Genomic DNA, 68,226 nt, shown 5'->3' on the forward strand with positions numbered 1-68,226 from the left:
AAGGTGAGTGTCTCCCTCCCCTCCCTCTCTCTTTCCAAACAACTGCATTCATTCCCAGTTCCCGTTTTTCGCTGTCGATGCGCACTGTTGTTCTGAAAGTGTTCATAGAGCTAGAGGGTTTTTTGGTTTTGTTGCTCGTTCCATATTCTCATTCTTCATTTGTCTTTTAGCTCTCTTGTTTCTTACTTTTACTCATCTTCACCTTTTTCATATACGCTTACTTGCTCTCACAAACACTTGTGCCTTTGTTGTTGTCACAGCAGATTCCAGTCCCTCATGAAACCCTGCCTGTGAAGTGTCCCCCTTCACTCCTTTTTAATATTGCTCAGAACTGATGGGAGAAGGGTGTATGTGCTTGGTAATACTTAAACCTCTCTTTGTCTCTCTCTTTTTCTCATCTCCCTCAAACTCCAACCCTCTCGTCTGCCTGTTGTCCAGTACGCTCCCCCTGGCTGTCTATCTCTCTGCTTCAGACCCTTGCCTCCCCTTTCTCCTCCATGTCTCTCCTAGAGAAGGTCCGCTCCCCTCGCCTCTCCTTCCTCCTGACCCTGGTGTCTCTCTCCCTGGGGACTGTCGCCCTCATGTCCTCCTATTGGTGTGAGGGCCAGCAAAAGGTATCCCCAACTCTAGTCTTAATTATTAGCTTTGTATCCTGTGTATATACATTGTTAGATCTATATTCAATCTAGTATGTGTCTATCTTATGATTAGATGTTGGGTGGCAGCTGAATTAAAAACGATTTTTCTTGTAATGGATTCTGTCAGAACGGCCCAGCTGTACATTTCGTAGCACGAGTACATATTTGTGGAGCAGTATCGGTAAGAATCATTGTCAACCATTAACTCTGTACGTGTGTGCATGTGTTTGCGTGCACGACCGAACAACGACCAAAACCAGGTGCCCAAGCCTCTGTGCTCGGCCACCAAGCAGAAGAACTGCATCCCGGTACCGGGGGTGTCCAACTCAACCGCGCTCCAGTTCTCCTGGGAGACCGGGGACGACCGCTTCGTCTTCCCGGTGTTCCACGCCGGCCTTTGGATGAGCTGTGAGGAGAACATCTACACAGACGCCTGGGGTGAGGACCTTGGGGTCAGGGGTCAGGGGTCAGAGGGGGACAGGTAATCAGGGATTGGCTGTTGGGAAAAGAAAATGAGTGCGATGGATTGGAAGCCTGGGTGATGGGAGAAGTTACCGAGCAGATGGGGGAGGTGTGTGTCTGTTTGCTTATATGCATGGAGGGGGGCGTACCTGTGTTTTCTCCCAGCATTAGATCCTAGTGGTAAAACTCAATAAGGGATTACTGACACACAGAGGAGAGAGAGACAGAGAGAGACACAGACAGACAGAGAGAGACACAGACAGACAGACAGACAGACAGACAGACAGACAGACAGACAGACAGAAATGTGAAGGCATTTGCAAACCACTTTCCGCTCCTGGCCTCCAGAATCCATATGAGAATCTGTCCGAGCCTGTTTTCAACGGGGGGAGAGTGGCACGGAGAGGACAAACTGTGATTTAACTCTCCCCTCCTTCCTGCCTTGACCCCCTCTCTCCTGCCTGAACTCTCATGATTAGAAATGCAAGGGGCCACCATTCCTGCATTCATTCAGGGAACAGAAACCATTCCCAGATAAACTGCCGATGGATTTAGACCGAGGAGACAATCGACCTCTCCTAATCCTCCCTGTTTTCATCACGGTCTAATCTGATCCAGAGAACCATCGTCTCAATCTAAGTTGTTGTTGATCTGATTCTCACACACACACCACACAAACCACATGGGTGCAGCTAATAGGATTCTCTCTCCCTTCGTTTAATCCATCCCTGGCTGACGGACTCGATATTAGGCCGATTGGCTCTTGTTTGTGAATTACGGTCCCCCATCAGTTGAAGGTAACCATGCTTTGTGTGTGTGTTCAACAAACGCTCTCGTCCATTTTCAGAGGAGAAGTGTCGGGGTTTCCACACTTTGACCCCAGGATCTGAAAAGGGTAAGTTGGATTTTTATACAAACATTTAAGCCACAACACACACAGATTACACACATCAAGAAGGGTCAGGTTCGACCAGACACACACACACACACACACACATCGACTAAATAGGCAAATGAGGGTCTGGCACGCAAAGATCAAGTTGGCATGCGTACACACTGACACACTGGGGGCCGCTGTACTTAACCTGTGTGTGTGTGTGTGTGTGTGTGTGTGTGTTTGTGCGTGTGTGTGGCCTCTTCCCCTGCAGGGATGATGTGGCTGTCCGTATCCATGGAGCTGATGTACGTGGGCTTGCTGTTCATCAGCTGTGTGCTGCTGTCTCTGCAGCTGTGTCTGAGTGGCTTCTTCCCGTCCGCACAGCGCTGGGGACAGATGCTCAACGCCTACTCGGCCATCTTCACTGTGCTCGGAGGTACGACGTGGTGTCGTGTCAGACAGCACTACACCATGGCACATTGTACTGTTCCAGCATACGCAATTCACCGCAGGCATGCTATATTTTGTTGAATTGTTCTATAAAGTTCTACGCTATTCTGCTGTGTGCTTTGTTGTGCCTTGTTAGACTATGCTATGCTATTGTACACTATGTTGTGCGAGGCTGTACTTTATATTTCGCTATTCTATGCTGTGGGATACTAGGCTTTGCTATACTGTGCTATTCTTTGTATTGTACTATGCTATGCTATAATGTTTTGTACTATGCTATGCTATAATGTTTTGTGCTATGCTACGCTAATGTATTGTACTATGCTTTGCAATAATGTATTGCACTATGCTATGCTATGCTATAATGTGTTGTGCTATGCTATGCTATAATTTATTGTACTATGTTATGCTATGCTATGCTATGGAGACTAAGGGTCTGTGCTCTTTCTGCCAGGGCTGCTGGGGATGGTGGCTCATATGATGTTCATGCAGGTGTTCCAGACCACAGCTTCTATGGGGCCGGAAGACTTCAAACCTCACAGTTACGGATACTCCTGGGCCTTCTAGTGAGTTAGAGCCAAAAAGCAGACACACTCACACACACTAACTGAAAATGTGATATCACAAATAAATAATCATAACATTACTACTCCAACGCTGTTGATCAAGAGTCAAGACTAAACCCCCTCCCTCCCTCCCTCCCTCCCTCCCTCCCTCCCTCCCTCCCTCCCTCCCTCCCTCCCTCCCTCCCTCCCTCCCTCCCTCCCTCCCTCCCTCCCTCCCTCCCTCCCTCCCTCCCTCCCTCCCTCCAGCATTGCCTGGTTGGCCTTCACCTGCTGCATGGCGTCTGGTGTCTCCACCCTCAACAACTACACCAAGAAGGTCCTGATGGTGGGACGGCGGCGTTCCTCTCGCCTCTACCCCTGCCGCTTCAACCCCCCGGACGACCCCCGGCACAGACCCCCTGCCCCCTACTACTGCCCCCCGCACCCCGGCCTGCTCCCTCCCCCCTCCCCCCCTCCTCCGCAGCTCTCTCCCCTCTCGCCCTACTACGACCCGCCCTCCCCGCCGTCCTCGCCCTCCCGTCCTCCGCTGCTCATGCCGCCCCCTTCGCCCCGCCTCATCCATTCCCACTCCCTCCCCCTGGCCCGCACCGACTCCTTCCCGCTCCCTCCCTCCCACCCGGCCCCTCGGTCGCCCTACCACCGCCTCTCGCTGCCCTCGCCCTCCATCTCCCTGTACCTGCCTGTGTCAGGGTTCAGCTACAGCCCAGAGGAATACCCTGAAGAGGAGTACAGCCCCCTGTGACTGTACGTACAGGACACCTGGACCACACCTGGAACTCGCCCCACACCTGGGTCCACAAACCAGGGCAAATCCTCACTCAATCCTGTGTTGTGCTGTGCTTGATTGGTCTTGTCTGGCACTGTGGAAGCCATGGGGTCAGTTCTTAATGCGTTCAAGTAACTGGACAGTTCTTATATGGTGTGTAGAGTCAACCCACTAGTGCTTGGTAAAGCACTAGCATCGCATTGCTAATCGTGAAAGGTGAAACATCCGTCAAGTGTGTTTGATTTGATTTCAATAAAGCTTGGTAACGTTTGCTCTTCAAGTTTTTTCTTCTTGCTAAAATCTGTCTCTAAAATCATACTTGAAACAACCCAAGCAATAATAATATAATATATATCATATATTATATAATTGTAATATTACAATGATACTTGAAACAACACAAGCAATATTTCAATTTAGTTTTAATATAAATCATTAACAATATCATAATGATAATAATAATCAACATAGTAACAAAAATAAACTTACATCAGACATGCATGACATACAGGTAACCAAACATGTTCTTTACGCATATATTTTAACGTGCAGTAAAAGGGAACATCGTAGACACCGGGCATTCATGATTTCTGTCCGTCTGTCATGCTGTCTGTCTGTCTGTTTGTCTTCTATCTCGCTGACATAGACCGTTTACAAAAACAGGTCATACTTAAGGTACACTTGATTTGAATGACCTCGTCCCATACCAACCGTAAGACACATCCCTGGCGTGATTTATCTTAATGGCCCGCCTGCCCACCTGTCTGTCTGCCTGTGTCTGTCTGCCTGTGTCTGTCTGTGTCTGTCTGCCTGCCTGCCTGTGTCTGTCTGTGTCTGTCTGTCTGTGTCTGTCTGCCTGCCTGCCTGCCTGTCTGCCTGTGTCTGTCTGTGTCTGTCTGTTTGTCTATCTTGGTTTTGAAATGCAGATGTTGGGTTTGCTCTGACACGTCACTGCCCCTAGTGGCCGGTGATGACACGGCTCTGTTCAGCACGCCCTACAGGAGCTCTAAGTCATTTGGAGTAATGAGGGTTTCAACTCAGCCAGAAATAGGATTTCTGCTCGGCTGCGTTCTGATGAGGTCACAATCCATCTGACTCTGGGTGTTTCTCTCTGTACGCTAATATTATGATGTGTCTAACACAGAGAAATTCACCCAGCTAAGGCTGTTTTAAGTCAGCGCCTGGAATTATGACCATGCTGTGACCTGTTTTGAAAGAGAGGGTGAAGAGGCCGGTATCTCAAGTGCAAACTCTCTCCCACAAGTCTCATTCCAAATTGAATAACGAAATATTAACAATACAGAACAGTACCGTCTAGTCTACCGTCTAACACAACATCATATTACTTTCAGTTTAAGGTGAAACGAGGTGATGCCTGATTCAATATGCGAACCAAACTATTCATAAAGTGTATTTTATCCTTGGCTTTGTCCGAGGTGTTAGTGGAGTGGGAACATGGTACATTGGAGTCATCGCGACGCAAGCAATAGGAACGTCGAGGGCTATATCGATAATCAACAAAGTTCAAGGCCGAACAATACAAAAACGTAAAACACCATACGAGAAAAACCAAGAAACTCGCCAGTACGAAAAAAAAAAATACAAATAAAGATCATAGCCGAGGATGCAGACCCCTGACACGGCCTCGCTCGCCCTTCTTCCTCATCGTCCTCTTCCTCACGCCGTTTTCTTGCGGAGGACAAAGTAGATGACGCAGGAGATGAAGGTGAAGGCGAAGGAGATCCAGGCCAGGATGAAGCTGTGGCCGTACCAGCCGTTGTTCTCCTGCTTGTGGAAGATGTCCGTGTAGATGGAGGCCGCGATCATGATGCACAGGCCTGGGGACGGAGGCAGAGGGAAAGTTGTTGGTGAGAAGGGGTTGTGTTGCGTGTGTGTTTGTTTGTGTGTTTGTTTGTGTGTGTGAATGTGAGTGAGTGAGTGAGTGAGTGAGTGAGTGAGTGAGTGAGAGAGAGAGAGAGAGAGAGAGAGAGAGAGAGAGAGAGAGACAGACAGAGAGAGAGAGACAGAGAGAGACAGAGAGAGACAGAGACAGAGACAGACAGATACACCAATACACACACAGACACACACAGATAGATCTGAGATAGATCTGAGATGGTACTCACAGGCTAGCAGCTGGAAGATTCCAGAGAAGGTAAACCTTTTCCCCTTGGCTAGGGTGAAGAGTTGAGCCACAAACACAAAAATGCCCAGGATGGAGAATACACAGGCTAGCACCGAGCTGGCCTGCACCGCCTGTAGATACTCTGTGGAGGGAGACAGAGAGAGAGAAAGAGAGAGAGACAGTCAGAGAGAGACAGAGAGAGAGAAAGAGAGAGAGACAGTCAGAGAGAGACAGAGAGAGAGAAAGAGAGAGAGACAGTCAGAGAGAGACAGAGAGAGAGAAAGAGAGAGAGACAGTCAGAGGGAGACAGAGAGAGAGAAAGAGAGAGAGACAGTCAGAGGGAGACAGAGAGAGAGAAAGAGAGAGAGAGACAGTCAGAGAGAGACAGAGAGAGACAGTGAGAGAGAGACAGAGAGAGACAGTGAGAGAGAGACAGAGAGAGACAGTGAGAGAGAGTGGTTAGATACAAACATGGCACACCCAGAATACAACAGCATTTCAAAACGCAGACTCCCAGGTATCTAGTCAGATCATTGAGCTTCAACACACAGAATGACATGCAAGTCAACATATAGTTATCCAACTGTGACAGAAACTCATTCCCCTTGGCTTTCCAGTGTAACTATGTGTGGACAACACGAGAACAAAATTATGAAAGGAATCGCAAAGCTAACTTCTACTCCATCAGCCTGTCACAGTTAATTCCATGCCCATCCTTTCAGTTAACATTGTTTACACATGGGCCATGACTCCTTTGGAAAACATTTAGTGAGAATTGCGGCGAAACTTCAACAACAACACCGGCCGGCGTCCCTTATGTGATGTCACGCCCTGTTTCATTCTGTTTCGGTATTCGGACCCCCTGGCAGACAGATTCATCAATCTAGCCACTCTACACACAAGACACACATACATAGACTGTACATTTGCTCGGTGGGAACTTAGTTCCTAGTTCTGGGCTCAAAGCTGGGTGGCAAACCCCATCAAATTCCTGTGTGTGTGTGTGTGTGTGTGTGTACCTTGGGGGTAGGTAGAGGGGAAGTCGGTGGTATTCCACACTCCGTTGACTTTGATCCACCTGAACCAAACATCTGTGGCCATGTTCTCAGTAAACCACCAGGCCTGCAGGGAGAACAGAAGAACAGCAACATTAGTCTTCAAAAAACCTCCTTACGTCATCTTTATTAAAACCCCTATATCAACATTAGCAGTGTTCACAGAGACAGACGCACATCCAACGTGTGTACGTAGGGAGTCAGGTGGCTGAGCGGTTAGGGAATCAGGCTAGCAATCAGAAGGTTGCCGGTTCAATTCCTGGCTGTGCAAAATGATGTTGTGTCCTTGGGTAAGGCGGGAATGTCCCTGTACTTACTGTAAGTCGCTCTGGATAAGAGCGTCTGCTAAATGGCTAAATGTATTGTAATGTGTATGACCAAGGATGACAAAGGATGAGCATGTTAGTTATTTGGGGAATTTGACTGTGAACACTGTTGACTATTCTAGATTTGATAGAAAATAGATTCAACGTTATTGTCATGGCTGTGCAGGTGCATAGCCATTGAAATGTTGCATGACCACTCCATCAACATTAATCCATTTCAACAATGTAAGAGATGTCTTGTGAACAAAGCAGAGGTCATTTATGGAGCCGGTTTATATGCCTTGAAAGGTTGTTCTGTCACGACATGTGTGAGGAAGGGCTTCGGGCCTGACGACAGTGAGAGGAAGTCCACTGAATTTCACCTGTGCTCAGGAATGTCACTAGAACATTCTTGTTGAAAGAGAGCCTGGAATTGAACGCACACGGTGTGCAGGTGAGCTGTCACACAGGACGTGAAATACACAAGCGCAGGCTGACGCACACACACCACACACACCACACACACCACACACACACACACAAACATACCTCAGAGACAGAATGATGACCCCAGGTGGGTCAACCTGGCTATCAGTCACCCACAGCTTATGACAGACAGCTCAACAATGGGACCAGACACAACAACTAATCAGAGAGCTGAAGATCATCCGAGGAGCCAATAGCAGCGGTTCTAGTTCAACACGGCACTCACATCCAGCAGGTTTCATGTCTTGAGAATATTCGCAGGTCCACACCACCCCAATTGTAGTTGGAAATTACATTTAAATCCTTTCAAATACAGATCTGGGCTTGGTTGTTCTTGTCAAAGGGCGGGAAAATATTTTGGGGGGCGCCTCCCCACCTAGCGCTAAACTTCCTGACAGAGTCAATGAAACGCTACATGATCCTGCTCTGGTTGTAGAAATAGCGGCTGAATAGAATGATAAAACGATCTCTCCTACTCACTCTCTGTGCATGTGGGTGATGCGCTTGGAGGAAAGGAGGCAACAACGTGATGTCCAGTACTTACATTGTCGATGGTGGCGACCAGCAGGAGGATGATGCCGGCGACGTGTAGGAGGAAGATGAGGGCTAGAAGGACCAACATGTTGACTGGGGGGGGAGAGAGGGAGAGAGGGAGGGAGGGAGAGAGGTTTGTTATTAAAAGGCATGGAGAGAGGATATGGGAGAAAGAGACCTTAAGTCAAAAGGAGCTTTTCAGGCCTTTTTGTCTTCTGTTTGACACCGTGTGATAGCAGGTGAGGGGGCATGACCCAGACAGGGACACCAGGTTAAAGTGGCTAACAGATACTCCACTGTCAGACTGGGCTCCTGTCAGTTGCAGGAGTGAGAGAGATGGACTTCATGACAGCAAGATCTGTAGTATAAAACCCCCATACAAACACCCTGTTGCCGCAGGCACCCTAAACCACACACACACACACCCTGAAAAGGTGGGTGGCAAGGTGCCAGATAGATATAAATCATGGTTTAAGGGAAGAGAGATTAGTAAGAGTAGGTTGTTTGTACGATAGTGATCAGTCACACCGCAGCCCCTAAAAAAATGGAGGGGGAGACAAAGGGAGAGAGAAAGAGGAATAAAGAGTGAAGTAGTTTGTGGGTGGATGAGTTGGAACTTGTCTTGGGCTTGCTACAAACCCGCCACTCCTTGAAATAACTACAGAGAATACCTAGCAATCCCCCGCCCAACCGCCAGACCTCTTTGTGTTAACACTCACACACACCAAACAAATCCTAACATAAGTAATGCAGAACAAACATTGTTTTTTAGTCTTTTTTTTTTTTTTTTTACAAAATGCACACGCAGTCCTATCCACCGAATCCTATAGTTTTAAGGAAGTACAAACCTGACTTAGAGATAACTGGTGCCTTCATGCAGGCATGTTGGGAGAATAACGTTTTCCACGAGGATCATATGATTTAGGGGCTATGTTTATATACTAAACCTCATACTACGATGAAGTGGAACTGGGTGTGGAGGGGCTGAAGGAGGGAGGAGAAGAGGGGTGGAGGGGCAGAAGGAGGGAGGAGAAGAGGGGTGGAGGGACAGAGCGGAGGGGTGGAGCAAGGGATGGATGGAGGGGAGGACGGACGGACGGACGGATGGGGAGAGGGGGAAAAGGGCGGAGATGTGGGTGGAGGAAGGAGGTGGGGGTGGAGCTAGAATATCCGGTATGAACCAGACCTCTGGGACCAGGGAGTGGTCTGAGGGGCGTACAGCTCCATCCCCAGGTGTGACCCGGCCCGTCCCAACACAGTCTCATATACAATTTAAATGACTGTAATTGTGAAGGCGCACTGCTTAATTAACTCAAGCTATGTTTAGATATTCTGTTTACACAAAAGGCATTCTGTGTCATTTCTCGCCTTTTCTAGTCCTGAGAGGGCCAGACTATCTTTAAAACCGGGAGAGTTGAGTCTCTGTCATACACTTCTGAGATACTGGGAACTTTTTTTTATCAGATATATTTATTACACCCTCCTAACCCTCCAGGACTTTTTCTGAATCGCACATATTTATATAATGTGGGATGTGGGCAAATTCACACACGCCCTCACACACCCTCACACACCTTAAACACCAAAGCACATGACAAACTGGATGTCTCTATCTGCTGTCTACCATACCTTAAAAACCTCAACTAACATGAGAAATTTGAGAATGAATCATTTTTTACTTGATGTAAAAAATATTTTAAAATGTTATAGCATCAACACACACAAGGATCTCAATTCATGATATACATTTTAAAAACAATTCCTTCTTGAATGTCACCAGATAGAAAACACAACATTAAACAAACATACGTTTTTGCTGACTATGGGTCAATTGTACCTTTCCAATCAACATACTGAAGCTGATAGACATATTACATCACAAATCAATTAACAACCTTGTTTAACTGTGCACAACTTCAAAAACAAAGTTTCAAACTTAAAAGTTTGATTGAAAGTGAGTACCTTGAAAATATGCACTGTACCGCAGATACAAACTTAGTTAGGATGTATAGGACTTACATTTAGAGAGGTTGTGAGAGAGAAGAGACAATTGTACTTACTTGTTTGATTCGCTGCCTGTGTGTTGAAAAGCCTTAGTCCTCCTTCTCTCTGGGTTCTACTCGTGCGACTCAACCCGCCCCGTGTAGGAACGCACAAACACACTCTCCACCACACCTCCACCCACTTCTGCTCCTCCCACCCCTCTCCTGTCCACACCCCAAAATATCTCACTCCTCTGTCTCTGCCCTCGCTTTCTCACACACACCCCACTCTCAAACACACACACCCTTCCTTCCTCTCTCTCTCTCTCTTTCTCATTCACACACACCCTTCCCCTCTCTCTTACTGACACACACACACACACTCACACAAACCACAAATTCAAACATTTTGTGGCAGGGTGTGTGTTTATTTTGCCGTCCGTCGTATTTGTCACTCAGTCTGTGAGTACTTGCTGCTCTGTACAGATGCCACAGCGATTCACTGCTGCTCTGCTTGCTGAGGGAACTCCCATCACACAGTCATGAGTCCTTCCCAGGCTCCCATGGAGATCAGACGAGGGCTGTCACAATGTTGGTGTTGTATCCAAAACACACACACAAACACAGGCAAGGTCATACTCTTTCCAAAGGATCTCTCTCCTCCTCTCTCTCTCTCTCTCTCTCTCTCTCTCTCTCTCTCTCTCTCTCTCTCTCTCTCTCTCTCTCTCTCTCTCTCTCTCTCTCTCTCTCTCTCTCTCTCTCTCTCTCTCTCTCTCTCTCTCTCTCTCTCTCTCTCTCTCTCTCTCTCTCTCTCTCTCTCTCTCTCTCTCTCTCTCTCTCTCTCTCTCTCTCTCTCATGGAAGGACAGTCAGTATGAAAGAATGTTGTTGAGAGAGAGAGAGGGAGAGATAGAGATAGAGGTGGGGGTATTTGAGTGCAATGACTCCAGTCTGAAAGAGACAGAGAAAAAAAAACAGAGAAAGAGAGATAAAGAATGAAGACAGAAAGATAGAGGGATAAAGCCATGAGCTTTATCTGATATAATATCACGGTGGATGTGTTTACTGGACTGTTCTCCGCTCGAGGCAATGCTAGGCAGGACTAGACTTCCACTTGGGCACGTCTAGCCCATGTGCCCAAGGACGTCCCCAGAGCCAGAGATGACACTGATCCTCTGACACAATAGGACTCAATGGACCCCTCCTTCTGCACCTGTGTTGCAGGGAAAGGAGCTAACAGGACGTCTGTCCCCAGAGGAGTGTTGAAGGGTTCCTTCAGTAAAGAGTTTAACACCCAGAACATGACAGGAGGAGTGAGTTAGATGGGCCAGAAAGGCAGTTTCAAAGAGTGCAGCTGCTGTTGCCTCAAGGGAGACGGCAGGCTAGCGTTAGCATAGCTAGACTTTGTCAAGCATACGGGTCAAATCGCTGAAATTACTTGTACGGAAGTCATCCTCTTGTTAAAGATATGGTGTTTGATTTTGTTATCTGTTTGTACCTGACAGACAAGGTCATTGGTTTCGTGTTCCCATACTTACTTTATCCGGTGCACCTTGTGTTTGTTTTTGTGTTGAATACTTGGGATTGACCTTGTACTGTGTTCGACTGGATTGGTGTCAAACCTGTCTTCTTGGCTAGTCTGTTGATTCTTGGCTTCACTCTACTAGATTAACAAAATCAAGAGCACCCGTCAAGTGCAAGTGTTTGGCAGTTTGTGATCTCCTCTCCAGCCAGTCACTGTGGGTGAATCCTGCCCACACAAACAGTATCTCAGGGGTTGAGCCCAATCATGAAATCTGTGGAGGACCATCGCACCAATGACAGATGCTCTGAAAGATCAAGGGCATGAGTATGCTGATTTCCACAAAAGACACTGACAGATGTGTAGCTCCTCAGTAAAATGATCAAACATAAAGCATAACCATGGTAACCAATTGATTGGGACTGACTCAACACTTGGAATGACTCAAACAAGCATTCACAACACGTAGCAACCAACCAGCAGGCAGGTCATCTCTCTCCCCAGCATAACCATTCAATAATCGCTTTCAAAGTTTTTTTTATTAATATTTATTCAGTCAATCTTTCACTGTTTTATGATATACTGTATATATTTTATCATCAATCTTGGCAAACGTCCAGATCCGAGATCCATTTATCACAACTGCCAGGCTGACACACCCATGTGAGACGTGAGGAGGGCGATAAGGAGAGAGACAGAGGAGGAGAGAGAGAGAGAGAGGAAGAGAGAGAGGGGGGGGGGGAGACAAGGAATCTTGTCGAACCTGATTGTGTCCCAGGCTTGTGAGCCTCGCCCTCCGAGGTGCGGATGAGACTGGCCTCAGCGCTGCCTCACACACACCTGGGCCTGAGAGCACCGGGCTGCAACACCACCTTCTCTGGGGTTTCCAACCGCTAATCTTGCATTTCTGAGGTCAGTGGTCTCAACACTGGCTTGTGTACGTCTAGAACGTCCCTTCACCCTATCTGCACTAACATACTGTACTTTACTGAATAAGATTCATCGGCAACCTTACACAGAACTTGGATTTACAACAGAGGGAGACTATCATCTAGATTCAACAATAACGATAAGTCAGTTCTATATGGATTTTTATATGGATCTCAATGTGCTTCTGTTTATCACTACCAAGGCCATGGGGGGAGGAAGGGGTGGGGGAAGGGCGACGCCCAGGACCGGCCCAAACCCCAAGGCCTTGCATCTCCAGACAGGACGGATCACATGCCCTGTGCGGCTTCCCAGGGGAGCCAATGAGCTGGCCTCCTCGACAATCCAGCCTTTGTCTGACTGGTCTAATCAACACTGGAAAGACCAGCATGTAAAGAGAACATCAGTGCAGTTGTGACAGAGTGTGAAATGTCAAGTGTTGTGTGCACAGTAATAAAGTGTCGGTGTAAGTAATCCTCGTCCTCTTTTCCGGCTGATCCGGTTCAGGGCGGTTCTGAATAAACGTGTCACCTTGCCTGGCGTGGGTCTCAGAGACTCGAGAAAGAGAGGTGTTTCAGTTTGGGCATTGAGAAACGCTGGCCAGTCGACAGTGAGGCTGTCCTGAGTCTGGGTGTCACAGGGACAGAGTATTTCCACAGGCCTGTGTGAAATGGTGCCCCGCGGCGTGCCCCCATGCCATTGGTGCCGACGTGAGCGCAGACACACACGCCTGCCGGTGCCCCTGCAGCTGGTCACGGTGCTTATGTGTTTGACTAGTCAACTAACTTGTCACAATGGTAACATGGCTAACTGGTCACAATGCTAACATGGCTAACTGGTCACAATGCTAACATGGCTAACTGGCCACAATGCTAACATGGCTAACTGGTCACAATGCTAACATGGCTAACTGGTCACAATGCTAACATGGCTAACTGGCCACAATGCTAACATGGCTAACCGGTCACTATGTTAACGTGGCTAACAAGTTCTGTCTTCCTCTGTGGTTGACTGGCTTATTCTGTCTCATTCCCTCTGTGTCTGACATGTCTGAGTCCTAGATATTCCACATAACCCAGACTTCATTATGGGATTTACAGGGTAGTTCCAAGCAAGGGGTGGGGTGGAAGGGGGGAAATGTCATCACATAGTTCGTGAGTAACAACATACCCACAGTGGACTAATTGTAAACCTCAGTGATGCAGCTGATCCCGCCACTCCCACTTGGAACTGCATGTCGGTTTCTGTCCTAGGTATGTCACAGTGATTGCAACACACACACACACCAACTTGTATTAGAACATGCACAGGTTTAAGTATACACGTGTGCATGCACACACACACACACACACACACACACATCAGTGTGTGGTGAGCTAGGCAAGCCAGACCACAAGTAACTGATAGCATAGTAGACAAGAGAGGGAACAGGGATTGTTACAATTACCAAATGAAAGTGTCACTTTATGCAATTATTTTATGTATCCAACATCCAATTGTATGCATGTCAAGTATTGATCAAAATCCAAAATATACTTTCAGAAATGACACAGCCTAATAACATAGATAACTGTACAATGGCAAATGACCTCATCTAGATTTGACTTTAATGTCACTGAGTAGCTGCTCATTTGAATCACTCCATCATTCTGTTCTGAATCTGATTGCCACTGCAGGTGGGTGGGTATTTACATGTAACTTTCCCTCCCACGGTTACCGGAGTAGGACCCAAAGACACTGTATGTCAACCAAACCTGGGTCTGTAACAGAGATAAATCACATGAGAACATTTTAAAATCCCTGACATATGTTTGTCTCCCAGTTGGCTCTTACTGAGTCTGTTGGCTCAACTGCAGCGAGTGATGTGAAACCAGCTCGCCCAAGTATTTGACAGGGAAAATAGTAATGGGCCAAGTTGTGCTGTATTGTACATGTAATCATGTACATTTCCTTAGAGTTATTCACCAGTGGCTTCACATGAAGTCCTTTATGCTTATTTTCTCAGATGTTCTCATGATCATTTAATACATCCACAGTTTGGTCACTAAATGCCTGGAACACAAACAGCTACACTAACAGTTTAAGAGTTCTCTTAATACTCTCTCAGACAGGGGCCCCTGACTTCCAACACAGTTTTCTAAAATAAGTTGTTTTTCCGTTTAGTGTTGGCAACTACATAGAAACCCCAAATGATGAAAGGAACAAATGAGTGATCCGTCAAGTAGATGTGTTACCATGGCAATGTCGTTCCTTGCCTGTCTGGTTTAATGAAGCTTGTGTCATACGGGCTGTCTACTAACTTGCCTGGGACTACAATGTTGAAAGTAGCTGTAGATTGCAGCTGCCAGATGTGTTTCCACTAAATGTGATTATAACATCATGTTGTGAAAAGGCTATTCTAGGGTATTTTTCAGTTCAACCAGAAGGACTTTTTGTAAGTGTGCGTCTGTATCCATGAGACTCTGGGGGAGGCTAACCGTGTGCGCTTGTGCCTGTATTGTTGTGGATTTCCAACCACTGTTTGGAGTCAACAAAAGAAAACGTTTCGTGCAGAAGTCAAGCCCGTTTCCATGGCGACCGTGGTTCGAGTTCTTTTCTGGTCATTTCCCGTCCCTCATTTACTACTTCCCAGTCTGAGTCACTCTCTTTTCTTTTTTTTTGACCTAACATTTTTTGCTGCATTTAGCTTGTTGGCACATGATCTCTTCCTCTTGAAACTGTTTTAGCTGAGCCCTTCCCTGGGCAGGCCACCCCCCCCCACCCGCCCACTCATGCACAGGGCCCCTCCCCCTGGCTGTTTTCTCTGAATGAAACCCAGACAGGCTGAATTTACTCCTGAAACAAAACATTGGAAAGAAAACAACTCTGCACTGTAGCTAGGCAACTCCAAATGTGAGTCATCACTCTGCCGCGCCCATCAGCTGCAACCACCCCCGCCCCCCATCCTCCCACCCGGTCCTTTCTACGATGAAGAAAGCTAAAGAGTTGGGTTGAGACATTCAGGAATTGTACCTGCCTATCTAGCCACCAATTTAGGATAGAAACTCTGCATACAGTATATCTGTATATATCTAGGGATCTTAATGATCTCACCTTGATTGATAAACTGGAATTGTAGTTGGGCCATTGTGTAGGTAGTGCACCACAGAATGTGATGGGGGGCCCTGTGGATGGATGTGGACAGCCCACAGCGGGACTCAAGCTCACGTGAACCCCACGTTGTAAGATCACATTTCAGCCCTGGTAGAGAGAAGAATTGAAGATCAACAACTACACCTTCACTGTAGGAGTGGCTTGGGCTGAGGCTTGATACAATGCTGCCCTCTAGTGGACAACACAGTCAAACTCAGGCGTGATATTGCATTGTAGCTGCTGACCATGCAGCCTGTGAGATGAGATGGCCGTAACTGTCAGTATCACTCGACTTGCATAATAACAGGATTAATAAAGCAGCCTTCCTGGATTAGACCTTTTGACCCCATACTTAACTGCATCATAGCACCTACTACGGCTCTACACCTTTTAACGTCAAGTATTTAATAACTCAACTACATTCCTATACTTTGGTTTTATAGACTAATCACTCTCAATATTTTTCTCTCAATGTACCGAAATATCTACATATATAATTGACAGTGGCTGGAGAGGGAGAGGTCAATGACCAACATGAAATTAGACACATCGAGGGAAAATTCAGGACAACTATAGGACCAGAGATACCCCCACTTGAACAAAACAAACTTTTTAGAAGAGTTATGACCAAGGGAATTGTTGGCGTCAGCAAAACATTGTCTTTACAGACATTCACTCATTACTGGGAACATCGACTTTTTTTCCATTTTCCATTCCCTTGGCCACAGCTAAATGTGTTGAAGCAAGAGAAGCACCAATTGATTGATGTAATTCATGAATACTTCGAAGAAATGTAGACCAACCAGACTTGCTTGCGGGGTCTACCCTCTCACATGACCATGAGAGAGCAGTCCAGTACCAAGAAGACGATCAAGAGAAATCCCTCTAGCATCAACCGGTTGCACGGTCTGAATGAACTGAAAGACCATTCTCTCGCAAAATAAATCCAATATTACTTTGGCTCAGGCAGAACCTCTCATCTACACAGAGGTCAACGCTGGTCTTTGTGTTGCTGACTTCAGATGAGAAGATGGACATGTTTGACCTGAAGACATGTGATTTTATGACTTATGACTATTATATCCAAATATTTGCTTTGCTATTTGATTCTTTGAATAATCTTATGATATGACCACGTGGCTTGGATGTTCTCCTAATGTTCTTTATGTAGCCTCTCAGAACGAAGCTGTGAAGTGCTGGCCTCAGCTCTCATCCTCTATTCTCTCTCCTCCACTTGTTTTCCATAAAACTTTGCAAGGGAATTCAAGAGCAGTGTGTCTGCGTGTTTGTGTGTGTATGTCAATAAACCGATGCTGTATGTGACGATTCGGCCTTTCACAAACATTTTCCAAGAGCCATCCATTAAGATTCTGCTATACATTAAACTGGCCCTGTCTATAAGAGCATCCCTTTCAAATAATACTAAATGTACATATCATAGTGAATGTTAGTGAATGATTCAGTTGACATTCTTGCAATTAGGACCTGATGTGTCCAAACGGGTTGTTCGTTCACCAGTCTACGTCCTCTAAGCATCTTGAATCCCAGAATTAATCAGTCGTGATTAATTAAATAATGGGCTTGTATTCAAAAACTTGTACGATAAGTGTAATTGGATCTCCAGTAATCAATTAAATTCGCACAACTGGAGAAAATAAGAGTAGGCTAAATTATGTCAGATCATAGGCCAAGATAATCAAGAATGTTGTATGATCGGGTAGGATTGTATAGCTACGGCCTCAGGAAACCGAGCAGAAAAATGAGTAGGCCTAGGCATTTTAAATCTACTTCAAATGTACATTTAAATTAGAGCCTAATAAATGGCTATATGTCTCTCTTTTCTATACTATTGGAAGTGGGGGCTACTATACATTTTGTATCACATATCAAAACGCTATGAAATCAAAACGCTATTCAACCCTGGACGTATAACAGACACCATGTAGGCCTATTGACCTATGTGATGTGAAATCCAAATGTGTAACTTGAGATTTCACCAAAACAAGACAATTAACTTACCAATTTGTCCACTAATTGAAGATGAGTGCCAGGTGTTCCCTGAGGGAGCGTCACAAGGTGTACAAAATACTGCTGCTTCCCATGATCTTGTCCCAGTATACTGATACACGAAATGAAACTGAATCCGACAATGAGATACGCTGAAGTTCTTCTCTTTTGCATTCTTACTGTTACGCTGAGTGCACCAAGTCATGTTCAATCCGCAAAACATAACCCGCATTCAAACATTCAAAAGGTTACCGGTTATAACGGCTGGGATGAGGACACCCGTACGAAACATATAAACAGATTTGACAAATCGAAGACAAATACTACAGGGATTCACAAGATTAAAGCATCAAGACGACGGTTCCAAGAGGCCTGGTCAATTCCGATCCCCGGAGACGGTCCGAACGGCCCGCACCTGGCTAACGTAATTAGTCATCGCTCCAGAAAGTACAATCGAAAATCGCAAACAACGCCATCCTTTGGTGACCAACCGTTCAACCGCGACAATCGAGGTAAGGGGAGTAGGCCTATGTTTAATTTATCAGCAATTGAGAAGTGAATCGTAATAGTGGAAATAGTGCATTTTCATCGAGGTAGATTTGCCGAGACACCTTGGCACGAACGAACATAATACTTTCATTCAGACTCGGCATCTTCACTTTGGTCTTGCTAAAAATGTAGATTGTTTATTTTTGCAGGGACATTGCACAATTAAAAGGTAATTGCACAAGTTTGTCTGTTGTCCCCGACAGACAAAAAACAACCCCATCATAGCAGCAAATGCCAAGTAAAACATCACAACACATAAAATACACAGAAGCCAATTAAGCCTTTAAACTGACGTTGCGTCTCCCTCGGTAGTGAGAACTTAACGCCATTTCTAAATTCGTTTTGAGAACCGATGCCATTTCTAATTTGCCAAGTGATTTAGTTAAATGAATAAACAAGTGTATACATCCAAATGACCTTTTTAAAATTTGTTGTTGTTGTTGTTGTTGTTGTTGTTGTTGTCTTTATTAAGGTAACCAGGCAGTCTGGGTGCGAACCAATGACCAGACAAGCCACCCTGGGAAGAGAGGGCTGGGGCTTGAGCCACCTGTGTTGGAGTGTGGAGAGGATTCCATGACCCTGACAGTCAGAGGCAGAACCTCACTCCTGGTAGATAGAGGTGAGAGAAGGACAATAAGCAGCGGGCCTCTTAGCCAGCGTAGAGACTGTTATCCGGCTATCGTGTGTGATTCTTTGATGGTTATCAAAAGTCTAGTTCCACATGACCTTCTGTATGTTTCACTCAGTTTACTCTCTCCTCTCTCTTGCTCTGCCATCTTTGAATCTTGCCATCCCACCACCTCTCGCCCTCTCCCTCCCTCCCTCCCTCCCTCCTCCACCCCCTCTCCCTCCCTCCCTCCCTCCCTCCCTCCCTCCCTCCTCACCCTCCCTCCCTCCCTCCCTCCTCACCCTCCCTCCCTCCCTCCTCCCCCTCCCTCCCTCCCTCCCTCCCTCCCTCCCTCCCTCCCTCCCTCCCTCCCTCCCTCCCTCCCTCCCTCCTCCACCCTCCCTCCCTCCCTCCCTCCCTCCCTCCTCCACCCCCTCTCCCTCCCTCCCTCCCTCCTCCACCCCCTCTCCCTCCCTCCTCCACCCCCTCTCCCTCCCTCCTCCACCCCCTCTCCCTCCCTCCTCCACCCCCTCTCCCTCCCTCTCTCCACCCCCCCTCCCTCCCTCTCCTCCACCCTCTCTCCCTCCCTCTCCTCCACCCCCTCTCCCTCCTCCACCCCCTCCCCTCCTCCACCCCCTCCCCTCCTCCACCCCCTCTCCCTCCCTCCTCCACCCTCTCTCCCTCCTCCACCCCCTCTCCCTCCCTCCTCCACCCCCTCTCCCTCCCTCCTCCACCCCCCCTCCCTCCCCTCCTCCACCCCCCCTCCCTCCTCTCCTCCACCCCCCCTCCCTCCTCTCCTCCACCCCCCCTCCCTCCTCTCCTCCACCCCCCCTCCCTCCTCTCCTCCACCCCCTCTCCCTCCCTCCTCCACCCCCTCTCCCTCCCTCCTCCACCCCCCCTCCCTCCCTCCTCCACCCCCTCCCTCCTCCACCCCCTCCCCTCCTCCACCCCCTCCCCTCCTCCACCCCCTCCCCTCCTCCACCCCCTCTCCCTCCCTCCTCCACCCTCTCTCCCTCCTCCACCCTCTCTCCCTCCTCCACCCCCTCTCCCTCCCTCCTCCACCCCCTCTCCCTCCCTCCTCCACCCCCCCTCCCTCCCCTCCTCCACCCCCCCTCCCTCCTCTCCTCCACCCCCCCTCCCTCCTCTCCTCCACCCCCCCTCCCTCCTCTCCTCCACCCCCCCTCCCTCCTCTCCTCCACCCCCCCTCCTTCCTCTCCTCCACCCCCCCTCCCTCCCCTCCTCCACCCCCCCTCCCTCCCCTCCTCCACCCCCCCTCCCTCCCTCCTCCACCCCCTCCCCTCCTCCACCCCCTCTCCCTCCCTCCTCCTCTCCCTCCCTCCTCCTCTCCCTCCCTCCTCCTCTCCCTCCCTCCTCCACCCCCCCTCCCTCCCTCCTCCACCCCCTCTCTCCCTCCCTCCTCCACCCCCTCCCTTCCTCCACCCCCTCTCCCTCCCTCCTCCACCCCCCCTCCCTCCCTCCCTCCTCCACCCCCTCCCCTCCTCCACCCCCTCTCCCTCCCCCCTCCACCCCCTCTCCCTCCCCCCTCCACCCCCTCTCCCTCCCCCCTCCACCCCCTCTCCCTCCCCCCTCCACCCCCTCTCCCTCCCTCCCCCCTCCACCCCCTCTCCCTCCCCCCTCCACCCCCTCCCCTCCTCCACCCCCTCTCCCTCCCTCCCTCCTCCACCCCCTCTCCCTCTCTCTCCCCCACCCTCTTCTCTCTGGCTCGCTTGCTTTTATTCTCTCGTTCAGCCAACACATCAGGCTTGCCTCTGTCCCGGCTGCCTCCTCAGTGTGGTTACTCGGTGAAGACCAACTCGAGGGACCTGAGCTTCAAAGTGCCATACAACGCCTGCCACGTCCAACAAGAGGTTGTTGTTCCTCCAATCCCATGTCCCCCCCCCCCCCCTCCTACATAACCATTGTTTTCCATCCGTTAATGAACAGTGTATGTGCTGTGAACAGGATGGGAGACATGTTCTTCCCCTTATCTGGAGGGGCATCCCAGTGGAGATGTCTTGCCCTGTCTCGAAGACCCAAACTCAGCCCCGCAACCGTCCGTCTCCCACCCTGGCCCATGTGCTCCAGTTCCTCAAGTCCTCGGTCTGCTGCACCTCTAGTGGGTTGACCTTTACCCTCCCTGGTCAAGGGGCTACAGCCGAGCTACAAGTCAAGGGTAGGACCATTTATTCAACGTGTAGCGTTCAAATATTGATCCGTAGACGGGTCAGACCAGGCAGTTTCAACTGTTGGGTGTCAGCTTGCTGTGCTCTCCTTCGGTGAACATGTTGTCATGTTCCCCTGCAGTGAGAGGTGAATGGCGCCCTCTGCTGCCTCTGGCCTGGCAGTGCGGCTACAGTCTTATCAGACAGCATGGAGGAGAGAGGTTGGTGTCTGCTCGCTACACCGCCTGTGGTGTCCTAACCAAGGATGGCCAGCACACCCTGGCCCTTCGGATCAAAGAGGAAGAGGTAACCCTGGTCTGTCCTGCTGGTCTCTCAGACGAGGCACCCGCCATCCCGGTTCTCCAACACCCAACCATGGTGCCGTCCAGCCCGTCCTCAGAGACATTGGTAGCCAAGGTCCAACCTTTCTACACGCACACCTCCAGCACTCCTCCCCGCCCCCCCACCTCTGGAAGTCCTCCCACTTCTGCCAGGTTCTCAGTCCACCTCTCTGCTGCCATCCACCCTCGTCCCCACCCCCACCCTCGCATCTATCACTACCACCGTCAACATCAAAGGCCCCTCAGTGAGTCCTACTGGGCCCCTTACCCCACCAACGACCCATTCCTGCACCCTAGACCCACCGTGGGTCCAGCTGGGTCAGAACCTGGGTTTAAGCCGCCCACCACTTCTCCTCCTACCCCTAGTGGAGACTCCTACCCTGAGGCCCACACCACACAGACATCCACCTCCATCCTGCACTCCTTCCAGCCAGTTCATCCCCGGTCCGCTCCCCTCCAGACCTCTGACATGGAGCTTCACCCTTACTATCACTTTTACCATCACCCCAAAATCCCTGTCCCAGACTCAAACCCAGCTGAAGAACCCGGAACTGGAAAACAGACTGTCCCCAGTAAAAGAGCAGTGTGGGTCGACCCGCCTGCTCCCATCTCCAGCCCATCTACCTCCCGGACCGTGACCATCTCCTACCCCAACGTGCCTTGGCCCCGCCCCAAGATGGGTCGGTTTGTCCCACCGCCTTCCCCCCAGCTCAACTATCCCCCCAGAGCAGACTTGCACAGCCCCTCCCGCCCCCTGGGCAAACGGATTGAGGAATCCGCCCCTGCAGACGCGGGCTATGAGTCACATCCGGGAGGCCGCCTCAGATGGTTGCCGTGGTTGCTCGATCCTCTAGCCGGTCCGACCCCGTCCTTTCCCCCCTCCTCTGATCCTCCCCAAATCCTAACTGGAACCTCTCCTCTTCCCTCTCCATCCCAACCCCTTGTCCCTGTATATCACCCCCCTCCTCCTCCCAACTACCTTAATTCCCCTCTCTCCAAATCAGCTACAAGGAACCCCCCCCAGCAGGACCCGAACTCTGCGACACCCCCCCCTGCTCCCTCACCTGACCCCCTGCCTCCCCCCTACATCTACATCTACCACCCCTACTACAACCATCACTACTACCATGGTAATCCTTACAGGACACCCCTACCTGATGACATTCTCCCTCCTCCATCTACAACACCGGGGATAACTCCATCTCAGACCCCCGTCCCTACTGTTACCATGGCACCCCATCATCATTCAGTCGCCCCACAATCCCGCCTTAAATCCAAAATGGCGTCCGGTGAATCTCATATTCCTCCAAGGGTTGGTCCTCTACCTGACAAACATCTCCCCACGGAATCTCCATTAGCTCCTGACATCCCACCTGATCATCCTCTGTACCCATACTACTACCACTACCACCACCAGTACTACCAGCCCAGTGAACCTACACCCGACCAGGACCAGGGCAGTACACCGAGGCCAGTGCAGGAGCTCTCTAACCCCCCCCTGGATCTTTACCAGCCGGTCACCACTCTGTCAGGTCTGAGCTTTAAAGGCATGTTGTATTCTCAGCCCAGCCCTCCCATGTCTCAACAGCACCCTGACAATCTTCACCCAAAGTCCCTGGGCGATGAGAAGGTTACTGGAAAGACAGGTGAGCCGTGGTGACACAAAGCGGACTAAAACAAACGTGTTTTCTGAAGAAGTTCATGTTTTTCCTTATGCTCCATCTTGTTTTCTGTTCAGATTTCAGTTCAGTGTCTGACACACAGACTCCCTGTGGCCTTGGCTCCATCTGCAGTGGCCCTGTAGAGTCTTACACTGTCAAAGGTGAGGCTCTTCACCACCGATCAATGTCTTAACTCGACGTAACGATACATAGTCACAAAGTGGTGGGGGGTCTATTTTTTTCATGAGGCTACATGACTGCAATACAGCTCAGTGTTTGGTGAATACAGGCCTTGGTGGGTTTAGTATGATGTGGTGTGGGAAGATGCAGCAGGACACGTGGTGGTAACTCCACAGGGAGGAGGGGAGAGTTCAGAGGAGCTGTAGCTTCTCTGCTCAGGCCTCAGCTTTGTATCTGCTGAGGGAATGTCAACCATGTGTTTGTGTGTGTGTGTCCAAACCCTCAGGGTGTACAGCAGGACGTCACTTTGTCTTTGTGGTGCCCAGTACCCTGGTGGAGTCCTCTGTGACCCTGTCCCTGAAGGCCAGGAACGTGTCGTGCACCCCCCAGAGGGTGATGCACACTGACTCCACCTTCTCTGACGTCTACACTGTACCCCTCCACGGTTGTGGAGTTCAGAAATATGTAAGACATTTACCAAGTTAGCTAGCTACCCAACCTAACGCCTGATTCCTTAATTGGCCTAATTCACCAACTCAATGAAGCCATTTCATCTAGACTGCTACCTTGCCTGAACTACCAAACCCATTAACTAGCTGCATGTATAAATGGCTGCCTCATCCTATGATCGATGTTTCTAATTGTTCACTGTATTTAATTGAGCCTACAGTTACAATTATTCATTGCTTGACTATTGTGAGTAATTGGATACTTGCATGGTGGATTCTCCACACACAAAGCTAATATATGAATGCTAATCTGATGGTAATTACAAATGTTGCCCTCTGCTGCACCTGCTGCTGACTGTTAGGAGGCAGGGCAGACGGTCGTCCACCTGTTGGAGGTCAGAGGTTTCCAGGCTCCGCCTACTGAGGCCGGCAGCACACACCAGGAAGCTCCTCTCAGGTACATCAACGATCCTTCCTCCCGCGCTCCGCTCCACAGTGACCCCCCAGAGCTGTGTGTTTGTGTGTGTGTTCCAGACTGATGGTGGAGTGTATTGGGTCTCCCGGGTTGCCAGGGAAGATCACCATCAGGAGGATGAACCCGTCTCCGTCTCCTCCAGTCCAGACGCCGGGCAGGGCTGGCTCTAGCTCCATGGCTGTCCAGCTGCGCATCGCCACAGGTTCCAAGTCTTTGTGTTTTCATCTCAAAGCTCTTTGTGATTAGCCTGGCTCTGCCCTCCTACGTACTTCCGCTCAATTTGGATTTTGCTTCTGTACTAGGTCTGGGATTTTGACTTTGAAGTCGGTTTTAAGAAAGAAAAAAAAATTGTAGGTCCAATCAGCGAACAGAGGGAGTGGCTGAGAACGATGACGTTAATGTTGTGCACTGGTTTGAGTAGTTCAGTAATGGCGGCGGAGAAAGATGCAAGCGTAGTTATTCTGCGGTTGTGGCAATGCTGCCGAATATCCATAAGTTAAAGCCGGAGCAAGAACATTCCTTGCTGGGTTTTGTTGGTGGCCATGATGTTGTGGCCCTCCTGCCCACGGGGTTCGGGAAAAGTTTGATTTTCCAGCTATGGGAGCTAGCTCCGTTACAGAGTGGTGAAGGAGTTGGCTAAGACGAACGCTTGCGATTGGTTATGGCAGATCAGAGTGGCTCTGGACAGATCCAACAGTTTTAAACTTCAATAGAGGACCCGCCTTCATGGAAGTTAATGCTTGTCAGTGGAGCGATCCCAGACCCTCTGTACAAATGAAATGTACGAAGGCTACTTTGATGGCTGGTTGGTCAGACTGGGTCCTGGATTCCAGCCTCATGAGGTTTTCCAGAATTGTCACTGGAGCTTTAACGGTTACAACAATTCCCCCTGGTGATGAATAAAGTACTTACCTACTCTACAATACTCTACTCTACCACACTCTGCTCTACAATACTCTATCCTACCCCCACTCTACTCTACCCAACACTTCCCTACCCTCCAGATGAGCAGTATAACAGCTTCCTCCCAGAGCCCCACCTGCCCCTGGCTCTGCTCCTGGGCCGGCCCCTGTACCTGGAGCTGGTCCTGCTGAACCCCCCCGAGCCTGGCTCTGTGCTGCTCGTCCACCACTGCCTGGCCTACACACACTCTCCTCACATTGGCTGGATGCTCATCTACAACGGGTGGGTGATCCCACCACAACCGAGATTTAGCTTGGGGACTGGTCCCAATGGTCCTACCTGTAGGGGGTTAAATATTGACCAAACAACCTAAACTAATTCCCCTATGGTTTAACCCTTGTGTTCTCCTCGGGTCATTCTGACCCATCAGTCATTGTGACCCACCTTTGTTTGCAACAACTTTACCGCATACAAAAACAAGATAAAACATTCTTTTAAACGATTGGCTGTCTGAGATCCCCCACATTGCGAAGGTTAAAATAAATTATTTTTATTTGCTTTTGTATTGGGTAAAATTGGGTAAACACAACGATGGTTCGTTATGAACCTTTTGGTCATGTGACCCGAAGGCAGCACAAGGGTTAAAGGAAGATGGGGAAACTGAACAATGTATTAACATGAACCAAATTATGCCAGTACCAATGAAATTAGTTATTTGACTTTATGGGTTAAATCAGAGCAAGAATGGTCAAAGGTTAAAACGAAATATGCATTTAATATCATTGAAATCAATTCCAAGGCAAACGGGTTACAAAATTAAGGTTAACTTACCTTAATTATTGTAAATCAGAGACAGCAAGAGGTGAGCAGACATGATGAGTACAAGGACAAGCCAGAGCTGAGAAAGTCCGCAGGAGATCAAGAATCCACAGGAGTACCGTAAGCTGTACAGGGTGGTGTACTAAACGTGTGTGTGTGTGTGTGTGTGTGTCCCATGTTAAGCTGTCCCAGAGACGGAGCACTCAGGGCTCCTCCCCCAAGCAACACCCGGAGGATCACAGTCACCGCCTTCCAGGCCATGTCCACACAAAGGCCCCTCCCCCTCCAGACAGGAAGTAATACCCTCCACCGAGAGAACCCAGAGGTGAAAAGACCGGTTGAATCCCAGAAGCATCTCCACATGGGAGGACCAGTCTAGTGTAGACCCCACTGGAGGACCAGTCTAGTGTAGACACCATGGGAGGACCAGTCTAGTGTAGACCCTATGGGAGGACCAGTCTAGTGTAGACCCTATGGGAGGACCAGTCTAGTGTAGACACCATGGGAGGACCAGTCTAGTGTAGACACCATGGGAGGACCAGTCTAGTGTAGACACCATGGGAGGACCAGTCTAGTGTAGACACCATGGGAGGACCAGTCTAGTGTAGACCCTATGGGAGGACCAGTCTAGTGTAGACACCATGGGAGGACCAGAGTAGTGTAGACACCATGGGAGGACCAGAGTAGTGTAGACCCTATGGGAGGACCAGTCTAGTGTAGACACCATGGGAGGACCAGAGTAGTGTAGACACCATGGGAGGACCAGTCTAGTGTAGACACCATGGGAGGACCAGTCTAGTGTAGACCCTATGGGAGGACCAGTCTAGTGTAGACACCATGGGAGGACCAGTCTAGTGTAGACCCTATGGGAGGACCAGTCTAGTGTAGACACCATGGGAGGACCAGTCTAGTGTAGACCCTATGGGAGGACCAGTCTAGTGTAGACACCATGGGAGGACCAGTCTAGTGTAGACCCTATGGGAGGACCAGTCTAGTGTAGACCCTATGGGAGGACCAGTCTAGTGTAGACCCTATGGGAGGACCAGTCTAGTGTAGACACCATGGGAGGACCAGTCTAGTGTAGACACCATGGGAGGACCAGTCTAGTGTAGACCCTATGGGAGGACCAGTCTAGTGTAGACCCCATGGGAGGACCAGTCTAGTGTAGACCCTATGGGAGGACCAGAGTAGTGTAGACCCTATGGGAGGACCAGTCTAGTGTAGACCCTATGGGAGGACCAGTCTAGTGTAGACCCTATGGGAGGACCAGTCTAGTGTAGACCCTATGGGAGGACCAGTCTAGTGTAGACCCTATGGGAGGACCAGTCTAGTGTAGACCCTATGGGAGGACCAGTCTAGTGTAGACCCCATGGGAGGACCAGTCTAGTGTAGACCCTATGGGAGGACCAGTCTAGTGTAGACCCTATGGGAGGACCAGTCTAGTGTAGACCCCATGGGAGGACCAGTCTAGTGTAGACCCCATGGGAGGACCAGTCTAGTGTAGACCCTATGGGAGGACCAGAGTAGTGTAGACCCTATGGGAGGACCAGTCTAGTGTAGACACCATGGGAGGACCAGAGTAGTGTAGACCCTATGGGAGGACCAGTCTAGTGTAGACCTCATGGGAGGACCAGAGTAGTGTAGACCTCATGGGAGGACCAGTCTAGTGTAGACCCTATGGGAGGACCAGTCTAGTGTAGACACCATGGGAGGACCAGAGTAGTGTAGACCCCATGGGAGGACCAGTCTAGTGTAGACCCTATGGGAGGACCAGAGTAGTGTAGACCCTATGGGAGGACCAGTCTAGTGTAGACACCATGGGAGGACCAGAGTAGTGTAGACCCTATGGGAGGACCAGTCTAGTGTAGACCTCATGGGAGGACCAGAGTAGTGTAGACCTCATGGGAGGACCAGTCTAGTGTAGACCCTATGGGAGGACCAGTCTAGTGTAGACCCTATGGGAGGACCAGTCTAGTGTAGACCCTATGGGAGGACCAGTCTAGTGTAGACACCATGGGAGGACCAGAGTAGTGTAGACCCTATGGGAGGACCAGTCTAGTGTAGACCTCATGGGAGGACCAGTCTAGTGTAGACACCATGGGAGGACCAGTCTAGTGTAGACCTCATGGGAGGACCAGAGTAGTGTAGACACCATGGGATGGCCACCGTATGCAGTGTGATATAGCGGTCTCTCTCTGCCAGGTGCACTTCCTGTGCTCCACCGAGGTGTGTTCCCCCACAGACAGGGACTGCTCTGTGGGCTGCATCACTGTCAGGTATGTGGAACATAGATTCTTTTAGGTGGCGCTGCAAATTATACTGGAATTGAACGCCATTTATTGATAAGCATATACTGAGTGGAGGAAACCATGTATCCATCTGACTTGTATGGTTATTGCTCTGACTGTTCCATTCTGAGGCCTCTCTGAAACCTGGATTTCAAGTCTTTTATTTGTCAGGTACACAAAACAACACAAGGTCAGACTGGGCACTGAAATTCTTTAGACAAGACAACGCAAGCACCTGGCACAACATAACATAAGTACACAGAACATAATTTACATCTAAGCTGAGCTTTAATAAGTGAAACATTTCAAAAAGCTTCTATATGTCAGAGAGGAAAGGATCTCAAAGTTTGAATAACAAGTATGCAACTTGACAAGGGCCCAGTAATCTCCCAGTTCTGAAATGGCACCACCTGGTGGATGCAGTGAATAGTTGACCCCTGACCTATACAGTAGACGCCAATGTAACTTCAAAAGTGATTGAGATTATTTTACTTCTAGATGTGAAGGATGTAGAAGGCCTGTTACACAAACTGTCAGGGTACAGTAAGCTTAGTACCATCTCAGATAAATGCAACAATTACAGTAAAATATGGAATATATTCAAAAACCTTCCACAGGTACCCCACACTACTGAGCATGTTTACTGTCCATCTCTTGAGGCTTAATGTGGTAAATGCTGCCTTGTGTCATTTTGTTTTCTAGGACCAAAGCTGCATCGTTGAGCTGAATAAACAGTATATTGATGATGTGTTGAGGTGTTTTTACTGAAATATTTAATCAAGAAATGAAGCAGGGATAAGGAAAAAGTTAATATTTATTTTTAAAAGACTATGCATCAGACTCAGTAGTACAATGCATACAGTAGAAATACATACAACAGGGCAAAAACAAGCTTTAGAACATGATAGTCTACAATTAGACACTTGAATTCCTTTGATCATTTCAGAGTAGGACCTCTGTCTCATCAGCAGTAAAGTCTCGGGCCAACAAACCGAGCCAGAGGGGAAATGATAATGGAGGTCAACAACTTGATTGACAATTGTGCATTAATTAGTACATGTATTCATTTATTTATGTCTAAATGCATGGATGTGGACATTTATTTATTCATTCATTCATTTTTAAATATGGCAGGTTTGGTCCTCCATACACAAGGTGCTGCCATCTTGGATTAGTCAAAAGCAGTCGAATCAAGTTGAACCACCAATCAGAGGCTTTAACCGGCCCCCTGACTTGGTGACGTGAGACAACAGATTTATTTTGCTGTGTGCAAGTTACGCCGTGGATAAATGTAAATGTAAATGTAAGTATAAATAAATACATGTAAGTATAAATAAATACATGTAAACACATGAAAACGTAAACATACACACAAATACATGTAATATTTATATATTTTGTGTCATTTATTTAAGCTTTGTGTTATACATTTATTTATTTATCCAAGTATTTATTTATTTAGTTTTGGCCCCTATAATCCTCCATACCAGAGGCCCTTAACATGAAGTGTTTATTTAGTCAAACACTCTGCTGGCCCAGAGCTTGGACGTGGTCATTATGGGAATGAGGGAAAGAGATTCTCTGGAACGGAAGCCCTTGGGTTTGGTTTGGGTTCTGTAATGTGAGACTAGGCGTGCGTATGGAAGAGTATACATATCAATATTGAGGAATTAATGATGTTTTAACATGTAAGAAAGCTAGTATTAGATTGACTTGAATAGACTGCTATTCAAGTGGAAGATACACAGGTGCTTTTGTTGAACATCCAAAACAAGGTAAAAGCAGACTCATGGCCATCTATAACAGTTCACTTGTAACAAATAAATATACCAAAATATATTATACACTGCAGTATACCTGTTTGGATCCCTTTTTATATGCATGCTTCCTGAATAGCAGCATCAAAATCTGCATTACATTAGTAACTGGGTCAAATGAACAGTAGTCCAGAAATAGAAAAAAGAAAACAAAAGTCAAAATTACATTATACCATGCTCATTAATTGGTACCAATCATTATAACATTGGGGAGCCTATTCTGCATCATAATATTGGGGACCATAATCTGATTTGTCCTTTTAATCTCCTTCACAAGGATAGAACTGCATACCAGCACTATGACCTATGAAAGGAGACAGTGGGTGGGGGGAGTGGGGGGGAGGAGGGAAGGATGTTAGGAACAGAGTTTAGGAGTGGGAGGAGACCAGGAAGTGGTAAATGCCCCATTTCATGTCAGAGTCTTTGTGCAGGGTGGAAACAGAGGTCACAAAAATTGATGTATTAAATATACTATAAACAGTGGCGGTTCTACACGGGGGCCAGGGACCCTGTTAAAATGTCCCCGTCCTCCCCCCCTGACCTGATTGAGAGGCTGAGGAGCTGCAAGAGTGAGAGCCAGCCGTTTGTATGATTTTAGTGTAAAGCAAAATTAAAGTATTTTATGTTTTTTTAAGTGACCCTCTGATTAAACACTGGCCCCACCTTGCCCCCCCCCAGTAAAATTTGTCTAGACTTTGTCCATTGACTATAAACACGGCCAGTGACGGAGTGAGGGTAGCAGATGGAGATACAGATACACAACGCAGGCGAGACAATACCACCAAACATACATTTCTATCATTTCCCCTTGGAGACAATAAAGTCTAAAGTCTTGTAAGCACTGAAAGATCACCACGTTATTCTCACAGTACACCTCCAGTCCTTCAATTCAGACCGGAGAAAAAGACAAGCAGGAAGACAGGTATATAAAGCAGACATACTGGAGACAGAGTGTGTGAGTGCCTGCTTAGCAGCACACCTAGACATCAGCAGACGCCCTGGCCATAGTCAGAGGGGGGAAGACCACAGGGTCTTGGTATGGGTGTGGGTCAGGGTGGGGGGTGGAGGAGAGGCTGGTGGAGGTAGACAGGATCATGTAGGAAGTAGAGGGTGTTCGGGAGCGCTTGATCTCCTTGCGGAGTTGGGAGCTGTCTAAATGGGACATACCTATACCAGGAGTACTGTGTGTTTGGTTGGGGGAGGGGTGGGGATTCTTACCAGCAGAGCAGCTGTACCCAGGAACAGGCCCAAAACCAAGGGAGCCTTGTCCTTAAACAAGTCGATGATGGCTGGGGGGCAGGCCTGGGGGAGGGAATCTGTTAAGTTTTTTCGGTTCAGAAGCGTAAAACTATTTCTTTCACCCTCTAACAGATACAACAGCATATCCAGAAAGCCTCTAAATTGCGGATAAGTACAGGGTCGGGGACGAACGGAGAACATCTCGCAGTCCCAAGTGTTGCCTTCCAGAGCGAACTCAACTTAAGTGCAACAACTGCCACTAAGAATGAGTCATTCGAATTGGAGACCCAACATTTAATGACGTTTTCTACAGTGCATTACATTCATACTCACAGGCATCGTGAAAAACTCGGTGAAGCTGTGATCGGGGCATGTCTTTTTGACCAGAATGTCCAGGGCTCCCACCAATCCACAGCACTGGAACTACGATGTGATGGAGCGGGACAGACAGACAGCATGTGTTACTGAGTTTTCCAACTCTTGAATATGCCAAAACTGCATTCTAGATGCCAATCACAGACTGTACAGGTGAAATATATACAGGAAGAATATTATTGGAACATTATTCGAATGTTGCTGTGAAGAGTAGGTTTGGAAGTGAAAGACAGTATTTTTGTATGTGTGTGATGGGATGTTAGTTTACCCAGTTATGCATCAAGGTCAGAGTGACCGTCATGCTAGGGTCACCCGTATTCAAATACTTTGCATACACCGTCGCGTAGAACGTGGCCATCTGCTCCCCCACCTGATACAGAGAAGTATTTACACACATAACAACGCTCTTCAGAAAGTAGACCGAGCCAATGATGTGGAACTGGTCATCAATACAAAAGTATGGCTCGATTCCATCCCATGAAAGACCTGAACAAACGAAACCTTTGGTTGGGAGTTGCGTCAATATTAAGCTGCATTGCTGCAATAGTCAACAAAGGAATGTGTTCTGCATCCGTGTTGGGCTGTTTGCTCAACATGACCTCACTTCCTCCTACCCTCCTCCCACCACTCCCTCCGTTTCATATTCCCTTTCTCCCACTCACCTCATCACTCCTTGTGAAGGCGATCACTCCTGCTGCAATCACGGCCGTACATAGCATGACCAGGAAGACAGCAAACTGGGAAAGGGGGATAGAGAGAACTTCAGTATTGTGACAGAGAGCCATGGACACACTCTCACAGGGTGCCAGACCACTCCAATGAAGCTGCAGCTGTTTGTCTGCTCTGGTCTCACCACTGTCAGGAGGCCGCTGTTCGAGCTGCAGGCGCCAAAGACTCCAAACACTGCCACCACCAGTATCACTGCACCCAGGACGATCAGCACGATCACACCTGGGAGGGAGGGAGGGAGGGAGGGAGGGAGGGAGGGAGGGAGGGAGGGAGGGAGGGAGGGAGGGAGGGAGGGAGGGATTGGAAAAACAAAGCAGGTAGTTTAACAGTCAAAATATATTTAAAGGTCGCAAAGAAAGTCGCTACGCTACATTCAGTTCAACTTCAACTTCCTCTTTGCTGCATGTGATGTACCCTTCTGATAAGACTGGAATCACAGTAACTCACCAATGACAAACTGCTGTGTGTTGAAGTTGACGTCGAAGAGGCCTTGTGTGTCCGCGCCAAACCGCAGCCACAGACCCAGGCCCAGAATGGCAGCACCAAGCAGCTGCACCACGGGGAAATAAAACCACTCAGATTCCAGTCTGTGCACGAGACATGGGTGTGTAAACCTCGCCTTGTTTATTTTCCCAGTTTAACCATTTCACAGTCCACAAGTCAACGACAATTAACAATTCTAGTGTTATACAGAACCTAAGCGTAAGCTTATGAATCTATTATTATTACCGCATGTTCCGCACTATAGGGCACACTGTATTATAAGGTGCACTGTCAATGAATGGTCTATTTTCGATTATTTTTTCATATATAAAGTGCACCGGATTATTATGCGCATTAAGCGAAACAAAACAGTCAGTCAAACTTTATTAAACGTGTTCACAATAACTCAACATTGCTCAAACGTTAATGAGCGTCACAACAACTCCCAGCTTGAAGTCCGCTTCGTAAGCGTGTCTCTTTACAGGTGCCATTTTGGGGTCCTTCTACACACACTCTGTAATATTATGTTGAAGCACAGTATGTATTTCTCCGCGACGCCTCTGACTGCAGTAGCCGTAATGCTGCAAGCGGTGCGGCTTTGTAGTTTACCAAAGTCGTACTAAAACATTTTGACAGAGCGCCGTGTACCACACAAAATCGCTTCGAGGTCCGTAAACTCAACCAGGATTTATCAATATATAAGGCGCTCCGGATTATAAGGCGCACTGTCGTTTTTTTTGAAAATTAAAGGCTTTTAAGTGTGCCTTATAGTCCGGAAAATACGGTATTATTATATATCAGTTTACAATGTGTTTGATAATGCGTGTGTCAAGATTTATAATCTGTTGCTCAATGCCGGCCACTGGTAGCCTGGCTCTGCCGACCTACGTACTTCCGCTCAATTTGGATTTAGCTTCTGTACTCGGTCTGGCTATTCAGTAGGTAAGTCGTATTTTGCAGGTTATTTTTTAACCGGCCAATTAGCGAACAGAGGGAGTGGCTGAGAACGAGGACGTTGATGTTGTGCGCTAGTTTGTATTGTCGTTCCGTAATGGCGGCGGAGAAAGATGCAAGCCAAGCTGTTCAGTCCGTTGTGGCATTGCTGCCAAATATCCAACAGCTAAAGCTAAAAGAGTTTTGTTGGTGGCCATAATGTTGTGGCCCTCCTCCCCACGGAGTTCGGGAAAAGTTTGATTTTCCAGCTACGGCAGCTAGCTCTGTTACAGTAGTGGTGAAGGAATTGGCTAAGGCAAATGCTAGCGATTGGTTATGGCAGATCAGAGTGGCTCTGGGCAGATCCAATAGTTTTAAACTTCAACAGAGTACCCGCCTACAAGGAAGTCAATGCTTGTCAATGGAGCGAGGCCAGACTTTCAGTACAAATAAAATGTACGAGAGTCTGGTTAGGACCAGACTAGCCCACAGGCTTTATACATGCTCAGTTGACCCCGGCTTCAGATGTTGTGTGAAGCGTTAGGAATGCCATTTTACATAGAGGCTTGCGATAGACAACAGCGTTTATAATGAGACATAGCCTACTGACTTCTTAGTGAGCAAAACTTCCTTTAGAGTCTTTAGCAACAACCGGGGAGATGCAGTGCTAGGTGTTGAGTCAAGATGTTAATACTATTCTCAATGTATTTAGAGACTGGAACGTTTGTTCAGGCTGTAGGGCTGACAAACAGACATTCCATGAGTTCTGAAGTGAACAGCCAGGTGCAGTGCGCGCTTCTTTAAAGAAAGAAAGGTTGATAAGAAGGCAGCTATAACTATCTAGCCTCACCATTATGCCATGCCGGTATTACCATTTAGTGAGACCTGAAGTGAAGCCATACCATTCAAGTCAGTTGTGAGTGCGACTTTGGGTTTTTTAGTAGTGGGCTGCAGCACAGGTAGAGTAGTGGGCTGCAGCACAGGTAGAGCAGTGGGCTGCAGCACAGGTACAGCAGTGGGCTGCAGCACAGGTAGAGCAGTGGGCTGCAGCACAGGTAGAGTAGTGGGCTGCAGCACAGGTAGAGTAGTGGGCTGCAGCACAGGTAGAGTAGTGGGCTGCAGCACAGGTAGAGTAGTGGGCTGCAGCACAGGTAGAGTAGTGGGCTGCAGCACAGGTAGAGCAGTGGGCTGCAGCACAGGTAGAGCAGTGGGCTGCAACACAGGTAGAGCAGTGGGCTGCAGCACAGGTAGAGCAGTGGGCTGCAGCACAGGTAGAGCAGTGGGCTGCAGCACAGGTAGTTTACTTGTCGAATATAAGGGTGAGGATGAAGAAGAGGGGGTTTACATATCTCCTCTTTTAGACGATTATGCGGTCAGATTTACATAGGTTGTAAAAGAAAGCTGTTGATCATGTTTGAAAAGCCAGTAAAGCCAGCTGTAAAATGATTTGTAACTATTTTGTATCTAATATAATTGTTTTCTTTCAGGTAAGATTTCTGATGTAAACCTCTTTTGGGATTTTGGGTTTATATAGCAAACTATGGCAGTTAATCAGGTTTGAAAAGCCAACAGTATAGAGCGGGGCACTGGTAAGACTGTTGATACACATAGTACATACAGTTCAGTTTACAGGACATAATCAGGGGTGTTTGCATATCAATGACAACCGTTCTGTTCTAATTTTAGGTATGAAGAGAAAATGAAACAGCAGCAGCACATCCAGTTTGCAGTGAGGTTATATAGTAAAAGGAAGTTTTCATCAATATGTTTGTAGATGACAAGCATTTATTTTTCTCTCTTTTTCAGATAAAGGTGCCTTCAACTAGCCACACATTTTCCAGGGGCTTGCTCCACCGCCTTTTTGCGAGGGTTCAGGGAATACTTTTCCAGTATGCTTGCATGTTAGATTGCATGGATTGGAAATATATACTAGCCTGACGTTGTCATACTTGTCAGAATATGAGAATATGAGAACTCTCCGTTGGGCTGTGCGTATGGGGCGTGTTTCAACCGACCTCGTAAAACAAATCCCTCTTCGCTCAATTAGATAGACCTACAACCAGAGCAACGTAATGTTGTTCGTTGAAAACAAATTCAACCCAAGCGCTCTTTGGTGACGTGGTTGATTACGTTACTGTTGATTATATTCCATCATCGTATAAAACCCGCCCTGACAATTTCATTGGTCCGAACAGCTCATGTTTGGGTATAGTTTTTTCCGCAAACGAGCCCCCCAGACCTAACTCTATGCCCCAGACCCAACTTCCCGACCAAATGTTTTTGTGGGCGGGGATAAATTGGGCTGGCAGCCAGGCTAAATAAATACAGCACAGACATAAATGTGGTGCTTGGAAATATATGTGGTGGCAGGAAATAGAAGTCCCAAAAAATAATTAAATGTGGCATGAGGAAATAAAATACAAATCCGATGAAATAAATAAATGTTGTCTTTCCAAAAATGTCATTTTGAAATAAGTAAATGTATTCAGGCCTATTTATTTATTTATTTATGTAGGTAAATTGATTCAGCTATATAATTATATGACGCTATATTTATCTATTTATTACAATATATTTTAATTTCAGGGTTTATTTCATGGCCATATTCGTTTATGTATTTATGTATTTATTTATCTAGCCTATTTATTTATTACATTTTGACTGACACGGTATTCCATATTTTAAAGTTGACATTGCTATTTACGATACACTTTAGGATAAAAAAAACACAGGTGAAAATTGTTGTTCGTGGACAAATTACTACAAACCCCCACTTTCCCCCGCGAAACGTGTCCGCAGTTTGACAATGAGAAACAAAATTACCGTAGCCTACTTACGGCGAACACGATGTTGAAGATGATGAGAATAACCTTGCACAGCTGTCCGCACAGATCCATAGCCATGATGTCAATTTAACCCTAGATTTACTCAGAAAACAGACGGGTAGACGGACTTTTCGCACAAGGTTTCAGCCTGCAATACGGAACAACAAATAACACAATGTTAAGGCTGTTACTTTACGGTTCATATAAAGGCATTTCATTTAATGCTTTGTTGACTGGTATGAAACTACAAAGACGGTCATAGATGCTGAAGCGCGATTACAGTTGGTTTTGGCATCACATAGCCTATATTGTAAAGCACCAGTCAACATAGTTATTTGAAAAAATTCTAATAACAATTTTGATAGACTTCACTGTGTCGATCCTAATACTTATTTACCCTGTCAATTACTGAGAAGCAAATTAATGCTATGCAAACAGCCTATACTACCCTAAATGTTTATCTATGACATAGCTTACCGGCAATGGTCCGTGTTGAAATGCAACACGTTGAACTCCAAAATACGACTGGGATAACAATTTCCAGAATTTCACACTCCGACAGGACAATTATTTTATATAAAAAGCCCAACCCTTTAGATCGACAGTTGATTGGTTTATAGTGTTGAATGATGGGGAACAACTTCAATGGGAGCAGGATGTCACACCTGCGCAAATAGCGGAGTTTGAAGTGCAGAGACCCGATTTTACAGAAACGAAACTTAGGATATTCAAAATGATTTCCATGAAAGCACTTTGGATACACAACATCTGAGTTGACATCTGGTGACATTTTATTATACCAAGGTGACGGAGGAATTAATGAAACAAATGAAAGGATATAAATGACATAAGCTATATCATAAAAAAAAGTATAGGCTGTTTGATCATTTATTTAGTGAACCTTTACAAAATTGCAAAGTGCAAATGTAAAATAAATATTTTTTGTGGCATTTAGTCCAGTGCTTCTGTGGCTTTCAGTGGTTGTGTTGTGATCCCGGCTGCCCGGGGAGTGACAGGTGAACCCAAATGCAACTCTCAGATGCTGATAGGGATATGAAACAGGTTTATTGTAGCCAAACAGAGGGTAATGATGGTGAGGTCCGTGGATTCCAGACAGGAGGAAGCGGGGTTGGAACCGTAAGTGGTGGTGTCTGTAGCACACAAGGACAGAAACAAGTTAGTATCTTCAAGGCAGGCAGGGCAGGGCAAGGCAACGACCAACTACCGTCAAAGTAACAGCGTTGAACTGGCAATAAGTCTGTGGGAAGCCAGGGTAGATGAACTGTGCAGGTAACGATAGATGGGTAACAGGTGCATCTGGTTGGGAGGTGAACTGGAAGATGTGAACCTGAGTATTGGGGTATGGGACCTGGAACAGACTGGACAGACACACACAAAACCAGCACTGGACAAGACAGAACATAACAGGTTGTTTAATGTATTTAATGTGTCTTGTCCATATATTAAAGCAATAATGATAACAAATAAAATGTTCTAAACAATAACATTCTAAATAAAAAATATTTATATGACCACACATTAAAATAAGAAAATTAAGAAACTTTTCAGTCCTCCTCATATATTAAAGCAGAGGTCTTCAACCCTGGTCCTCAGGGACCCCCTGTCCTGCACGTTTTAGATGTTTCCCTGCTCCAACACACCTGATTCAAATCAATGGGTCGTTATCTAGTTATGCAAAAGCCTGTTAACGACCATTTATTTGAACCAGGTGTGTTGGAGCAGGTAAACATCTAAAACAGGTAGGGCAGGGGGTCCCTGAGGACCTGGGTTAAGACCTCTGTATTAAAGCACTAATGATAACAAAGGCAGCAAGGTGCTCAGCGTTGCCAGATTGCATATGGCAAAACTTGTAAGTGTGTAGCCTAATATATTTATAGACTATATTAAAATGCAGTGAAAATAGAAAAAACAGCGATTTGCGCTGGGGGTGCTGTTGATACATTTCGCCTAGGGCGCCAGATGTGCTGGGACCGGTACTGGTCGTGGAGTTGTATTTATACTCAGCTTTGCAGTGTTGGCAGTGAATAAAGTCATTTTTAAGTCAAAATCGTCTCACGCTACACTTCGCCGTGACCTCCTCCATGTTTACTTTTGAAATACATGGAAACTCGCCGGTAACTGAGTAGGCCTGTGGCGTTTTTTCCCAAACATTGCCTTTGTGTGGTAAAATGTTTAATTTCTGCCACATAGTGAAATCCATTGCATTCCTTCAAGACTCACACTACGAAACAGAACACACATTAGTTTTGTCGATGAAAATGTCTAGTCAGTACCTGTCCTAGCACATCTTACGCCCTAGGCGAAATGTATCAACAGCACCCCCCAGCGCAAATCGTAATGCCCCCCCCCCCCCCCGCTCCTCCCATCAACTGCCTGCTGTCACCTGCGTCAGGCCACTCTTCATGTACTCTCCAAGCGCATTCCACCTGTTCGGAGACTCTCGGACGTGCTTGAAAGTCAGGTTGATTCTGTCAGCCCTTTCCTTGATGTCTGTCATCATCTCCAGCTCTGTCTAACTATGAAGGCTCCATTTTGAGTGCCTGTCGCAATAGTCCCTCAGAGTGGCTATGTGGCTCAAGGTGTCTGACTGGTCCAGGACCTCAGAAAGCTCCTCTCAGAAATACAAGACTTTTGTTAGAATAGCTACAGTAAATATGAAATCTTGTTTATATTGGTGTTTGTTTTATGATAGATGAGAGTTAGATTTCCTGATATGTGGTGAAAATGCTTTGGCAATATTGTTTAACCTGAACATTTGTGATAATGAAAGATTTTGAATTTTAAGTCAAAAGATCCACTTGAATAAACAAGCCAGTCTTTATTCATTGAACAGTCAGCAAACATCCTTCAAACAAATTTTTTTATTTGTTCATCAACAAATAATGAACGTAATGAACATTGAGTATTCACCATTACGGTGGTCTCACCAGTACCGGTCCTACATCTGGCGCATTGGCGCCATATAGGCCAAATGTATCAACAGTACCCCCAGCGCAAATCGTGATGTTAAACAATGTTAGAAACAATGTTCCGGTGATTCTTATGTTTGTATGAATATCATAATCACACCAATGAAAAAGTTGTAGCTTCATGTTTGCATCAGTGGTCCTGTGCAGAGGATGCAAGACAAGCAGCGTTCAAGAAAACTAGTAGCCTCCTAATGTGTAAAGGTGAAGCGAAGCGTCTGTGCACAAGGATGATATCCAGTCGAAAAAAACTTGATTCGTCTAAATGGGCAAATCATAATTAAATAAGTCATTATGGAACATCAGCATCATCGGTTTATTTTCCAATGTGGGTGGGACAGATTTTTGAAATCTATATAATAGTGGATACCACTGTTAAATATATTTTTCTTGATACAAAATGTGTGGTGGGGGGTACACATTTTCACTTTTCAAAACGTGATTAAAACAGACAGTTCATGTTCAATTAAATGTACGATCCAGTTTAACACTGATATGAGACCACGGCCTGGACTCGAAACAGACTGGGTGTAAAGAGCGCCGTCTGCTGTTTGATGACGTTTGCTGTATTATGACGTAATCATCAAATAAACTATAAAAGGCCGTTCTGATCACTGCTCTCATTTCTTATTGAACATTTTCTTGGACAAAGATTTGGATCTCTACGACGCTTTCACCTTGACCACTTCGTATTGGAACACAGAAATATTATAATGTAAGTAAATATTCAGATTGTTTTGTGTGACAGATGGAATAATGTGCGTTGGTGATATCACAGTTTATGGTTCGGGTGGTGTTGTCGGTTGTTGTTTTTTATATGAAAAGTGCTTTGCTAAATATGGGATCATTGTAGTTACCATAGGGCTCCAGCAGGGGGAATGTAACGATTGAGCTAGGTTTCGGTGCACGTCGCTCCCTCCCTTCAGTTGTGAAATAGGCCTACATGATTTGAGGGAGTTTTGTCCGTGCATCGTTTATTCAATTAGCTACTCCCCTTTTCAGGTATAAGTCCTATAAAATGCTGTGTTTGTGTTATGTGAATGTCTATATGTTGTTATCACAGTGTTGTTACCAAAGTACGTTTTCACATGTTATGTTTGTGAAATAAGTTAGCTAGCTGACAAAAAGCGAGCTAGGTACGTAGCCGTTAGCAATGATAACCGCAACGTCGTGGATGAAATTTCTGTAATGTACTGTTGTAACTGTGTGTGGTATGGGTTAGCAGCATGACTGCATTGGCCTGTGATTTGAAATGGAGATACGGAGACTTTCAAGTTGTAAGGAAGTTACGGAGACTTTTTCCAAGTTGTAAGGGTTACATTTTCAAGACGATGTTCTCGGCTAGATGTGAAGGTCGATAATACATTGATCTGAAAAATTTATTGTAGCCTTAATCTGTGTTCTTTGGAAGAGTCAATAGAGCCATCTTCAAATTTCGACGTCTGCTGTTAGATGACGTTTGCTGTATTATGACGTAATTCATCAAATAAAGGCCGTTCTGATCACTGTGCTCAGTTTTGCGTAAACATTTGTTTGGACAAGGATTTAGATCACTGCAACGCCTTAACCTTGACAAATTCGTATTGGAACAGAGAAATATTATCATGTAATATGGTCCCTTTGTTTTGCATCTTAACTTTTAAGTTTTACATTTCCAAGACAAATTATTTCATGTAGATATGTAAGTAGATATTAGATTATTCTGAAAAAGTAATTATATTCTCTGTGTTCTTTGGAAAAGTCTGTCTTTTCAGGTGTCATTTGTGAAAGCCTCTCTCTCAAATCAGACTGTCACAGCAAGTGTGGACCTGAGGCAGTCTTTGAGGAAGAGACATGGAGAAAGATAATACAGACTCATCTCAGCCCAAGGTGAACGAGGGAAGAGAGGGAAGTCTGTCTGGAAACAAGGGCACCTTCATCAGGGGGTTGACCGTCAGGCCTCTAAGTTTGGAGGACATGGACCTGGTCGAGGCCTCAGATCTGCCCCCTCCTTCAGTACCCGCCACTGGGTCAAAAGACCAGCTGGTAGCCCTGGAGGTTGCGTCCACTTCCCAGGGCGTCAGTGGAGTGGAGAGAATGCTCCCCAGCACAGCCAGCAGACCCAGTGGAACCCCCTCTCCGGATCTGCAGGTGGAGGCCAAGGCCAGTCTGGGCTCTGTGGCAGCTGAGTTGATCGAGGCGGTCATCGGCAACGTCCTGGCAGCCAGGGCCGCCCTCCAAGAAGAAGCTCAAGGGCCTGTTTTTTCCTCTGTGAGCTACTTCCTCTCTGCTGTCTGTGCCGACGTGCAGACTCTACCACTGCTGAGGAGGTCAGGGAGCAGCAGTCGGTCTTCCGGAAGGTCCCTAGGAGAGCTCCTGACCACCATGTCGAGGACCAACGTCATCCAGGCTGTGGAGCTGAAGCTGGAGGAGCATTTTGGGCAGTGCATTAAGGAGGGCTCATCCACATTTCCATCCAGCCAAGGACAAACTGAGGATTTGGTCATGATCCCTTATCTGGGGAGCGGACGCTCTGGACATTCCCTGGCCATTGACCTGGTCGATGGGATAATTGAGTCTGTGAAAAGTGCTGTTGAGTTGCTGGAAAGCCAGTCTTCAACATCCAGAGCAGGGAACAGCTCCTCCCTCACAGGATGGGACACATTGGATGTTTCCTCTGCAGCCAAGAAGATGGTCTGCAAGGCAGCGGCCAAACTGACCCCCCTGGTGAGCTCTTCCAGGATGGGAGATGTGACGGCGGACGAGAGCGTCTCTTTGTTGAGCGAGACGTCCCTGGAAAGTTTGCCCTCGTCTCTCATCAGGCTTCTGTTGATCCGGTCTGTCGACACGGTGACAGCAGCCTGCAGAGCCATAAGCAGTGAGTTCTGCTATCGGGAGAGCGTGAAGAACGAAGGCTTGACCAAACTCCAGGAGCTGGCCAACGAACAGATGTTGGCCTGTCTGAACAAGGGCGTAGAGGAAGTGGAGATCGAGGAGCTGATCGAAGGCATCTCAGCCATCTTGGATCATTCGCTGATCCTAAGGCGCCCGGAGTTGTCTTTTTCCCACATCTACCGCTCCTTGTTTGTCGACACCCTTCTGCCAGGGAGTGGACACAGAACCACAGAGGTCCAGGAGACCTTGATCTTTTTATGTCCTCAGGGCCCACCCGCAGCTGGGCAGAGCCAGGTTCAAAATGACAAGCGAGTGGGAGCGATGATAAAAGAGTATGCGACCAAAGGGAAAGATCTGTTCCAGCAGGCCATGAGGAGAGCAACTCAGAAGCTCTCTCGCCAGCCGGCGACCCCTCGTGGCTCATCTCATGCGGCCAATCCAGAGAGCTCAGAGCATCCATCTCTGCTTGTCTCCTCTGAGAACTGTGATAACCTGCTCAGTGTGATCCTGGATGATCTCCATGAGGTGGTTGAGCAGCACAAGGCCTCAGCTAAGACGAGATCTGGTGGCATGAAGTTCTGGGAGCAGGTCCACTCCTCCAGCCAGCTGCTTTATGACAGCACGCTGAGGACCCTGCAGAAAGCTGCAGACAAGCTGTCGGCGCTCGAAGATCGTACAGTCGAGATCATCCCCCCGATACCCTCCAGACAGGAGCTCATCCACAGCTTTGCTGAGAGCTCGGTTAAGGGTCAGCTGCAGGAGAGCCTGGAACTGGACCTTCCCTCGACCTCCAGCCTGGCCTGCCAGGAGACCCTGGACCGCACGGTCAGGATCCCGACGGAGAGAGTGATGGACACTCTGTGTGAGTCTGCTGCTGCAGCTCCGTGTCCTGGGAAAGATCTCGGTGAGCTCAGCCCTGCACCGGTCATCATCGATGCTGGGACAGCGTCGACCTCTGCGGGAAAGACCAGAAAGCCAAAGAAGGGATTGAAGTGGTGGAGCAAGAAAGCCAAGCTCTTCAAGAACAAGGTGGGTTATTGATGTAATATAACTTATAGAGCAGAGCTTATAGTATATCGTATGAGTACAGAATGAATGACCATGGGTTGGTTATTCATGTAATGGAGCAAGTTTAGAATGAAGAGGCACTGTTGGGACTGAGTGGCTGTTGTTGTTCTAAATCTTGATGCTTTGGTGGACTGAGAGGTGTTGTCATATAGTTTCCATAGATTCCAGCATGTTCTGTGTTTTCCCCTGCAGTTTCTGAAGAGAAAGACGGAGCCCAAGAAGCCCTCAGCCCAGGAGGAGCTTCCCCCCAGCTCTCACGTCACACCTGGTGAGCGACCACCACTGCTTGTCATCCTTAATGAATCACAAAGTGATCCTGTAGATTGGGCTAATTCCTCTGACAAAGTCTAACTTTGAATTCACCAATTTAAAATGTTATCTTGTCACAGGGGCTAAGTGTGGTTTGCCTGCCAATCTGGAGCAGTCGAAGGACCACGAGAACAACCAGGAGCCCCCTAGACGTCCTCTACACGTACGAATGTTCTGTGCGCTTCAAAAGTGTATCGTCAAGACGTGCAAGATGTCTTGGAGCCAGTAGGACGGCCTACTGATACGTTTAAGTATCCAGCAACGTAAAGGGCTGGCTGGCTCTGTCCCTCTCTCACATACACACACATACACCTCTCTCTCTCTCTCTCTCTCTCTCTCTCTCTCTCTCTCTCTCTCTCTCTCTCTCTCTGTCTCTGTCTGTGTCTCTCTCTCTCCCCCCCCCCTCTCTCTCTCTCTCAGTCACCCATCCCGGCACCCACAGCACTTTACATTATGCTTCTCATTCACCCATTCATACACACCCACAGCAAGGGAGCTGCCATGCAAGGCTAGCCTGTTCATGGGGAGCAGCTTGGGGTCCAGTGTCTTACTCCAGGACACTTGGACACAGGGCCTGGATGATCTCCAGGAGGCTGATGTGGGGTGTTTGTTCTGGTTTCCTGCCTCTCGGTTCTTCTACCCTGCAGGTTTCCTGGTCCACTGTCTCCCGGACAACAGAAGGACCGTTGCCAAGGAGCCAGAAATGTCCTTTCAGCAGTACGGACGAGGACCAGGTCTTCCTCACCTGGCTGGAACTCACTGGGCTGAGTGGATATCAGGAGAGGACCATCACAGAGACTCACTACCATCTGAAACACTCTACTGTATCTGATCATTGTCAATAAACTAGTCATATTACAGTTGGAGTGTAACAGTCCTGTTTGTTTTCCTAACAAAGCCATAGCACAGGGAGGTGTGTGTTGACTTAGAAAAGGAAAGGTTTTAAGATTCTGGTGTACTTATGTGTGTGTTGTGGTTGGACACAATGCTATAGCCAAGAGGTAAATTAAAAGACAGATATGCACATTCACATTTATGACAATACAGACAAATTAAGGGACAATGCAGAAAGAGTAATGGACAATGCAGACAGAGTAAGGGACAATGCAGAAAGAGTAATGGACAATGCAGAAAGAGTAATGGACAATGCAGACAGAGTAAGGGACAATGCAGACAGAGTAATGGACAATGCAGACAGAGTAAGGGACAATGCAGACAGAGTAAGGGACAATGCAGACAGTAATGGACAATGCAGACGGAGTAAGGGACAATGCAGACAGAGTAAGGGACAATGTAGACAGAGTAAGGGACAATGCAGACAGAGTAAGGGACAATGTAGACAGAGTAAGGGACAATGCAGACAGAGTAAGGGACAATGTAGACAGAGTAAGGGACAATGCAGACAGAGTAAGGGACAATGCAGACAGTAATGGACAATGCAGACAGAGTAAGGGACAATGCAGACAGAGTAAGGGACAATGCAGACAGAGTAAGGGACAATGCAGACAGTAATGGACAATGCAGACCGAGTAAGGGACAATGCAGACAGTAATGGACAATGCAGACAGAGTAAGGGACAATGCAGACAGAGTAAGGGACAATGCAGACAGAGTAAGGGACAATGCAGACAGAGTAATGGACAATTGAGACAGAGCAATGGACAATGCTTATACTTACTACTATTTTTGCAACGAGTATCAAAAGCTAAGCTATTTAGGATTGTTAAATCCTCCCCCCCTCATATGTTGGGACTATAAGATCTACAATTATTAGGGTGGCTCCTCATGCCCTATAGAGTGTGCCATAAAAAGCTTTTGATACTAGTTGCAACCGATACTGGAATTGATCGCCAAGCATATACTGACTGGAAGAAACCATTTGACCACCTGACTGGTTATTGTTCTGACTGTTTCATTCTGAGGCTTCTCTGTAACCTGGATTTCAAGAAGCTTCTATATGTAACAGATGGTAAAGGATCTCAAGTTTGAATAACAAGGATGTAACTTGACAAGGGCCCAGTAATCTCCCTCCGGTTATGAAATGGCACCACCTGGTGGATACAGTGAATAGTTGACCCCTGACCTATACAGTAGACGCCAATGCAACTTTAAATTTGATTGAGATCATTTTACTGAAAGAGATGTGAAGGATGTAGAAGGCCTGTTACACAAACTATCAGGGTACAGTAAACTTAGAACCCCCTCAGATAAATTCAGTCAAATTTTGAATATATTCAAAAACCTTCCACAGGTACCCCACACTACTGAGCATGTTTACTGTCCATCTCTTGAGGCTTAATGTGGTAAATGCTGCCTTGTGTCATTTTGTTTTCTAGGACCAAAGCTGCATCGTTGAGCTGTGTTCATGTGTTTTTACTGAAACATTCAGTCAAGAAATGAAGCAAGTCAGGGGGGATAAGGAATAATAAAAAAGTTAATATTTATTTTTAAACAGACTATGCATAAGACTCAGTAGTACAATGCATACAGTAGAAATACCTACAACAGTGCAAAAAGAAGCTTTAGAACATGATATTCTACTAGACATTTAAACTTCCTTTGGTCATTTCAGAATAAAACCTCTGTCATCAGCAGTGAACAGTCTCAGGCCAACAAACTGAGCCAGAGGGGAAATGATAATGGAGGTCAACAACTAAAGCCTAAACCCTACCTGGTGTGACACTGCTTCTGTTCTGAGGGCCACACTTGGGGCTCCAGAGGCCCTTAACATGAAGTGTTTATTTAGTCAAACGCTCAGTTATGAGGCTGCTGGCTCAGCGCTTGGCCTTGGTCATTATGGGAATGAGGGAAAGAGATTTTCTGGAACAGAAGCCCTTGGGTTTGGTTTGGGTCTAATGTGACACTAGGAGTGTGTAGTGTGTGACGACTTATGATGTTTAAAATGTAAGTAAGATAGTATTAGTCAGGTGGCTGAGCGGTTAGGGAATCGGGCTAGTAATCGGTTCGATTCCCGGCTGTGCCAAAGGACCTTGTGTCCTTGGGCAAGGCACTTCACCCTACTTGCCTTGGGGGGAATGTCCCTGTACTTACTGTAAGTCGCTCTGGATAAGAGCGTCTGCTAAATGTAATTGTACATATCAATATTGATGAGTTAAGTTTAAAATGTAAGGAAGCTAGTATTAGCTTGACTTGAATTGACTGCAATATGTGGAAGGTACACGGGTGCTTTTATTGAACATCCAAAACAAGGTAAAAGCAGACTCATGGCCAACTATAACAGTTCACTTGTATACCACTAAATATACCAAAATATATTATACACTGCAGTACCTGTTTGGATCCCTTTTTATATGCATGCTTCCTGAAAAGCAGCATCACAATCTGCATTACATTAATAACTGGGTCCAATGAACAGTGGTCCAGCAATACTACATTGTCAAAATTACTTTATACCATTATTGGTACCAATAATTAATTATAGTATTGGAGACATATTCTTTCTCCTTTTAATCTCCTTCAAAAGGATAGAACTGCATACCAGCACTATGACCTATGAAAGGAGACAGTGGGTGGGGGGGGGGGGGGGGGACCGAGGGAAGGATGTTCGGAACAGGGTTTAGGAGTGGGAGGAGACCAGGAAGTGGTTAATGCCCCATTTATGTCAGGGTCTTCATGCAGGGTGGAAACAGAGGTTACAAAAATGGAAGCCACTATAAACATGACCAGAGACGGCGTGAGGGTAGCAGATGCAGATACACAATGTCACCAAGACAATTCCACCAAACACAGGATACATTTCTATCAACTTAGTATATCCCCTTGGGGACAATACATTCTTAAGTCTAATAAGCACTGAAAGAACACCACCATGTTATTCTCACAGTTCAGCTCCAGTCCTTTAATTCAGACTGGAGAAAAAGACAAGCAGGAAGACGGGTATATAAAGCAGACATACTGGAGAGCCAGAGTGTGTGAGTGCCTGCTTAGCAGCACACCTAGACATCATCAGATGTCATGGCCATAGTCAGAGGGGGGAAGACCACAGGGTCTTGGTATGGGTGTGGGTCAGGGTGGGGGGTGGAGGGGAGGTTGGTGGAGGTAGACAGGATCATGTACGAGGGAGCGGAGGGAGAGGGTGTTCGGGAGCGCTTGATTTCCTTGCGGAGTTGGGAGCTGCACCCCAGAGCCAGGAGCTGAGACGGAGGAGGTGTTAGAGGGAAGAAAGGATGGGAGAGTATTGGGAGGCGGTAAGGACAGCAAACGAGAGCCAAAGGATTGGGTGCATTAGATATGACCCCCATGTGGTCAGGTGGTATTTAACACCAGAGGAGAAGTGGGGGAGGGAAGAAAGGAGGAGACACACGGTTAAGTTCTCTGTCTAACTTCACACATCACATTCTCTACCATTACAAAACATTCACTGTCCTCCTCTGCAAAATGAGGAATAGGGAACTAGCATGGGTCTGATGTGCCATGTACAGTAGTGTATAGTGTGTAGTGTATATTGTATAGTGTAGTGTGTATGTACAACAAACCTCACAAAAAGGTTACTTGTGTGTGACTAAGTGAGACATGCCTATACCAGGAGTACTGTGTGTGTGGTTGGGGGAGGGGTGGGGATTCTTACCAGCAGAGCAGCTGTACCCAGGAACAGGCCCAAAAGCAACGGAGCCTTGTCCTTAAACAGGTCGACAATGGCTGGAGGACAGGCCTGGGGGAGGGTGGAGAGAATCTGTTAGGTTTCTCAGTTCAGAAGCTGAAAACTATTTTTTCACCCCCTAGCAGATACAAAAGCATGTCCAGAGAGCCCGTCCACATTATGGTACAGTCCACACTAGAGCCCGACCCGATATTATCGGCCGATATTAGACATTTTCGAAACAATCAGTATCGGCATTTATAATGACCGATAAATGAACATACAAAAAGAAAAAAAGAAAACAAATAACGGACAAAACACCCTTCAACCATGTTATGAGTGTTGGCGTTGCATGAGTGTTGAGTTTTTCCACCAGAGGGAACTCTACAACGTCCCTGTTGGCAACACTTGTGTTTAGAACGCCACAAACCCTACAACCAGCCAGAGTTGGGAAGAGTGTTAGGGAAATCTGTTTATGTTTTGTTATGCGTTTCTCGATTATTATATATATATATATATACGCCGATATATTGGAATATTGGATTTTAAATCACCAAATATTTGAATTGGCCTTAAAAATCCTTGACAGGAGAATGTTTTGCTGTCCCAAGTGTCTCCTTCCAGAACGAACTCGACTTAAGTGCAACAACTGTCACTACAAATGAGTCATTCGAATTTGAGACCAAACATTCAAAAACGTTTTCTACAGTGCATTACATTCATACTCACAGGCATTGTGAATAATCCAGTGAAGCTGTGATCGGGGCACGTCTTTTTGACCAGAATGTCCAGGGCTCCCACCAATCCACAGCACTGGAACTATGACGTGATGGATCGTGACAGACAGACAGCATATGTTATTAAGTTTTCCAACTCTATAAGCCAAAACTGCATATATTTCTATTGTATTCTAGATGCCAATCACAGATTGTATAGATGAAAATATATACAGGAAGAATATTATTGGAACATTATTCGAATGTTGCTGTGAAGAGTAGGTTTGGAAGTGAAAGACAGTATTTTTGTATGTGTGTGATGGGATGTTAGTTTACCCAGTTATGCATCAAGGTCAGAGTGACCGTCATGCTAGGGTCACCCGTATTCAAATACTTTGCATACACCGTTGAGTAGAACATGGCCATCTGCTCCCCCACCTGGTACAGAGAAGTATCGTTACACAAAAATACAAATACAAAAGTATGGCTTGATTGCACCCCATGAAAGAGCTGAACAAACAAAAGCTTTGGTTGCGAGTTGCTTCCATTTTAAGCTCCATTGCTGCAATTGTCAACAAAGGAATGCGTTCTGCAGCCGTGTTGGGCAGTTTGCTCAACATGACCTCACTTCCTCCTACCCTCCTCCCACCACTCCCTCCCTTTCCTCTTCTCTTTCTCCCACTCACCTTATCACTCCTTATGAAGGCGATCACTCCTGCTCCAATCACTAATCCGCATACGATGGACAGGAAGACGGCGAACTAGGAAAGGGGGATAGAGAGAACTTCAGTATTGTGACAGAGAGCCATGGACACTATCTCACAGGGTGCCAGACCACTCCAATGTTTCACATGGACATACATGCTTTTCTCTGTGTGGTGAAGAGGTCTGTCATTAACCACTGATCAATAAAAAATTATTCAAGATTACAACTAATGATTACTTTTATACTGTTTTGAATGTTATGAATATAATAAACAATGTTTGATCTTTACCCTGCTATATTAGCTCATGAGAACATGACCCTTGGTCATGTCCAAAAGAGAAATATGCCTATGAATCTATGAATTATGTTGCTTGTGAGATGCGACGAGGAAATGTCTGTGACACTAGATTGTAGGTCAGAGGTCACAATGTTCCAAAGTATATAATGCCATGCAACTTTGAACAAGGAAAATAGGAGGAAAGTCAAAGCCATTTCTAGGAGCCCTATTTAAAGATGAAACAAAAGCTATGTAGCACCATGAATGCGGCATCTTTTGTCCGTGCTTGCGAAGACTATGTAAACCCCCCTGACGTTTTCTAGTGAGCGTAAAACGTTCCATATTGTGATACTATTTAACTCCCCTTCATTCCTGTATTCTTTGTCCAGTTGAGAGATGCTCAACTTCAGACACCTGCACCTTACAGATTTGTAATAAATACTTCTGATTATGTCTTGAACTTGGCAACTGACTAAATTGACTTTCACAACCACAGGGTACAAAAGAGACTTCATCACTAGACACACACACCAACATCCATGAATTTCTCCTCTCTAAGTCCTCTCTATGTTTACAGTAATGACAAGTAGCTAGTAGAGCCTGACCGATATATCGGTGGGACAATATTATCGGCCGATATTAGGCACTTTCCAAACTGCTAGTCATCTGTATTGTTTTTTTATCATGTTGTTCTGTTGTGACAATAAAACAAACAAGTTTATTTTTAAACGGCATTATCATATTATTTTAGTGAGGACTCATAAATAATAACAGGAGTCAGATGGCTGAGCAGTTAGGGAATGTCCTTGGGAAAGGCACTTCACCCTACTTGACTTGGGGGAATGTCCCTGTACCCACTGTAAGTCGCTCTGGATAAGAGGGTCTGCTAAAAATGACTAAATGTAAACTACAAATAACTAATGTTGTAGAAATCAGTTTGTTTTGTCATTCATTTCTGGATTAAAAAAATAGAAAGAGTTTACAAATATATATATCGGCTGATATATCGGAATATCGTATTCCGATACATCAGCCGATATTCAATATTTGTATCGTTATCGGCCTTAATAATCCTTTATCGGTCGGGCTCTAGTAGCTACTAGGTGAAAAGAAAGAAACTATGTATGCAAACGATCGTGTGATGCCGCAGCGTGGCTGCAACTGCTTGTCTGCTCTGGTCTCACCACTGCCAGGGCGCCACTGCTCTCGTTGCAGGCACCGTAGTCTCCAAACACGGCCACCACCAGTATCACTGCACCCAGGACGATCAGCACCATCACACCTGGGAGGGAGGGAGGGAGGGGTAGAGGGAGGGAGGGAGGGAGGGAGGGAGGGAGGGAGGGAGGGAGGGAGGGAGGGAGGGAGGGAGGGAGGGAGGGAGGGAGGGATTGGGAGAAAGAGAGAGAGAGAGAGAGAGAGAGAGAGAGAGAGAGATAGGAAAAACAAACCAGGTAGTTTCACAGTCAAAATATATTGAAAATTCAAGTTCAACTTCCTCTTTGCTGCATGTGATGTACCCTTCTGATAAGACTGGAGTCACAGTAACTCACCAATGACAAACTGCTGTGTGTTTAAGTTGACGTTGAAGAGACCTTGCGTGTTGGCGCCAAACCGCAACCACAGACCCAGGCCCAGCATGGCAGCACCAAGCAGCTGCACCAAGGGGAAATAAAACCACTCAGATTCAAGTCTGTGCATGAGACATGGGTGTGTAAACCTCGCCTTGTTTATTTTCCCAGGTTAACCCTTTCACAGTCCACAAGTCAACGACAATGACAATAATAATACATTTTATTTAACAATGCCAGTGGGATAGGGAACCTAAGCTTATTAACTATTATTATTATATGTCCGTTTACACTGTGTTTGATAATGCGTGTGTCAAGATTTATAATCTGTTGCTCAATGCTGGCCACTGGCTTTATACATGAACAGTTAAAGCCAGCTTCAGATGTTGTGTGAAGCGTTAGGAATTAAATTTTACATAGAGGCTTGAGAAAGACAACAGCGTTTATAATGAGACATAAACATACTGACTTCCTAATGAGCAAAACTTCCTTTAAAGTCTTTAGCAACAACCTGGGAGATGCAGTGTTAAGTGTTGAGTCAAGATGTAAAAAAACTATTGAATAACTAACTAAACTAACTGTATTTAAAGACTGCAACGTTTGTTCAGGCTGTAGGGCTCAAAACAGCCATTTCATAAGTTCTGAAGTGAATAGACAGGTGCAGTGTGTGGTTCTTCAAAGCAACCGAGAATATGGGAGAATACACCCGGCTAGGTATTGATGACGAAACCTGACAATGTTGAATAGGACTTCCTTTACAGAATACAAAATGGCAGCAGAGAAGAATCAAAAATCCCACAGAGAGATTGTGTGACACTCTCTGTGTGTGTGTTTGTATTCTGGCAACCTCTGGGCCATGGAGCCCGAAGCATTAGGAATGAAACCTAAGGAGAAACTAAACTGTTCCCACATTGGCCCAACTGTAACCCAAAAAGATTCTGTAAACCAATAAGATACTTTGCAGTCTTCCATCGAATATTATAGTTGACACATTAACATTAAAAAAACTGTTTCATGATAGAGAAGAAAAAATTGGTATAGGCTTCTACGTCTCACACATGAAAATTGTTGGTCGTGGACAAATTACTACCAAACTCCACTTTCCCCTTTTCCAAACGTGTGCGCATTTTGACAATGAGAAACAAAATTTGTGTTGCCTACTTACAGCGAACACGATGTTGAAGATGATGAGAATAACCTTGCACAGCTGTCCGCACAGATCCAGAGCCATAATGTCAATTTAATCAAAAATTTACTCAGAAAAACAGACGGGTAGACGGACTCTTCGCACAAGGTTTCAGCCTGTGATAAGGAACATCAAATAAAACAATGTCAAGGCTGTTACATTACGGTTCATATAAAGGCATTTAATGGCATGCTTTGTTGACTGGTATGAAACTACACAGACCGTTATAGATGCTGAAGCGCGATTACTGTCGGTTTTGACATCATACGAAGTATATTGTAAAGCACCAGTCAACTAGACATTTGGAAAATCAAATAAACATTTTGATAGACTTCACTGTGTCGATCCTAATACTTATATACAGTCGATTACAAATGAGAAGCAAAATGAACGCTATACACATAGCCTATCGCCAACACATATGCCCTAAATGTGTAGTTATCTATAGCCTACCGTCTATGCTCCCCCTTAAAATGCAACGCGTTTAACTCCAAACTACGACTGAGATAACAATTTCCAAAAACAGAATTCACACTCCGACAGGACAATTTTTTTGTATAAAAAGCCCAACCCTTTAGATTGACCGGAGCAGTTTATTGGTTCATGGTATTGAGTGATGGGGAACAACTGCAATGGGAGCAGACGGACACACTTGCGCAAGTAACAGAGTTCGCAAATCCAGAGAACCACTGTTTTTACAGAAACGAAACTTAAGCTATTCAAAATGATTTCCATGAAACCACATTGGACACAAAATCTGAGTTTTGGAAATGTTTATTCAAGACAAAAACACGGAATTACCCCAGTAATTGAATAATTGACCTGATAGCTACGAGTTAACTATTGTTAACATGAAGATTATATTAGTAGGCTAAAGGGATAATTTCCCCCTGGTAGCTGGGATGCATTTATGGTGATAATATTATATTCTAAAACTGGTTGTTCCCATCGTGATTGGCTATATCGCGTTCCATGCCGTTGTAAAATCCAGCATAACTTTACAGGTTGTCCTCATAACAGTCTTTAACATTCCATATTACTGCGCATCGAATATTTCAGATAAAAAAACATGGCAATATATATATATATATATGTATATATATATGGCTGTTGCGTGGCAACGATTTATGTAGGAACTATACTTTGTAGTGGCGGAAGAATGACGGTTTATTATTAAACTATTTTGTCTCTAATTGTTTTTATTTATGAAACCATATCAAATATTTATAGTAACAGTTTTAGAAAAGCAATAAGACCCGCGAGTCCGTGTTTTGCGCTGATTTTAGAACAGGTAAGGGGGTTAAACACGGCCTCTGTGGGCTTATTGCTTTAATCTAAGAACATAGCCTACAACAGGGCTGACAACTCTCAGGCATTGGCCGTGAGACACACGCATTTGAACTATTTCACACGCTCTCACGTTTTCACACCCTCTATCAGGGGCGTTGTTAGACCCTTTTTACTGGGGCACGTGCCCCAGTATAAATCTACTGTGCCCCAGTAAAATCAAAAGTTTGGGTTTAAACAATTTACTTTATTAGTCAGTGCATTCATTTAGATTGATAATCACGGAAAAAATATGCAGTATCCCAATCAACGCTTGTAAAAGTTTTTAACCGAAAACACATACCAATGCACGCAGAATTCCATGTCAGCGCGCTCTCCCGAGCTTGCCAAATAGCCACAGCAACACACACAAGTCCAGGTGTCGGACTCCGCACACAAGTCAGAATTGAGGTAGGGTAAGAAAACATTACAAAACTAAAGATGGTTTCTAAATGATAGGCCTACCGATCATCGTATTTTGACTAAAACATAAAAACAACATTACATGAAGCTGAAAAAAACTGTTTTTGTGCTCAAATGAATGCGGAAAAAAACGTGCGTGCTCACATTAACTATTAATGTCCCTGCCAAAGCTGATATCAAACTTGCGTCCCTGAACTGTTGTATACGGTTGAGCAAGGGGAGTTTCCATAGCTTAGCAGTGCATTGTGTGCAGCAAGCATGAAAGAAAAAAGGGGTATGAATAGGGGCCTGTGCCCCAGCATGGCGTTATGTCTAACAACACCCCTGGTACTATCACCAGTTAATACTATTTCCCACAGTAGAATCTACATTTGGAAGCCTGGTCACTAACACTGCTAGTTTGTTTGGGTGACTAGTTATTTTGCCTGACTTACACCCTGCTTTATGAAAAAGTCTAATTTCTTCTTCTTGGGTGGCATATAGTTACAAAGCACAAAAATGTCTTGGGGGGGACGTGTCCCATAATCATACAGGGGCGTGTTATAACCTTAATATTCATAAACTGGTTTCCACAAAAAACCCATTTGAGGCACAAGCTTCTGAAAAGTTATGACCATGTTAAGAGTAAAACAACCAAATTGTTCACTTTTTAGACATGTTACTTTTGTGATTAGTAATTAATTGGTTATTCTTTCTTAATTGGTCATAGATCACAAGAAGTTCTCAAGAGGATACATTTATTTAGTAATAACCAAATACCTACCAAGGAACTACCTTTGTTGTAAATTAGCTATTACTTAATGCTTAGTTAATCTTGGTTCCATATTATTTAATAGTATTACATTTTGTGTTAATGTAGAACTACCTATTACTTCCTGCATAGCTACTTGTTAACATCGGACCATTATTCTAAAGTGTTACCCGAAAATCTGCTATAAATCTTTGGGGCGACAATTATATGACATTTTCTCAAGAGCAATTCCTGAGGGGACACCAACATTACTACTGAAACACATAGCCTACATTGTAATATTGTATATTATTTACATTTCCTTATGTTTACAGTGATTTATTGGGGGGGACAAATCAAATAATTTGGTCAGCTCAGCAGCGGTTGTTTTATCATCCGCTGTTGTTGTGTTCGGAGCACAAAATGATGTTAAGGAAGAGTGCCTGGCAGAACTAGAATTAATTATCCTTGTGCCGTTCTGTAGCGGCATGCCGCTCTAAAACCGCTTTCCCCCTACTACTCACGTCTATATTAATGCGACAGAGCTTACAGAAGGCATGATATTGATCTTTGCTGCTCTTAGTGGCAAAGCGGACTTCTGAACACCACGTAGGTTTGAAGGAGGTCTTTCTTTTTGGCATCTGAAAGCTACTGAACAATTGGCAAGGAAGCCCATGTGTGTGGTAAATTGGAACAGTGGGCAGGAAGGGTCAAAAAGGACCAAAGGGCGAAAGGGCAAAGGTCTGTAAAACCGGATATATAGTCCAGACGAAATACCGACGTCTGGTCACCCTACTCCCAACACTGACTCAGGGGAGATCCTAGACCACTTCAACTGGGGGGACCAAGCTGGAACCAGTTGTATTGTTAGAGGGGTCAGTTACATTAAACGTTATTGTTGTCAAATAGTTTTCTTTATCTCTTCACACATCAACAGGCAAAATGCTGTGTTTATAATTATTCAGACTCTACATGTAGAGGGGCCACAAGAGTTGAAAGTGTGGAGAGGGTCCAAGCTTGTTGTCACAGGGGCACTGCCCTTCTCCCCCTAGAACCGCCCCTTCACTGACTTGAGCAGAGTTGGAAGGCTAGATCGGCAGGATACTGCGTCCGATATTGGCCTATTAGCCTACATGTAAATGAGGTACAATTTACGTTATTGAGGCAAAAAATACATTTTAAATAGGCTACTTTCCCTAATAAGCTGTGTATATGAAAGCAAAGCTAGCCTACTTACAGGAACATCAAGGTTCATCTCACACATAGCGCAAGCAACATCATGTAGGCGGGAAAACAACGAGGTATTGATTGATGCTTGGTGATGGATTGAGTTAGGCTACATAAAAAAGACCAGAACAGTTGCTTCCTCACTAAATTATTGATGCAGATGGGTTTCAATGAGAGATTGTAAACAGCTCTAAAGCTCTTAAGTGGCTAAACTGGAACTCTGGACTGCACTTAGACACGATCTCCACTGGGTGTAGCAATATTACCGTAAACCTTAAAACCCTCAATCAGATCCTTTGTGGCAAGACATCAGATTTGGAATAAACTGGATATGGGCTACACAATTAATACCTAGGAGAAGATTTGGATCGTCTTCCTAAATATTTTGCCTATTGATTGACGTTCTTACAGTGTTAATGTGGAGTAATTTATGTAACAAATAAAGGATTTGGTTTTCTTTGGTCAAGGCTCTGCACTTAATTTGACAAATCGTTAGATTACAGTCAGTCAGTTATGGTTTTGTAATAGCCCACAGACTGAGAATATTGCTGAACACACAATTGGAGCATGATACGCCTAGGCAGTAGGCTATTGCCAAAAATGTTTTTACTCTTTAAATATAGCCCATGAAGCACAATAAATGATGACTTGGAAATATTGTGTAAAGTCTGAAACGTGTTAGACTATGGATAGGCCTATAAGCGAATGTTAGAAACATCTCCCCACGGAATCTCCATTAGCTCCTGACATCCCACCTGATCATCCTCTGTACCCATACTACTACCACTACCACCAGTACTACCAGCCCAGTGAACCTACACCTGACCAGGACCAGGGCAGTACACCGAGGCCAGTGCAGGAGCTCTCTAACCCCCCCCGGGATCAGAATGGTCTTATTTTCTCCCGACAATACCTTATATACCATGTAATCTGTGGCAGTGTAGAGTCTTACACTGTCAAAGGTGAGGCTCTTCACCACCGATCAATGGCACAACTTGACGTCTACTGTTTTCAGTGTTGTTTGATGAATACAGGCCTTGGTGGGTTCAGTATTGATGTGGTGTGGGGAGATACAGCAGGACACGTGGTGGTAACTCCAGAGGCTTCTCTGCTCAGGCCTCAGACTTTACACAATGGTACCCCACACTACTGAGCATGTTTACTGTCCATCTCTTGAGGCTTAATGTGGTAAATGCTGCCTTGTGTCATTTTGTTTTTGTAGGACCAAAGCTGCATCGTTGAGCTGAATAAACAGTATATTGATGATGTGTTGAGGTGTTTTTACTGAAATATTCAGTCAAGAAATGAAGCAAGTCGGGGGTTGAAAAAAAATTATATTTATTTTTAACAGACTATGCATCAGACTCAGTAGTACAATGCATACAGTAGAAATACCTACAACAGTGCAAAAACAAGCTTTAGAACATGATATTCTACTAGACACTTGAACTTCCTTTGGTCATTTCAGAATAAAACCTCTGTCATCTGCAATGAACAGTCTCAGGCCAACAAACCGAGCCAGAGGGGAAATGATAATGGAGGTCAACAACTAAAGTCCCCAACCTGGTGTGACACTGCTTCTGTTCTGAGGGCCACACTTGACGCTCCAGAGGCCCTTAACATGAAGTGTTTATTTAGTCAAACGCTCTGCTGGCCCAGCGCTTGGCCGTGGTCATTATGGGAATGAGGGAAAGAGATTCTCTGGAACGGAAGCCCTTGGGTTTGGTTTGGGTCTAATGTGAGACGAGGAGTGCGTATGGAAGAGTATACATATCAATATTGAGGAATTAATGATGTTTTAACATGTAAGTAAGCTAGTATTAGATTGACTTGAATTGACTGCGATTCAAGGGGAGGGTACACAGGTGCTTTTGTTGAACATCCAAAACAAGGTAAAAGCAGACTCATGGCCATCTATAACAGTTCACTTGTAACAAAGAAATATATACAAATATATTATACACTGCAGTACCTGTTTGGATCCCTTCTTATATACATGCTTCCTGAATAGCAACATCAAAATCGGCATTAATTAATTAATAACTGGCTCCAATGGATAGTAGTCCAGAAATACTACATTATCAAAATTACTTTTTACCATGCTCATAATTTATTGGTAAAATTATAGTATTGAAACCATATTCTGCTCTGTTCTATTCTTTGTCATTTTAATTTCCTTCACAAGGATAGAACTGCATGCCAGCTCTGGCTATGGAAGCCACTATAAACATGACCAGAGACGGCGTGAGGGTAGCAGATGCAGATACACAATGTCACCAAGACAATTCCACCAAACCCAGGATACCTTTCTATCAAGTTAGTATTTCCCCTTGGGGACAATAAAGTCTAAAGTCTTGTAAGCACTGAAAGATCGCCACCACATTAGTCTCACAGTTCAGCTCCAGTCCTTTAATTCAGACTGGAGAAGAAGACAAGCAGGAAGACGGGTGTATAAAGCAGACATATTGGAGACAGAGTGTGTCAGTGCCTGCTTAGCTGAACACCTAGACATGAGCAGACGTCCTGGCCAGAGTCAGGGGAGGGAAAACCACAGAGTCTTGGTATGGGTCAGGGTGGGGGGTGGAGGAGAGGTTGGTGGAGGTAGACAGGATTGTGTAGAAGGGAGAGGAGATTCGGGAGCGCTTGATCTCTTTGTGGAGTTGCCAGCTGCACCCCAGAACCAGAAGCTAAGATGGAGGAGGGGTTAGAGGGAAGATGGGATGGGAGAGTATTGGTGGTGTGGTGGGTGGGAGTGGTAATGACAGCAAATGAGAGCCAAAGGATTGGGTGCATTAGATATGACCCCCATGTGGTCAGGTGGTATTTAACACCAGAGGAGAAGTTGGGGAGGGAAGAAAGGAGGAGACACACGGGTTAAGTCCTCTGTCTGATTTCACACATTACATCCTCTACCATTACAAAACACTCACTGTCCTCCTCTGCAAAAGGAGGAAGAGGGAACTAGCATGGGTCTGATGTGCCGTGTACAGTAGTGTATATTATATATATATATTTAGTCATTTAGCAGTCGCTCTTATCCAGAGCGACTTACAGTAAGTACAGGGACATTTCCCCAATGCAAGTAGGGTGAAATGTCTTGGCAAGGACACAACGTCATTTGGCACATCTGGGAATCGAACTGGCAACCTTCAGTTTACTAGCCCGATTCCCTAACCGCTCAGCCACCTGACTCCCTGTGTATAGTGTAATATGTATGTACGACACACCTCACAAAAAGGTTGTGTGTGTGTCTAAGTGGGACATGCCTATACCAGGAGTACTGTGTGTGTGTGGTTGGTGGATTGGTGGTCTGGGGATTCTTACCAGCAGAGCAGCTGTACCCAGGAACAGGCCCAAAACCAAGGGAGCCTTGTCCTTAAACAGGTCGACAATGGCTGGAGGACAGGCCTGGGGGAGGGTGGAGGGAATATGTTAGGTTTCTCGGTTAAGCTGAAAATTATTTTTTTCACCCCCTAGCAGATACAACAGCATATCCAGAAAGCCTGTTGAAAGGATGGCACAGTCCACACTTGAGCCGGTATTAGGCATTTTCCAAACTACCATATTGACGAAACACCCTTCAACCATGTTATGAGTTTTGGCGTTACATAGTTTGTCCACCAAAAGGCATTCTACAACGTCCTTGTTGGCAACACTCGTGTTTAGAATGCCACAAACCTTACAGCCAGCTGATCCAGCCTGAGTGTTCAGGAAATCTTTTTATGTTTGGTTACGCGTTTCTGGATTATTTTTGGTTTGTTAGTTTTTTTTATACTGTATGCCTGATATATCGGAATATCAGATTGTTTTATCATCAAATATTTTTTATCAATATCGGCCTTAAAAATCCTTTATCGGATTTCAAATTGCGGATGAGTACAGGGCCGGGACAACAGGAGAACGTCTCGATTTGTCCCAAGTGTCTCCTTCCAGAGCAAACTTGACTTAAGTGCAACGACTGCCACTATGAATGAGTCATTCGAATTTTAAATCAAACATTCAATTATATGCTAAATGCGCAAATGTACATTTTCTACAGTGCATTACATTCATACTCACAGGCATCGTGAAAAACTCGGTGAAGCTGTGATCGGGGCACGTCTTTTTGACCAGAATGTCCAGGGCTCCCACTGTGGACGAAATTTAGATTTCCTGTGTGCTTACATTATTCACTAATCAAGAGAACTAGTCATTGGATACTAGTTAGTATGTTCTCATGTAAGCTTGCTATTAATAAGAGTAGATTGTGTCTATGTGTCAGGGTTAATAGATGTTTGAGATCAGGAGAAAGTACTGGCTAAATGGTCCTTGTCATGACTACAAGGAGAGTTCCAACTATGAACTCTGTAGTTTGAATGGTCATGTGTTGGGAGCTGTTAATCTCTTTCTCTGAGACTGTTGTAACGTCATTACTGCCTGACTGTCACTATCTATGTTTACATTTTTGTGCCCTATAAAAGATGGTCCTCTGTCCTTCAGAGCGGAGAGAGACATGATTGAGACCTAAGCCTGGTGTTGTGTTGTCATTTATTGTCAGAGGTCTGGTTTTCTCTCCCAATCTGCAGATTGATAAATACTTATTAAAATCCAGAACTCAACTGAACTTAGTCACTCCGTTTATGAAGAGACGGACAAAACACTTTCTTCGTCACCACCAATCCACAGCACTGGAACTACGATGTGATGGAGCGGGACAGACAGACAGCATGTGTTACTGAGTTTTCCAACTCTTGAATATGCCAAAACTGCATTCTAGATGCCAATCACAGACTGTACAGGTGAATTGTATACAGGAAGAATATTATTGGAACATTATTCGAATGTTGCTGTGAAGAGTAGGTTTGGAAGTGAAAGACAGTATTTTTGTATGTGTGTGATGGGATGTTAGTTTACCCAGTTATGCATCAAGGTCAGAGTGACCGTCATGCTAGGGTCACCCGTATTCAAATACTTTGCATACACCGTCGAGTAGAACGTGGCCATCTGCTCCCCCACCTGGTACAGAGAGGTACTTACACACATAGCAACGCTCTTTACACACAAAACAACGCACTTCAGAAGGTAGACCAAGCCAATGATGTGGAACTGGTCATCAATACAAAAGTATGTCTTGATTCCATCCCATGAAAGACCTGAACAAACGAAACCTTTGGTGGTTGCGAGTTGCGCCACTATTGAGTTCTGACGCTACAATAGTCAACAAAGGGATGTGTTCTGCATCCGTGTTGGGCTGTTTGCTCAACATGACCTCACTTCCTCCTACCCTCCTCCCACCACTCCCTCCGTTTCATATTCCCTTTCTCCCACTCACCTCATCACTCCTTGTGAAGGCGATCACTCCTGCTGCAATCACGGCCGTACATAGCATGACCAGGAAGACAGCAAACTGGGAAAGGGGGATAGAGAGAACTTCAGTATTGTGACAGAGAGCCATGGACACACTCTCACAGGGTGCCACATGGACATACATGCTTTTCTCTGTGTGGTGAAGAGGTCTGTCATTAACCACTGATCAATTAAAAATAATTCAAGATTACAAGTAATTATTACTTTTATACAGTTTTGAATGTTATGAATATAATAAACAATGTTTGATCTATACCATGCAATATTATCTCATGACCCCTGGTCATGTCCAAAAGAGAAATATGCCTATCTATGAATTATGTTGCTTGCGAAATGCGACTAGGAAATGTCAGTGACACTAAATTGTAGGTCAGAGGTCACAATGTTACCAAAGTGTATAATGCCAACAAGCATTGAACAAGGAAAATAGGAGGAAAGTCAAGGCCATAGAATCCCTATCTAAAGATTAAACAAAAGATATGTAGCACCATGAATGCGGCATCTTCTGTCCTGTGACGTTTCTAGTGAGAGTGAAACCTCCCATATTGTGATACTATTTAACTGCCTTCATTCCTGTATTCTTTGTCCAGTCCTCTGAGATGCTCAACATGAGTGTATCAGACACCTGACCTTACATATCTGTAATAAATACTTTGATTTTGTCTTGAATTGTACATGGCAAGTGACTTCATTGACTTTCACAGACACAGGGTACAAAAGAGACTTCATCACTAGACACACACACAAACATCCATGAATCTCTCCTCTCTAAGACCTCCATGTTTACAGTAACGACAAGAAGCTAGTAGGTGAAAAGAAAAAAAACACGTGACTTCTGCTGGCGTAGTTTCTGGGGCAAAGCGTCGGCGTGGGCCTACGTATGCAAACGATCACTTGGAGCCGCAGCGTGGCCGTGTTAAGCTGCAGCTGCTTGTCTGCTCTGGTCTCACCACTGTCAGGGCGCCTCTGCTCTCGCTGCAGGCACCAACAACTCCAAGCACGACCACCACCAGTATCACTGCACCCAGGACGATCAGCACCATCACACCTGGGAGGGAGGGAGGGAGGGAGGGAGGGAGGGAGGGAGGGAGGGAGGGAGGGAGGGAGGGAGGGAGGGAGGGAGGGAGGGAGGGAGGGAGGGAGGGAGGGAGGGAGGGAGGGAGGGAGGGAGGGAGAGAGAGAGAGAGAGAGAGAGAGAGAGAGAGAGAGAGAGAGAGAGAGAGAGAGAGAGAGAGAGAGAGAGAGAGATTGGAAAAACAAACAAGGTAGTTTCACAGTCAAAATATATTTACAGATATATTTGTTTCATCTTTGCTGCATTTGATGTCCCCATCTGATAAGACTGGACTCACCGATGACAAACTGCTGTGTGTTGAAGTCAACATCAAAGAGGCCTTGTGTGTCGGCGCCAAACCGCAGCCACAGACCCAGGCCCAGAATGGCAGCACCAAGCAGCTGCACCACGGGGAAATAAAACCACTCAGATTCAAGTCTCTGCGTGAGACGTGTATGTAAACCTCGCCTTGTTTATTTTCCCAGGTTAACCCTTTCACAATCCACAAGTCAACGCCAATTAACAATGCTAGTGGGATAGGGAACCTAAGCGCAAGCTTATGAATCTATATTTCAAGTCAGTTTACAATGCGTTTGATAATGCGTGTGTCAAGATCTAAAATCTGTTGCTCAATGCTGGCCACTAGCTTTATACATGTACAGTTGACTGCGGCTTCAGATGTTGTGTGAAGCATTATGAATGCCATTTTACATAGAGGCTTGACAAAGACAACAGCGTTTATAATGAGACATAGCCTACTGACTTCCTAGTTGTTGAGTCAAGATGTTAATACTATTCTCAATGTATTTAGAGACTGGAACGTTTGTTCAGGCTGTAGGGCTGACAAACAGACATTCCATGAGTTCTGAAGTGGATAGACAGGTGCAGTGCGCGCTTCTTTAAAGCAACAGAGAATGTGGGAGAACACACCTGTCTAGGTATTGGTGACGAAACGTGACAATGTTGTATAGGACTTCCTTTACAGAATTCATAATGGCAGCAAAGAAGAATCAAAAATCCAACAGAGACATTGTAAACCCTTTGTGTGTGTTTTTGTATTCTGGCAATATCTAAGGAGCCCAAAACATCAGGAATGAAACCTAAGGAGAAACGAAACTATTCCCATTGGCCCAACTGTAACCCAAACAGATTCGGTAAACCAATAAGATCCTTAGCAGTCTTTCATCGCATATTATAGTTGACATTGCTATTTCCAATACACTTTAACATTTTTTTTAAACTATAATGATATTGAAAAGGAATTTGGTATACTACCTCTCACACATGAAAATTGTTGTTCGTGGACAAACTGCTACAACGCCCCACTTTGCCCTTTCCCAAGCGTGTGCGCATTTTGACAATGCGAAAACCAAATGACTAGCCTACATTTGTACTTACGGCGAACACGATGTTAAAGATGATGAGAATAACCTTGCACAGCTGTCCGCACAGATCCAGAGCCATGATGTCAATTTAACCCCAGATTTACTCAGAAAAACAGACGGGTAAACGGACTCTTCGCACAAGGTTTCAGCCTGTGATAAGGAACATCAAATAAAACAAGGTTAAGGCTGTTACTTTACAGTTCATATAAAGGCATTTCATTTCATGCTTTGTTGACTGGTATAAAACTACACAGACGATCATAGATGCGGAAGCGCGACTACAGTCGGTTTTGGCATCATATATTGTAAAGCACCAGTCAACATAGACATTTGGAAAATCTAATAAACATGTTGATAGATACTGTCGATTCTAATACTTATGTACCCAGACCATTACAAATAAGAAGCAACATTAATGCTATACAAATAGCCTATACCCTAAATCTGTAGTTATCTATGACATAGCCTATATACCGTATGCTCCGTGTTGAAATGCAACACGTTGAACTTCAAACTACGGCTGGGATAACAATTTCCAACAACAGAATTTCACACTCCGACAGGACAATTATTTAGTATGAAAAGCCCGACCCTTTAGATCGACCGGAGCAGTTGATTGGTTAACATGACCAAATTGTTAACATGAAGATTAGTATAGAATTTAAAAGAAAAATTCCCCCTGGTAGCAGGGATGCATTTAGAGTGATAATATTATAATCTAAGAACACATACAACCGAATACAATAACCTCATCATCTGGCTACAAGATCTAATGTTGTTTCTTTATTGGGTGACACGTGGTAGCCTACCTTAATTGGCTCTATACAGCACACTGAGATGTTCATAAGAAGCTGTGTTATGAGTTACATTTCTCCTCGACATGGTAAACTGATGAGGCCTAGAAATGACAGCAGCCTACCTGAGGACCAGACAGCATCCTACCTGAGGACCAGACAGCATCCTACCTGAGGACCAGACAGACAGCATCCTACCTGAGGACCAGACAGACAGCATCCTACCTGAGGACCAGACAGTAGCTTACCTGAGGACCAGACAGAAGCTTACCTGAGGACCAGACAGACAGCATCCTACCTGAGGACCAGACAGACCGCAGCCATCCTGAGGACCAGACAGCAGCCTATGAGGACCAGTTTTTTTTTTTTTTTACAAATGTGCTGAGGTGTTTGGCAAAAAAAAAGCCCTGCCTTCCTTTTACAATGAACAGACTTTCAGCCGCATTGAAAATCGTCTCCTCTTCCACCTTTCTCTCTGTCTTTCTCGTACCCCTCTCTCTCTCTTTCATCCCTTTCCTGACTTGACAAACATTTTCCTCATCCCCTCTGTCTCTCTGTTCTCTGGTGATCTACACCTCAGTCAGACTAATCCCTGAGAAAGAGAGCATAAACACCTGGTCTCAGAGGAGAGGAGAGAGGAGAGGAAGAGAGACAAAAGAGGAGAGAGGAGAGGAGGCTGTGAGAGGAAGTTATTCTGACTTGTTTCATCAAGAAAGAGAGCATAAACACCTGGTCTTAGAGGAGAGGAGGAGAGACGAAAGAGGACAGGAAAAAGGAGACGAGGAGGAAAGAGGAGAGGAGGCAAGCAGAGGACAGGAAAGGAGAGGAGGGGAGAGAAAGCTGTGAGAGGAAGTTGATGTTCTGACTTGTTTCACCGATCTAGATGACAGTTTCTGTACGAAGTTATGAACTTTAAAATCTAGGTTATTCATTTACATTTAGTTGTTTGGCAGACACTCTTATCCAGAGCAACTTACAGTAAGTACAGGGATATTTCCCCGAGGCAAGTAGGGTGAAGTGCCTTGCCCAAGGACACAACGTCATTTTGCACAGCCAGGAAACAAACCAACAACCTTCTGATTAATAGCCTAACTCCCAAACCGCTCAGCCATCTGACCCCCTATTCATTCGTTGTTCATTCCAACCGTCCTGGATGCCAGGTATTTCACAACCTAGTTGTTGCTTCCTGAAATGTATCGCATGCTGCAGTAGTCGCCACAATCTTGCTTTTCTTGTTTATCTTCATTCTTCGGCCCTGTCAAGGCTGACTGAATGTGTATGAACATGTTTCACTTAAGTATTTGTCATGGCACAGCCGCAAATGAGAAAGTGAAAATAAATCTCCAATTCTAAAGTTCCAATTCTCCTTGCGTGGTGGTTCTTAAGTTGGAATATTTGAGTATGAAAACTAACGACAGACTTTGACAAGGTTTGTATACTCATCTTCAAGTTATTATTATTATTTTTTATTACTATAAAGAATGTAAAATCTTATCATCTTAAAACTGTTAGTTTGATCTAGTTGACACCTTGGAACATGTTTGTATCACTTCTCTTACCCTAACAAGCCTAGAACATGACAATTATCATTTATTTTTCTTGTTGAGGTGACGTAAATACAAATGCTCAATCTGGAATCGATGGTAATTTAGGCCCTACCTTACTAGGCAAGGCAGGGCGGTCATGTCATGGTTTTAATGAAGTTCGGTTTACATGCAAAACAAATCTGTTGTAGGCCCTACCTGTAAAACAACTATTATATGTAGGCTATTGTGACAATAGTTAGATTACCGTTGAATATGTATTTTCTTAATACTGCCAATTAGCAGAGGGGGGTGTTATTGTGGGTAATTATATTATATTTAGCACTGTCTTCACTTTTATTAGTGAAGTTGGTTTAGGCTACTAAATCAGCAGTGTGCCTGGCCATTTTGGTCTGAGAAGTCCCTCAAATGTAGGTTACCTATAGCCTATGTTGTTTCAGGTATTACAATAACTTTTTAAAATAAATGTAGTGAGCAAAAATGCATTGATTTGTTATGGCTCGGGTTTTGACTACCCATCTGACTGTGTATGTGTGAGTTGGCTCGGCCCTCCCTCATACAGTAATGGGTTGACACCGTGTGTATCATTGACAGGGACAGAATGTGAGGCTGATCAGACAGTCGAAACAACTGTGTGTGCGCCTTTAGGCCTATATAATAATGTTTTTGTTGGTCTTTGAATTGGTCAATTATTTTAAATACAATTACAATTATTTAATTATTATTATAATTAAATATGATTATTTAATTATTATTTCATTATTGCTATATTAATCTATTAAAAACAGAGTCGGCTCCTCAGTAATGCGAGCCAGCTCCCGACGTTCACCTACAAGAACCGGCTTTTAGAGCCGGCTCATTCGCGAACGGCCCATCACTAATGTTTATAGGCTACACGGATCGGGATGATTGGTGAATAAACGATGATTGGATGATGGACCAGAGAACATGAACTTCCCTGAGACACTGAGGTGCATCCTTGTTCTGCAGAACAATCAACAAGCTTGAAAGAAGTTTGTGATTGCAGTGCTGCTTCAGAGTTTTAGAGGCTCCCCTTGTGTTTTAATAGTACGCTTGTGGATTAATGTCCTCTGCAATATCCATTCAACATCGTTTTCCTCAGGAAGGATGCTGGACCTGACAGTCTGTGTCTGGGGGATTCTCCTGCTGCTCCACACAGCACACTGTGGTGAGGGTTTTACCATGTTGTTAATCCATAAGGTTGGGTTACTCACAGTACATTGTAATTGTTTTAATGATTAATTAGGAAAGGTGCATTTTAATCTACTGAGACTAACCAATAATCTGTTATCTTTTATTTAGGCAGGTTTGAAGTTATTGGTCCGAGTCCTCAAATCACAGCAGTTGCTGGTGAAAGACTCATTCTGCCATGCTACGTCAAACAAAATACCAGTGCTGTGGGCTTGACGGTGGAGTGG

General features: G+C 45.6%; 7 protein-coding genes, 1 long non-coding RNA gene and 2 pseudogenes across 15 annotated transcripts in view; 5 read left to right on the top strand and 5 right to left on the bottom strand.

The window, feature by feature from the left end:
• gsg1 (germ cell associated 1) overlaps nucleotides 1-4,030 on the top strand; it is a 4,249-nt gene extending 219 nt beyond the window's left edge. Inside the window, exons 1-7 of the mRNA XM_084678485.1 lie at nucleotides 1-3; nucleotides 439-614; nucleotides 899-1,076; nucleotides 1,948-1,995; nucleotides 2,249-2,413; nucleotides 2,882-2,993; nucleotides 3,240-4,030. The exon at nucleotides 1-3 is cut by the window's left edge and continues 219 nt beyond it. Of these exons, the coding sequence (XP_084534611.1) occupies nucleotides 498-614; nucleotides 899-1,076; nucleotides 1,948-1,995; nucleotides 2,249-2,413; nucleotides 2,882-2,993; nucleotides 3,240-3,735 (1,116 nt within the window). The 5' untranslated portion in view covers nucleotides 1-3; nucleotides 439-497 and the 3' untranslated portion in view covers nucleotides 3,736-4,030. The remainder of the gene's footprint in view (nucleotides 4-438; nucleotides 615-898; nucleotides 1,077-1,947; nucleotides 1,996-2,248; nucleotides 2,414-2,881; nucleotides 2,994-3,239) is intronic.
• A 134-nt stretch (nucleotides 4,031-4,164) lies between these two features.
• On the bottom strand, nucleotides 4,165-10,431 carry emp1b (epithelial membrane protein 1b). Its single transcript, XM_084678828.1, has 5 exons — nucleotides 10,325-10,431; nucleotides 8,275-8,357; nucleotides 6,904-7,006; nucleotides 5,886-6,026; nucleotides 4,165-5,597 (listed from the first exon to the last, which is right to left on the bottom strand). The coding sequence occupies exons 2-5, from the start codon at nucleotides 8,350-8,352 to the stop codon at nucleotides 5,437-5,439; spliced, it is 483 nt and encodes a 160-aa protein (XP_084534954.1). The 5' UTR covers nucleotides 8,353-8,357; nucleotides 10,325-10,431; the 3' UTR covers nucleotides 4,165-5,436.
• Nucleotides 10,432-10,653: 222 nt separating this feature from the next.
• LOC146253884 (uncharacterized) lies at nucleotides 10,654-18,191 on the bottom strand. Its single transcript, XR_014731815.1, has 3 exons — nucleotides 17,846-18,191; nucleotides 15,788-15,934; nucleotides 10,654-10,827 (listed from the first exon to the last, which is right to left on the bottom strand). It is a non-coding gene; the product is annotated as an uncharacterized LOC146253884 (long non-coding RNA).
• Nucleotides 18,192-20,742: 2,551 nt separating this feature from the next.
• LOC146253885 (uncharacterized) lies at nucleotides 20,743-21,960 on the top strand. Its single transcript, XM_084677649.1, has 4 exons — nucleotides 20,743-20,857; nucleotides 20,952-21,162; nucleotides 21,294-21,737; nucleotides 21,953-21,960. The coding sequence occupies exons 2-4, from the start codon at nucleotides 21,000-21,002 to the stop codon at nucleotides 21,958-21,960; spliced, it is 615 nt and encodes a 204-aa protein (XP_084533775.1). The 5' UTR covers nucleotides 20,743-20,857; nucleotides 20,952-20,999.
• Nucleotides 21,761-29,015, top strand: LOC146253886 (uncharacterized). Its single transcript, XM_084678184.1, has 9 exons — nucleotides 21,761-23,138; nucleotides 23,231-23,314; nucleotides 23,620-23,798; nucleotides 24,145-24,239; nucleotides 24,317-24,459; nucleotides 25,262-25,442; nucleotides 26,163-26,304; nucleotides 28,182-28,255; nucleotides 28,970-29,015. The coding sequence occupies exons 1-9, from the start codon at nucleotides 21,962-21,964 to the stop codon at nucleotides 28,992-28,994; spliced, it is 2,100 nt and encodes a 699-aa protein (XP_084534310.1). The 5' UTR covers nucleotides 21,761-21,961; the 3' UTR covers nucleotides 28,995-29,015.
• Nucleotides 29,016-31,063: 2,048 nt separating this feature from the next.
• Nucleotides 31,064-37,121, bottom strand: LOC146253887 (CD9 antigen-like; annotated as a pseudogene). The gene is made up of 7 exons (XR_014731774.1): nucleotides 36,681-37,121; nucleotides 32,875-32,977; nucleotides 32,552-32,649; nucleotides 32,361-32,435; nucleotides 31,967-32,068; nucleotides 31,657-31,746; nucleotides 31,064-31,386 (listed from the first exon to the last, which is right to left on the bottom strand). The product of XR_014731774.1 is annotated as a CD9 antigen-like (transcript).
• Nucleotides 37,122-40,242: 3,121 nt separating this feature from the next.
• LOC146253888 (uncharacterized) lies at nucleotides 40,243-44,270 on the top strand. Of its 3 annotated transcripts, none has more exons than XM_084677907.1 (4): nucleotides 40,243-40,370; nucleotides 41,397-43,558; nucleotides 43,790-43,865; nucleotides 43,987-44,270. In XM_084677907.1, the coding sequence occupies exons 2-4, from the start codon at nucleotides 41,489-41,491 to the stop codon at nucleotides 44,133-44,135; spliced, it is 2,295 nt and encodes a 764-aa protein (XP_084534033.1). In that variant the 5' UTR covers nucleotides 40,243-40,370; nucleotides 41,397-41,488; the 3' UTR covers nucleotides 44,136-44,270. The 3 variants fall into 3 exon arrangements, with proteins under 3 accessions (XP_084534033.1, XP_084534032.1, XP_084534035.1); XM_084677906.1 differs by lacking the exon at nucleotides 40,243-40,370 and adding an exon at nucleotides 40,518-40,657; XM_084677909.1 differs by lacking the exon at nucleotides 40,243-40,370 and adding an exon at nucleotides 41,160-41,261.
• A 2,051-nt stretch (nucleotides 44,271-46,321) lies between these two features.
• Nucleotides 46,322-53,508, bottom strand: LOC146253889 (CD9 antigen-like). Of its 4 annotated transcripts, XM_084677911.1 has the most exons (10): nucleotides 53,412-53,506; nucleotides 53,181-53,252; nucleotides 52,938-53,074; nucleotides 51,755-51,857; nucleotides 51,389-51,486; nucleotides 49,908-49,982; nucleotides 49,558-49,659; nucleotides 49,235-49,324; nucleotides 48,494-48,577; nucleotides 47,738-48,059 (listed from the first exon to the last, which is right to left on the bottom strand). In XM_084677911.1, the coding sequence occupies exons 3-10, from the start codon at nucleotides 53,001-53,003 to the stop codon at nucleotides 47,862-47,864; spliced, it is 816 nt and encodes a 271-aa protein (XP_084534037.1). In that variant the 5' UTR covers nucleotides 53,004-53,074; nucleotides 53,181-53,252; nucleotides 53,412-53,506; the 3' UTR covers nucleotides 47,738-47,861. The 4 variants fall into 4 exon arrangements, with proteins under 4 accessions (XP_084534039.1, XP_084534037.1, XP_084534038.1 ...); XM_084677913.1 differs by lacking the exons at nucleotides 47,738-48,059; nucleotides 53,412-53,506 and adding an exon at nucleotides 46,322-47,416 and having other exon boundaries at nucleotides 53,181-53,401; XM_084677912.1 differs by lacking the exon at nucleotides 53,181-53,252 and having other exon boundaries at nucleotides 53,412-53,508.
• A 4,477-nt stretch (nucleotides 53,509-57,985) lies between these two features.
• LOC146253890 (CD9 antigen-like) lies at nucleotides 57,986-64,999 on the bottom strand (annotated as a pseudogene). The gene is made up of 9 exons (XR_014731777.1): nucleotides 64,463-64,999; nucleotides 63,363-63,465; nucleotides 62,961-63,058; nucleotides 61,976-62,050; nucleotides 61,558-61,659; nucleotides 61,320-61,337; nucleotides 60,724-60,816; nucleotides 59,989-60,072; nucleotides 57,986-59,351 (listed from the first exon to the last, which is right to left on the bottom strand). The product of XR_014731777.1 is annotated as a CD9 antigen-like (transcript).
• A 2,910-nt stretch (nucleotides 65,000-67,909) lies between these two features.
• LOC146253891 (butyrophilin subfamily 1 member A1-like) overlaps nucleotides 67,910-68,226 on the top strand; it is a 4,906-nt gene continuing 4,589 nt past the window's right edge. Inside the window, exons 1-2 of the mRNA XM_084677650.1 lie at nucleotides 67,910-67,976; nucleotides 68,111-68,226. The exon at nucleotides 68,111-68,226 is cut by the window's right edge and continues 247 nt beyond it. Of these exons, the coding sequence (XP_084533776.1) occupies nucleotides 67,916-67,976; nucleotides 68,111-68,226 (177 nt within the window). The 5' untranslated portion in view covers nucleotides 67,910-67,915. The remainder of the gene's footprint in view (nucleotides 67,977-68,110) is intronic.

Source organism: Hypomesus nipponensis, chromosome 17 (genome assembly GCF_054491055.1).
Source record: "Hypomesus nipponensis isolate SF chromosome 17, ASM5449105v1, whole genome shotgun sequence".
Lineage (NCBI taxonomy): Eukaryota > Metazoa > Chordata > Actinopteri > Osmeriformes > Osmeridae > Hypomesus > Hypomesus nipponensis.

Excerpts from the sequence above, each read along its gene's own strand:
- emp1b (XM_084678828.1), bottom strand. The coding sequence starts at position 8,352 with ATGTTGGTCCTTCTAGCCCTCATCTTCCTCCTACACGTCGCCGGCATC. Across the intron at positions 7,007-8,274 it reads TGGTCGCCACCATCGACAAT|GCCTGGTGGTTTACTGAGAA; the intron begins GTAAGTACTGGA and ends TTCTCCCTGCAG. Across the intron at positions 5,598-5,885 it reads AATCTTCCAGCTGCTAGCCT|GCCTGTGCATCATGATCGCG; the intron begins GTGAGTACCATC and ends CTCCGTCCCCAG.
- LOC146253888 (XM_084677907.1), top strand. The coding sequence starts at position 41,489 with ATGGAGAAAGATAATACAGACTCATCTCAGCCCAAGGTGAACGAGGGA. Across the intron at positions 43,559-43,789 it reads CCAAGCTCTTCAAGAACAAG|TTTCTGAAGAGAAAGACGGA; the intron begins GTGGGTTATTGA and ends TTTCCCCTGCAG. Across the intron at positions 43,866-43,986 it reads CAGCTCTCACGTCACACCTG|GGGCTAAGTGTGGTTTGCCT; the intron begins GTGAGCGACCAC and ends ATCTTGTCACAG.
- LOC146253889 (XM_084677912.1), bottom strand. The coding sequence starts at position 53,003 with ATGGCTCTGGATCTGTGCGGACAGCTGTGCAAGGTTATTCTCATCATC. Across the intron at positions 49,325-49,557 it reads TGACCTTGATGCATAACTGG|TTCCAGTGCTGTGGATTGGT; the intron begins GTAAACTAACAT and ends ATCACGTCATAG. Across the intron at positions 48,578-49,234 it reads CTGGATTATTCACAATGCCT|GCCTGTCCTCCAGCCATTGT; the intron begins GTGAGTATGAAT and ends ACCCTCCCCCAG.
- LOC146253885 (XM_084677649.1), top strand. The coding sequence starts at position 21,000 with ATGTCTTGCCCTGTCTCGAAGACCCAAACTCAGCCCCGCAACCGTCCG. Across the intron at positions 21,163-21,293 it reads AGCCGAGCTACAAGTCAAGG|TGAGAGGTGAATGGCGCCCT; the intron begins GTAGGACCATTT and ends GTTCCCCTGCAG.
- LOC146253886 (XM_084678184.1), top strand. The coding sequence starts at position 21,962 with ATGGAGCTTCACCCTTACTATCACTTTTACCATCACCCCAAAATCCCT. Across the intron at positions 26,305-28,181 it reads TCCACCGAGAGAACCCAGAG|GTGCACTTCCTGTGCTCCAC; the intron begins GTGAAAAGACCG and ends TCTCTCTGCCAG. Across the intron at positions 28,256-28,969 it reads GTGGGCTGCATCACTGTCAG|GACCAAAGCTGCATCGTTGA; the intron begins GTATGTGGAACA and ends TTTGTTTTCTAG.